General features: G+C 39.0%; 1 long non-coding RNA gene across 1 annotated transcript; it reads right to left on the bottom strand.

Annotated features, from left to right (window-relative positions):
- Nucleotides 1-24,024: 24,024 nt before the first annotated feature.
- On the bottom strand, nt 24,025-55,706 carry LOC306803776. The gene is made up of 4 exons (XR_013774692.1): nt 55,627-55,706; nt 30,525-30,699; nt 25,092-25,319; nt 24,025-24,170 (listed from the first exon to the last, which is right to left on the bottom strand). It is a non-coding gene; the product is annotated as an uncharacterized lncRNA (long non-coding RNA).
- Between the last annotated feature and the right edge of the window lie 16,383 nt (nt 55,707-72,089).

The raw sequence follows: 72,089 nt of genomic DNA on the forward strand, positions 1-72,089 counted from the left end.
GAGTCATCAGCTCCTGTGTATCTCCAAGTGTCCATCCTAAGGGTGAGCACCAGCTCATGCTTCTAGCCTCAGGCTCCCACCACTCAAAGCTCAACCTGCAGCTGGGCACTGCACCTCACACCGGATTCCTCAGCAATGTGGTGTGTAAAGTTTGAGTGCATTCTTTCTTCTTGTTGCTTAAATGATTCCTGAGAACAGCTGTCATGAGGTACAATTGTCCCTTCTCGTTAGAGCTATCAACTCTTTTACTCTGTCTGCAGTATGAGATGCAAAGTCTCCTCTTTAGAGAGAACGGCACCACCATTACAAGATGACCATACAGCAAAATTATGCAAGAGCACCACCAAACAGATGGTGTCCTGGTACACTGGAGCACTCCTATTTGAGTTTCTTAAGCTCTTACATACAGAACAATATCCCTGCATCAACAAAACCATTAGAAAAGAATTCTTTAAAATGTTATCCTCCAGAAAATACTTGCTGAGAGTAGGTAATAGCCAAGAGACTTTGGCTGGATGATCTGTAACTTTTAGGCAGCATGCAGTCACTAATCCACTGGGCTTTATGGGTCTATTTAAATTAGATATATGCAGGCAGTGCATTATTTATAACCAGAAGCATGAATAATTCAATGTGCCCACTCTCAGCAGGTATCCAGCTTGTGCCAGAAGCCTGCACTAGATCCCTGCTTTCAGAATAATGAAGAGGCTATTAGATAAGTCTCTTTTGCTTGTATGTGTTCCCGTTTGCTCTGTCTGCTCTTCCTTTTGTATTTCTAGTTTGGCTCTTTTGTGGGTGAGAAGAATAGATGATGTCTTTTCTACATTATTCCCTTCATCTGGAGACGACATACTATGTCTAAAACAAATTATGTAAATCCGTTTAGGATGAATGCATTAAGTTCATTTCTGTTTCATTGTGATGGAGACAGTGGTGTGTTCAAGACAAGGGACTTAAAGGCAGCATGGCACAGGGAAAGCACAATGCTCCTGGCCTAACAAATCTGGTCTGCTGCCCTCCACTGCACAGCCTGGGCTCAGCTGTGTCCTCAGACTAGTTGTGGCTGCTCAGCCCTGTTGGAAAGTGTGTTGTAACACCCTCAAATCCAGGGGCTGGGAAAGAGTTTGTACTGCCTACTCTCTGCCTCTCTTGTCTTGTTGTGGTCAGTGATCTGAGTCAGGGCCTTCTAGCAGGAGGGTTGCTGCTGCTTGTTCCTCTTTGAAATTTGGACACCAAGTCCAGAGCAAGCAATATAGTAAACTAAATTTATCTGTCCATGCTGGGTCTGAGCTTCTCTGTAAGAGCTTACAGTGCTATTACCCAAGCCCAAGAGTAACCAGATATTACAGTCAGATTTTCAAACACTGGGCAACATGAACAATTTGGGGAAGAAGTAAAAATTCTTCAGAACATGTGAGATGCTGGGTTGTTTCTCACACAAGTCAATGCAGCAGAGACCTTCAAGTTCCCTACAGCTGAAAACAGATTGCAAGTGCTTTAGCTGTAAGCTTTGTTATTAAATCCTTAGTGGACTGTTACTGAATCAGTGAAGAATTGTTGAGGCATTTTTTTAGGAAATAAAATATATTGATTCAAGCTCTCTCTGACTACAGATGAGCTATTATTTTCTGTACCTCGGGTCCTCATTTATATATCTGCATAATAATAGCTCCCTAATCCTTGCAGTATTATGAAGGGGGAAAAAACCACCAAAGATAGTAAAGCACTTGAGAATCATGGTTTGGAAGGCAAGTAGAGTTAGCTAAATATTATAAATACAGTTCTTCTCCTACAACAGCCCAAGAGAGATTATTTCTGCAGTTACCAAAATACAGCAGTTAGGGAGTACAGCTAGTTTATACAGGAGTATAGCAGAATTACACAAATTTTGGTAAAAACCATGATTAAAACATCCTGCAAAGCTGCTGCTTAGAATTCTTAGCCTCGATTATTATAATAGCTCAGTGTGGAAAATTGCGTGTCTTCAAATCATGAAGGTACATGTTAGGGTCTTCAGCAACATAAGACTTTAGTAAAAGTGTTAAATGGATAATGTTCTTGGGTGTCATTGTTTCAGAACTAAGAAACAGAGAAAACACACTGGGATCAGATATTCTGTCATAATTTGTTGACTTTTGACTTTCACACTCCCTGCCAAGATCTCTTATAAAACCACCGACCTTAGTCAGCATGGCTTAGCAGAAAATAGCCTAACCAAATCACAGAAACAGTAGAAAGTCCAAAAGTAGATAAAAAGATATTCTATGGCAATATAGTGGTATCCTTAACTGGGATTAAGCAGTAAGATCTATTTCAAATACTTTGTAAAAAATCCATACTAGTGTGAATTCTTTTTGATATATTTTTCTTGGTTTAGCATCTTAATGACTACTTATAATTCCCCTGTGAATGTGCAGTCATTCAATGACAGAATCATTTCACAGTATCACATTGTTTTGTTCCAATAGGAAAGACAGATCCTGTGCTCCATTGGGAGAACTTAGCTTATTGTGGCAAAAAACACTCTGAAGATAAAAGCCTCACAGAACTGCAGTGTGATCTGGAAAAAAATCTTAGTGATGTTATTTGGCTAAGAAGGGGAAATTCTTCCCAAATATAATAAATTATCAAAGAGCTATGTCAGCTTCATACTGTGTGATTTGAAGCTGTGGTGGCACACATGCATGAAAGGTTTACAGTAGTGGTGAGAAATAAAGGGTGCAGCAAATAACTTTGGTCATCAGTGACCTCAGTGGTTCCACTGAGAGTTCTGCTGTCAGATCACCTTGTAGGTGAACCAACAAGGGGGAGAAATTCTAACCCATTTGTGGCTTGCATATGAAATTTATGAATCTCAGAAGCAGAATCTGAGTCTTCAAGGGAGGAGATCTTGAGCTTTCATTGTTACAAGTTCAAGATGGCCAGTTGCAGCTGAAATATTGGTGTGAGATTATTTGCCCATGTAGATCTGTGATCATAGAAGACCTCTAGAAATCTCTGTTGCATGTTTTCTTTTAAGGTGTTCCTGGAAAACATAAGATGTAAGTTATATACAACTGATGAAGGAATGGGAATCTAAAAGCTGTTTTGTTAGCAGCTACTCTCCACAAACTTTGCTGTCTGCATCACAGCCAGTGTCTGCCATTACCTGTTTGTAGGGGAGAGTGAGTGCTTCCTTAAGCTGTATTAGCAAGATATTTACTGCTCAAACTCCTACTTCTTGCAGATATTTGGATCCCAGTAGCACACTGTGATGGATTTTTATGTTAATATTACCACCATACGTAAAGAATGAAGTGTTGTAAGAAAGTGAGAAGGGAAGAGATAGGAAATCAAATGTATGTATGTATGCATTGGTTTGGTTTAGACTAGGTTCATTTAGCATTCTCTGATCACTACAGAATCAAAATAGTTTTTAAAAAATGAGGTATTTATTATCATATAATCCTCTCTGTAGGAGAGTGATAGTGCTCCTCTGTTTATCTGGGGAAACAAGGCACAGGAAGATTAATGCAGAACTTCATTGGATGTAGAGAGCCTGGTTTTAGGACGTGTTTCCAGGGCAGGCTTCTCAGAATAGGAAGCATCTAGAAGGCATTGCAGGGAGAGATTTGTATGAGGCCCAGTAAAAATCAGGCACCAACTTCTGCATCTTTTGCCATTGCTCAGGTTGCAATTGGGAGTAAGCAAGTTGAAGGGTACATATTCCAAAATGAAATGGAAGAGGAATGGTATCTAGGTGGTTAAGAATTTGAAATAAATAAATATTTTATAATTAAAACACTGCCAATTTGAGAAACACTGAGGAGGGAGAAACAGAGGCTGCAATCAGTTGTGAGTTGCATTAATTGTTCATCCAAGGAACTGTTGTGTACCTCCCAAGAGCAGAGAGGACACACACATCTCCTGCATGTGCTCAGTGACCCCTGGCTGGCCACAGGGCTTGTGAGAGCTTTGCTGATCTCATTGTATGTGCTACTTCCACCTTAAACTGAGAGAGATATAACCTCTTCAGTGCTACAGAGTATGGGTGTCACCAATAATTCCCTTGAGGGCTCAGAAAGTAGGACAAGGAAGAGGAAGGCTTTCCATTCATTTAATGCACTGGTGATCTGCAGTGTGCAGGAGCACATCTCAGATTCTGGAATTTGGCTTAAAAATCTATTACTGGATTGAAGCAGCAACTCTGTGGTTTGAATCCAGAGCAGGGCCACTATTCCAAACCACTTTCCCTGCAGCTCTGTGAATGCTCCTGTGATGATAATTCTGTTCAACTTCTGGCAGAGTAGAATCTCCAAAAGTTCATTTGTTGACAGGTGCTGCAGAGATAGAGGCTTTGAATTCCTTCTTCAGCCTTAAATATCCTCCATCAGGACCTCCAAAGAAATGCAGAAGGTCTGCAATTACACCATCTCTGGCATATCTTCCTCTTTGATAAATTTAGGGCTTCATTTCTCAGGGCTATCAATTTGGCAACTTCTTACCCAGTGCTAAATTTACTGAAGGTTGAAGGAAGTTTCTAACCATACTATTTGGATTTATGAACTCTTTCTTGTAAGACATGTTCTCTTTGAATATCATTGACTAGGAAATAAGTTAAATGAAGATGTAATCCTGCAGCATGTCAAGAACCATCCTGTGCTATAATACCTTCCTTTCTGAAAGAGTGCACAGGCTGGAATTGCTCTTACCTTGGGCAATGACACGGAGTTTCTGCCTGAACTTTCTTTCATGTGTTCTGCCCCAGTTTCAACACCCACCCACCCCCTCCCCAATATATATTCACTCCTTTCCTTCCTTGCAGTTTTTCATCTAACCACCTACTTTTCAATCTTTATGACACTTTAAGGTTGAACAAGTTTCCCTTGAACCAGTGATTGCCTCAGAGCCTCTTTCACTCTTGCTGCAGTTCACCTTCTGTCTGATCCTGCATGGAGCCTTCTACACAGCACAGTGATTCAGCAAACTCTGCATCTGATTCCTTTCCTGACAAGCAGAACTGCTTTGAATAGGAGAGGATAAGAAAGCCAGAGATTGCAGATATTCCTGTATCAAACTGAGACTTGTTTGAAGTGTTTGAATAAAAAAAAAATCTAAAGAAAAATACCAGCTGAAGCAAAATATTTTATTTGAACTTCAACTGCTTCAGTTTTAAAGCAATCACTGTAAACAAAAGAGAATTCTTCATTTTCAAAAGTGTCAGGAGTGTTTAGATTGCTTTGAAATGCTTTCAAGATGCATATTTAAAAAAAAAAAATATTGAAGTGCAGCCTTCCTCACCCCAAAAAACCCCCAAAACAACAACAGCAAACAAAAACCAACAACAAAAGACCCACAAAAAGCCTCTGAAAATCATTGAATTTCATGAAGTATTTAATGGAAACACTTTCTGACCAGCATTATGAAACTTTAGCTCTCCTCACTTTCTCCTGTGATGCTAATCCTGGACCACTATAACCATATATCTTCAGTTAAGCCTGATTAATTCCATTCTGCAGCAAACTCTGTGGATGAACCACATTGGGAGCTTTGAACAGCTCCTGAGAGGCCAAGCAGAGCTGCCTGTGCTGGTCCAGAAAGAGCTCAACCTGAGTTGAGCTGAGCTGGGCTCAGTGCAGGGGTCTGGGTAGTGCCAAGCTAACAGAGGGAGGTTGCTCCTGATACCCCAGCTGGGTTATTTAAAACCAGGTGATTTTCAGATAATGAACACTCAGTTGTTCAGTGTCACTAAATCCTTTCTTTGTGTAGTGGAACACAGCTGAATCACAGCTTTGTAGGATCACAGGTACAAGGAAAGTCTGAACTGAAATCAAATACAGCTCTGACTTCCCATGTTTCAACAGGCATTCTACTTAGCACGCTTTGAATTTCTTGTTATATGTCAGACAGAATAAACAATCCTATTTTCCTGTTCTGGCAGGCATTACGTAGGCTCACAGTACAGTGAAAACCATGCTCAGTAGACTGAGACAAACATAATTTTAAATAAAGAATTACTGTCTCATGCTTTGAGAGCAGTGCTGGGGAACCTTCACCTCAGAGGCAGCAGGGACCAAGCAGAACAGAACGATTGTTATTTAGCAAATACCAAAAAGTAATTCTGCACTTGGTACAGAACAAAAATCATGCAGAGGTACCTGTCAGCACTGGGTCCTTGGAGGGTTGGAGTACACCAGGAGGACAGGGCCATTTTTAGTAGGGTTTCAGTGTCACAAAGAACTGCAGTGGACTGCAGTGAAATACATTTTTGGTGGGAGTTGAATTCTGACTGGACTACTAAAATGTAGCATTATTTTCCTGTGTTTATCCAAGACAGACTGAAGCTCTTTAAATTGCCTTCTTGTGTGCTGGCAGCACCTATTGAGAGCTGAAAAGGCTGAAATAGCTAAAGAGGGAGCTGACGAATAAAAATTGTTCAGTTGTTCCATTTCTCAGTGGACCAGCAGCTTTCTTGCTCATATCTCACCAAATGACCAAAAGTGAGGAAGGCAAGATGCTGGAGACACTCCTGGGGTCTGAGTGTGGCACAGCAGGCACCATGCCTTAGGAAGGCACTGAGACATTACTCAAAGCTAGCACTGATGTGTGTTTCTTTGCAGCAAGAGTGCTCCACTTTTCCAGGCACCTTATCTGGTTGATGTTTGTGACAATAGGGGTGTTTTTCTATTTGAATGGTCTTTTTTATTACACTGTGATGCCAAATGCCTCCTGTCTGGGCACAGCAAGCTGTCTGGCAAAACCTCTGTGTTCTGGTGTTTTCTATTTCTCTTTGTGAAGTAAGGTGGGAAGAATGGGGTACTGGAAAAAGAACCTTAAAAGCAACTGGGAGGTGATGTAAAAAAGTCTTGATTTGTCACATTTTCCTTCTATTCCTGCCTTCCATTTCTTCTGTGTTCTGTCCTAGTAATGGAGACACACTGGCATAGACCAAAAGTAGATTAAACTGAGGTTTTCCTGCTTCTATGAAAAGTTTCTTTGCTTTAAATCCAGATTTTTTTTCACGAGGAGGCTGTTTCTTGCCCATTTGTCCCTCAAGGTAACCTGAATGCCTGCAGCTCATTGATCTCTCTTGTTGCTTCACACTGAATTTGTTTTAGGTATTAGGTCTGATGCTACAACAGTTTGTGTTCCCTGGGATACCCACAGGATGCTGTACCAGATGCTCAGCATCTTGTAGGTCAGGAAGTGCTGGACACTGCCACTGGTTTGAAATAACCAAGACTGGACTAAGCCCACACACACATCCCTTTCTGTTACAATTGTTATACCTGGACTAAGATATGTACCAAAGTACCTGGAAAGGATGAGATGAAGGCAAACAGGGGTGGAAATGAGGACAGTTACTGAATTTCCTTTTCTATTTTCTGCTCTTTGTTTATTTCCCTGGCTTTATTCATGATTCCAAGCTTAAGGAGAAGACACAGAGCCCCATGTAAAAGTTGATGTAACAAACATGATTTCATTTTGCAGCTTCCATCAGTTACTTTAACCCATGGCTCAAAAAGAGTCAAAATTATGTCTTATTACTGTGACTTGGCAAATTTTTGCATGGCTTTATGTACTGATGCTGTACATTGTTTAGATGAGTGGTACCCTTGTCCTTAGGCTAAAGCCCTGGGAACAGTGATGATGGAAATGCCTAATCTGCCTCAATATGTCACCTCACATTGGTCCCCTGAGACAAGAAGGACACTTGTTTCCAGAAAGACACAATAATTTGTGTCAGCTCGTTAAGCTGGCATACTGCTGATTCAGGCACTGAACTCTAACGAAGCACTTTGTCCCAGCTCTGTAATGGCCTGTCCCTTGTACTGCCTTGGGGAGAACTGGGATAAGTTCCTGGAGGGAAAGGTCAAAGAACCCAGGAAAGATTGTTATTGTCAATCCGAATTAAAACTGATGCTGGAAATATAATATTTGATTAGTACATTGAATAACGGGAAGGGAAAAATCTCTTGGAGAGATGTATAAGCAGTAAAATCCAGACAGAATGGAGTTGCTGCCTGTATATAAGTCCCTGAAAAGGAAAAAAATTATTTAATAGATTGGGAATGCAACTTGATCATGGCTTTATTAATTCATTTCCAAGACTGAGGGAGGAAATCTTTATCAAAAATACCATAAGGACAAAATGCCAAGTGACCAATGCAAGACAGGCCAAATAATTTTGCAAGAGACAGCTACTAGTACAAGAGATTATTCAAGGAGGTCAAACAGAACAAGTTTTTGAAAGATTTTTCTTTGGTTTTGGGCAATGGGTGATATTGAGGTGTTTCTGACAAAACTGTTCGGGAGAGGTGCTTGGGAGGGTAGATCCTGGAGTAAACTTCTTTATGGAACTAAGACTGTGTTTTGTTTGCACTTTGTATCTGCTCAAGTTGATTTAATCTGGACCTTTTCAGAATCCTGCTGGGGTGTGTCAGAAGTGAGAGCAAGCTCATTCCTTCTGAGCTGGAACAGCAGCTAAGAAATGTGGGCAAGGCTGCTCAGCTTTGCAGAGAGGTCATTTTGTTGGGGAGGGCAAGGGAGATCTGCTTTCCAATTAAATTCCTTTTGATCTCTTGATATTAAATGAGCTAACTTTCTCAGATGAAATCTGCAGCACCAGTTTATGTGCTTAATTGGGTGAAGGACTTTAATATAGCTATAATTTTTATAACCTCTGTCCCATGCATGCTTCACCTGCCTCTTCATCTGCCTTTCCTTTGTGCTTTAAATAGTTACAAATATTGCTAGATAACCTGAAAATGCTCTCACCATTCAGTCTTCCTATTAATTGGCAAATGAGAAAACTCTTTCATTTTCTGTGTGCTGTATTTTGCTGACTGCTTGCTTTGATTTGGTAATTTAAAAACACCTACGTAAACCCTGTTTTCATTTGCCTAGGAAGTAACTACTGAGTCACACTTCTATTCTCCTATATCAAACAAAAAGCTGAGGGAGTAAAAAAACATTTGGTTTTGGGGAACCAGTTCAAAAAACAGGCTGTTTGGAGGATATTAAAATTTTTTGCAGAATCTTGCAAAAAATGTAGTTGCAACTAAATAACCCATTCAGGCAAAGAGGTAGAACTCTTGCTCAAATTTGCAAAACAAATTTGGAATGATTTTATTTTTGAGGTATGTGGTCCCCTCCTTCTGCCTTCTGTGATAATAACCATCACTATGATTCCACTTACACCTAAAAAATGCCATGCCTGGATTCTTCTGGGACCAGAAAATACAAAACACCATCAGAAAATGTGAGCCTGATAAAATTTTCCAGCTTCTTGACAGATACACGTGAAGTTTGGGGAGCCTAAACCAATATATCCCTAAAATCACAGAAATACACATGAAGTTTGAGAAATCTAAACCAACACATCCCCAAAATCATGCATGTGAGATTAATTGTTCTAAAACCACATATGAAAGTTAGTGTCAGTTATCTCCCCCGTCCCAAAATATTGATAAATTTTATGTTTAGCATATGAAAGTTTGGATATATTCCTAAACTGGATTTTTATCTTGGTCTTCACAGCCAGAAAGAATTGCTTTCAGTAGACCTTGATTGCCACAGCAGCTTCATTAAATCTTTTTCAGATTATTTCTGACAGAAATATTGGATACTGGAAGGGCTTCCAAGTGCTGTAAATTTTCTCAGAGTGAATACAGCTGGAATCCCTGAAGAAATACAATTCTGTTTAAACCTCTTTATGATTCCTACCCCAGTTTCTTTCTCTCCTCATTTCTCAAAATAAAAATCAACTCAGATATTTCCCATGCATTTTATATTTAAAAGCTATTAGTGACATTTCTTTAACAGTGTTTAATTTAGATGCATTTTTAGATGTTTGATACAGCAGCTTCTGGCTTGGCAAAGGGGAGATGACATTGTGAACTTGGAGAAAGAATCAAGTCAATGATAGGGGTGTCTGCTAATAAACTTTCTGGGCATTTGCATTACTTAGCTGCATTAAGTAGGTTCATTTAATAGATGTGTTCAACACTTTGTTTCTCAATGAACCAAATTCATATCTCTTCTGCTCTTCATTTAACTCTGTTCTTTATTTTTATTAGTATGCATGTATATGAGCCCTCTAGCAGCATTCAATTGTTGCAGCACTTTATGGAGACTTCTAATAAGTTTGTACTAGCTTTTAGTCTCTGAATTCAGGCATTAAGTGGTCTTAATGAGCAAATTCTGAAAATGGATGTATGCCTGGTGAATACTGACTGCCCTTAGCAAAGTGATAAGAGAGGCTTCCCTGGTTCCAGCACCAGCTTCCACTAAAACAAGCCTGTTGTCACCAATGTGTCTTGAGGAAGGGAACACTCCACAAAAGCTGTTGGAAGTGGTGCTAATGCATGCCTAATGCCATAATCCAAAAAATGCCAACAAGACAGAATTCAGAAGTATATATTAACCATGGTTTTTCTCCCCAGTAATGGCAGTAAGCAGGGAAAGGCTGCAAATGAAGAGGATTTTGTGATAGGTTCTCTTGTTCACACACTGTTCTGGCATATATTCATATAGATATATATAAATACATATATATGTAATTATAGATTTTTTTCTTCTTTTTCTCTCTCCTATTTTCATTTAAGATGACTGATTTATATACTTTTCTTATAGACAAAAATAGTATCCTTTAAACTCTGTAATATTTATTTCATGCCCTGACCTAATTGTCAGGTGATCTCACATAGCATATTTTGATCTATAGCAGATTACATTAGCATGTTCATAAGGCTGAGCAGGATTTTGCTGGAACAGAAGCATCTCCCCCTTCCTCCATGGAGTGTAATCACAGTTTCAAGTGAGAGTCTAATGGATGTAGAGTGCTGCAGAGGACTACAAAGACTTTTCACTAGGGCCATTCTCTAAATGTCTCTCTAGCTGGGGTTGAATTATTTAGTAATGAGATTAAAACCATTCATAAAGACTTGCAATGGGAAACATTTTATGTTCAGACACTGGATATAACATAACTTTATTCATGCTGGAGCAGACAGCATGATGCAGATAAGCAGCATTACTCTGTTGAAAGGGTGTATGCATCTGACAAAATTTCTCTTCTGTTTCATTTTGAGAAATCTTGTGTTTAAGGGAGATGATTGTGGAAGCCTGCCAGTGACAGACAATATGTGCAGCTCAGTTCTGTTACGTAGGGATTTGTTAAGGTGGTTAAGGTATCAGCAATCTGTTTCTTAGACTTCACATCAAGATCACAGCCCAAACCAATGTGTCTGGGCAGAGTCCTCTATCTAAAACTGTGTTTGAATATGGCTGAATATTCCAGAAAAGGGCTGGAATTATTATTATTAATAGGAATATATACCACTAATGCCAGTAACATTTCTAAATCATGTGTTCCTATATAAAATAAAATATGCTCATGTCTGACTGCCACATTCCTCATTTTTCTAGAGCAAAATCAGATAGATGAATACATTTAATTAAGACATCAGAAAAAGGAATAGTTGGCTTTGCTAGTGCAAATTAGTTTGAAAGCAAAGAGCTTCCATTATTCTCCTTGCTTGTTAGGATAAACAGATTGATTTTATAATTTCCTTGAGACATAGAACTAACAGTGCTTTTAAGAGGGATACAGAATGTACAATAGCTGCAGATCCAAGAGGTAACAAAAATATTCTGTTAGAGTGAAAAAATCTTATTAAAATGGTGGTATTGGTTGAGGCTGAGGAAAAATATGCACCATATCTGAGCAGAATTGTCGAGTTTCTTTCTCCATGGGCTAAATAAGATCTAGTTATTTAGAACTCCTCAGGGTTGCTCATATATTTGGGAAGCCATGAGTATTTTGTATGAAACTCTTTTTTTTGTCTGAAACATTGCTCCTCACATGCCCTCAGCTTTGTCAGATTTGAGATGGGAAAGACACATTGTAATTGAAATTCAAATAAATTGGATGTGTGCCTCTGACTTTGAGCCTTGTTCTCAACACAATGCTCAGAAGTGGAGGAATTAAAGTGAGTTCCCCCCCCCTTCTTTTTTTTCTGCAGATTAGTATTGTTCAAATGTTGGTGGAATTACACAGTCCCCAGAGATTTTAAAAGAATCAAACAAAGCTTTGGGTTTATCCCACATCTACATTCTAAGATTAAACTGGATTTTAAATATACTGAGACATCTGAAATCTCCTGGGTTCTCAGCTGATGTTGATAGCAGTGCAGCCTTCGTGACAGGAGGTGGGGAGGTACAGCATGGGAGCCTGCAGAAAAATACTCTGTACTCTGTAGTCTCAGAAGGCACAAATGAGCATTGCTGCAGAGGGGCTGTGCCGCCTTACACTCACTGAGGATTTTGTGCATTAAAAAACTTTCCTTTAGGACAAATATTCTCCATCAGATGTCAGGTCCTGTTTTTCTTTGGGTCAAATAAGAACTACAAAACTAACTTTTTCCTCATATTCTTTTGCTGCTGAGTTCACCTAGCAATCTTGAATAATAAAAGCAGCCAAAATTGAGCCAGAAGAAATAGCTTCAAATCAAGATTGTGCTCTGCAATGTGGAAAACAACATCAAGATTTTGACTGTTTATTTATGTATTATTCAGATTATGAGAAACACTTGGTTTGCACAGCTTTAGCATTAGAATAATTCTACTTAGTCATGCAGGCCTGTCATTTCACAGTGGCTGTGGGAGCTTCATTTTTAATGAAAGCCTATTAGGAGTTCAGGGTAACTTTTCAGGGTATCATATAGGAAGGCAGCACAATGGTAGGATTCACAAGAACTAGAAAATTCCCCATAAACCTTGAACCACTCTTTCCAGGCCCAGACAACTAACCTCGAGGCTCAGGGGAAAATCCCACCCAAATTCATAGCCCTTTATCAGTCCCTTTTTCAGTATTTTATGGCAAGTGAAAGAACTTCTTCAGAAGGTGTTGAGATCCCAACTGAATACCCTTAGTACTTAGAGCATACTGGTGAACCAGCCTCACATCTCTGCTTGAGGCTGGGCAGCTTGTGCTTGTGTCTCCTGTGTAGAGAAAGGAAATACTCCATTTCAATGCTAAGTTTAAGGTGAGACACTTCATTTCTCTGCTGCCTGTGATGGGAGGATGTGCTCTGAGAATGCCAAAAAATTGCAAAATGTGACACATTGCACACTCCTACCAGGACTTAGCAGCAAGTTGAGAGGCTGGCAACTTGTGCTATGTGACCACTATCAAAAAGAAAGAAAATGAGAGCACAGGGACATACAGGGGCAGTGACCAAAAAAAACTGTAGTGACATAACAGCTTTACCATTTGCATCCATAGTCCTGTGTACCTCTTCTCTGTTCTCTTCTTTTTCTTAGCATATCTAAAAGGGGAATTTTGTGTTGGATTTTAAATTACAAGACCCCCTCTGTACTGTAAACTCCTGCTAGCATGATGTTTTGCTATCTCAAACTGGCCATATGGTATGTAACTGAGAGTTGTGTTAGCAACAAAACCCTAATACTTCTGCTTCTTTGGTAATAAAAAGAGTAATCCACAAGTTCCTATTACTTGTCCATCACTTGAAATATGGTAGAAGTTCCAGGGCTATAAAAAAAAGGCTGGTTTTGGGATAAACTTGGTTATGAATGCTGTAGTTTAATATGAGATTTTGTGGCTATAACAAACTGACAGGTAGTTCAATATTACACTTAGGCTGAGTTAATTTAATTGAATGAAAAGAAGTTTATTTCTAAATGGTTGTTTATATGATTGTCCTGTATGTACTAAATGCAAAGTTTGGAAATTCAGCTTGGCTCTCTCCTGAGTTTCCCTGTAAAGAAATTACCTCAATTGTTCTGTGTTAAAGTGCTCAGTAAAAACAGGTGTCCTGTTTCTAGACAGCTCCAAGAAAAATAGTGTAATAAGTAAAATTAATTTTAAAGATGGAGAATTAATGAAAGCTGGACTTTTTACGAAGGACCCATAGGGACAGGACAAGGAGGAATGGCCTTAATTGAGATAAGGTTGGTTTAGATTGGATATTAGAAAAAATTTCTTCACTGTAAAGATGGTGAGACACTGGAACAGTTTGCCTAAAGAATTTGTGGTTGTTTCAGCCTGCAACTGTTGGAGGTTGAATGGTCTAGGAAAGATGTCTCTGCCTGTGGCAGTGGGTTTGGAACTGGGTGATCTTCAAGGTCCCATCCAACCCAAGCCATGCTATGATTCTATGATAATAAAAGAGCAAAACTAGATATCTGGGCTCCTGGGTCCTAATCAGAAGTTCATACTTCTTTCCCACTTACATCAGTGTTTCATGTGTGATAGTGTCTGTTGCCATACTTGGCAAGATATCCATCTTTTAAGAGGAAATCAAATGCAAATGGGAAAAAAAAGAAAGGAAAATCCATGATCAGTGTACACTTTCATTTTGGCTTCCCAGATAATTTCTCTGCAAGTATTCTTAATGAGAATTGCTGTGGCAGGGAGCAAATTTACACATTTATGACAGAAATGTGTATTGTGTTATAGGAGCAGGAATACAGTTCTGTGTATGCAACCTGAGCTGAGATTTCATCTAGTTATGATTCAGCTGTGGCACTTAATTACTGCATACTCTGGTCTTCTGTAATAGATGTGTTTTCTTAACCTCCAACCTCCAAGTCTCCCAGCTGCTAGACCAAGAATTCTTTTATAATTGAAAAGCTATTTGGGAATACTCCAATCTTTTTTTTGAAGTGAAACCCACAGCACAGCATACTAAGAAAGCAATTTATTGGAAGTCAGAGGGGCAGGTCGCTCTGTTTCAGATTGTCAGTGTGTTTTCAGTAGGTTTGGGTCTTTTTGATTAGGACTGGGGCAGGAGGGGAGCTGATTGGACTTTGTTGAATAGACTCCAGGTTGTGAGCTATTTCCTCTGAAATACTCTTCACACAGCAGTTGATTTGCAGCATGTGAGGCACATGATAACTTCTCCTACAGAATCCATATAATCTAAACATCAAGATAAATCAAAAAGTGATGTGCATTGTGATCCACTCTATTCTGCCTCTTTTAAAAGTCAAGAAAACACTGAAAAACACTTTGCATGCCCTTGGAATATGAATTCACTACTCTTGTCTGAAAGCACTATCAAACCTGTAGCTTTGAGAAAGGCACTCTAGCACACAAACAGGTTTTATCTTCCTTTCACCTCCTAGAGTCCTAAGCAAGAATCTACAAAATTAAATACTGTAATTCAAGTAAAAATTAAATAGCTTTCCTTTTTTAAACAATGAAATCAATGTAAGTACAATTTAACCTGTACAAATAGTTGCAAAACTAATTAGAAGGAAACCAAATCCTCACCTGGGGAAATTCCAAATTTCATTTATAAAATAAATTGTGTCAAATGCATTAGAGCTACAATATGCCTGATAGACACTTTAAATAGAATATAGTGATGTGCATATTTAATGAGAATAAGGAAAAACAGAAATCTTGCTGAGCTTGCTTAGTGATTTACATCCTAACAGGAAATGGTTGGGTCTATTTTCCTTGCCTATTGCAAGTGGCTAGGAATCATGGACTTCAGTGATAGAGATACTGGATAAAAGGAAAATAACCCAGACTGCACATGTTTTCTGGGGAGTCAAAGGCAGGTGGAGTAGTTGAACCACAAATGTCTGATTGGATCATTTTTTTCAAGCCAGGAATAGAAATGTGTCAGGTGGAGGATGCCCAGGCACTGCACACCAAGCAGCTAAATCAGCACCAGGACTCATTGTGCCTGCCTAGGGGAAAACACCAAGGGGCACATGATGAATTATCTCCAGAGTGACAGCTGGACAGGGGTGTTGAAGATCTCAGCTGTGGATTCATGTCTTTAAAGTGGTACTTAAATTGTTGATTCCCTGTGTGAACCAAGCTGATCATACATTACAGAGTTTGGAAATGTTCACATTACAGCCTTGATAGTTCAGCATTTGACATAATTTTTCCTTTTAACTGAGCTGGTTTTAGATACTTTTATATGCTAGGGAAGCAGAGAAATAAATAATGTGTGATGACCATTTTTTTCCCCTTAAATTAACTCCTCTGTTATCCACTTATTTATAAAAATTGAACAAAAGCATGGTGTAATCTATTTTTATAAATTATGATAATCATTATGTGATTTTCACATTTAGTTTGCCTAGTTTTCTATTTATACATTGAAAAGAGAGATTAAGTATTGTTACTTAGAACTTCCAACTGTGCTCTGGAATTACAGCTGTCCAACTGGCTCTGACTCATTTCCAGAAATAAAAATGCTAAAATCTGAAGCCTAATAAGATATGTTCCTGCTGCATGTAAGACAGAGGGGATTGCCCATCTTGCATTTTTTTTTGTACTTTTAACTTGCATCTTCTCTGCAGATAAACACATTTTCCTAGCTAGCAGGAATATAGTTAATCTGAATAGATAAAGGATTGCAGCCATGTAAAATCGGAGAGGCATTGAGAGTCATGGTCTTTATATTCTGCAATTCCAAGAATTCTAATTTCAACTAGAAAATAATTAGATTATTCAGCACCTGGAAGGATGTGAGAAGTGCAGATTTAAAAAAGATAATACCTCTACATACTCAATTACAGGATACTTTTGATGAATTGTTATGATAATGATGATTTATAGTAATTTATATTTGTGACAGTAGGTTTTTGAAACAGCAATCTAATTATGTAAATGCAGTATCTTTTGTTATGAAAGAAATGGGAATTAACTACAGTCTTCTTATTTAGTGAAAAGTTTTGTGAATTCTAAATAATGTATTTTCTTATATTTAAAAAAAAAAAAAAAGACATTTTAGGTTTACAGTAAAATGAAATTTATGTATAAAAGCTCTGAGGTCATGGGAAAATTAAATTATTTTGGCTTCAATTAAAATCAAACCTGTCACCCTAATTTGACCTCTTATGAATTTCCTGAAACTTTTAAAATTAGTTCAATTTAGAAATGTTGTTTTGGACCAAAATCAAAATGCTCTACTCTCAAAAATGTCAAACAAGATGCTTTAAATGCTTCACCCATTTTTCCAAAATTAAATTTCTTTGAAGTAGCTTAAATGTAAAGATTGATTAAAACGTTTTCTATATGAAAAACAAACTGGCAAATTTTTAAACCAGCTCTCTTTGGAAACAGGGCTTTAGCTTTACTTTTTCAGCACATTTTTAAGGTCATCTCTAATACCACAGGGAACAAAAAAATAATGTGGGGTTGGGAATTTGGATTCAGTAAAAGAATTCCACAGCAAAACTAAAACCTGTGGTGCACTTCAAAGAGCTTCTCATAATGTGTGAGAGTGAATTTTCAAGTCTCTTCACCATCTAGGCCAAAAAACAATTTTGTCTCTTTGTACAGAAGCCCATCAATTACAGCTAGAAAAAATCAGTTTGGCAGTGGTGGCAGGAGGATTCCCAGGAATGGGAGGTAAACTTCTCTCTACCTTGCCTACACCCCTCCTTGTAAGCCACGTAACTTCACTGGTGGGACAGTTTCCAGCAGGATTTCCATTCCAGGGATGACAATATGAGCTCTTGGCATAAGCCCATGCAGAGCCTGCCTTCCTTTGACAGGCAGCACAGAGTTACTGTGGATGGAAGGAGCTTCTGGAGATAGCTAGTTCAACAGTTTGCGATTTTTGGCTCTAGAATTAAACTTAAAAATTGTCCTCCTTTTCCCTAGAAGACAAAGTCTGCCATGAACCAAACTGATTTCCTGGTATGTTTTTTAAATGCAAATGGCAAGAAATAAAAATGGTTCCATTGTTAAAGATTTCCTCAGGATTGTTCTGAAGTTGGTTGTAGGTATAGTATCCAAATGCAGTCTGAATGTTTCTGATGTTGGTGGGAGTTTGAGCTCAGTGTTAGAGCTGAAGGGTGATTTGAAATGCAGTTTAGCTCACTGATACATGGACCTAGCTTGTGGAGATTTTGGTCTGATCTAGTTTCCAGCTTACAAATTGATTTTCTTTTCATCATCTAAGACTGTTAGTGGGTTACTCTAACAGCACCAAAGTTGACTCACAAACATGCACCATAAAAACTTATTGTTTATTGTGAGGACACTTCCTGAAGTCCAAGCCATATTGCTTTCAGCTGAGTTTTGCTTTCAGATTTGGCTTTGTTTGGAACAAAGACTAGAATGTGAAATTCAGGCAGAGTACATTTGAGAGAACTGTTCCTAGTGTGAGGACAGTAGCTCAAAAACAAAGGAAGAACTGCACAAGGGGGGGAAATGCCTTTTAAGTATGAAAATCAGTCTGTAAAAAAAGAACAATAAACTGCAAAAAAGTAATATGCAAAACACTATTCAAATGGTATTTGAAAAATTGTATTATTATATCTATATACATATAGACATTAAATTATTTTATTAAAATTTGCTATCATCTACAGATTTTTGCCAACATAAAGAAATCCTCAAAATCTAGAAAAATAGCCCCATTAAGCAAGTAAATGCAATTTTAATGTATTTCCAACTGCAAATGAGTGTTAGGTATACTGAAACAAAATAGAGTGGATCATTTTTCTGTGGAAGAATCAGCCCATGAGATAATACCACAATAATAAGACAAAGTGAAAGACCTTCTTCTGTCCTGACAAGGGAGAACCAGAGCCAGATCAGCTTGCAGCTGCCAGAATAAAGCTGTAACATTGATCCTCATGGAGTGCTTTGTGCTGACTCCGTTTCACATTGAAATCATCATGGCTGTTCAGAAGACTAATTAAGTTGCAGGTTTCTTCCCTGTCTTTATCAACATCTCAGGTTTTGGGGTTTTCTTTCCCCCAATATATCTGTGCCATCTTAATTTGAGCAGTTCCTAATGTGGAAAGAAGAGGAGGGAGTTTATTACGAGCTATGGATATTGATACAATTATAGAAAACTCTATTATAGGAACACATTAGCCCTGGTAATAACTTCTCCTGTTTTAGTCACTATGCTATTGCAATTATAATCATCAAGTTGGCAATTTGAACACTGTGGATCACTAATAAATAACAGTAAAGATTATAATTAATCAACTTATTTTCTTCCAGTTATCAAATTCCAATCAGTCATCAGCTCCTAAGATTATTTTTGAAACAGTTGATCTTGGGCCAGATTTAGACCAATTCTCATGAGCTTTTTAATTTTTAAATTTGACAAAGTTATAAAATGCAAGATTCTCTGAAGGCAGGGTGTATTACAATAGTGGCTTTCTAGAACATATTAGAAGAAACAGCATGTCATCCCAGCATTTAGTTTTACTATAATTCTCCACAAATTCTCGTATTTTCGTTCTAAGTATCTGCTCACATTACTGTATTCTTTGGGAGATATTTATAATCCAGACAGGCAATTAGGCACAGCTGGATCACTCCTAATTGCCCTGGCCCAAAAGTTAATTTGTAAATGTGGGTAATTCACTCAGAAGGTCATGTGTAGGGCTGGGAGGGTTTGTCCAATCTGATTGTTTCAGAATTTTTAACCAGATTAGCAAATGCTTCCCAGCAAATCTATGGGCAGTGTGGTTCTCTGGTAAAAAAAATTGCTGATGATAAAATGATGATAATGATAAAGGTGAGACAATAGACTGAAATTACCTTCAGTGAGATTGGCCAGAAACCAGAGTGTGGAATACTGAATAAAAGACATCTCAGAAGCACAGTGAGGGCAGTTCTGCAACAGTGTCACCTACAGAGTCCTCAGCTCAGGCAAAGTGTTTCTGTCTTCCAGGATGAAGGATGTAGATATCTCCTCTTCCCACACAGTGACCCTTGCTTGGCTTTTTGTTTCTGGTTTTGTTTGGTTGGTTTGGGGCTTTTTTGTTGTTTTTTGTTGTTTTGTTGTTTTTTTTTTTTCTATTGACTAAGCATTTAAATTGAATCAGCTGTGGGAGAGGAGAGGGTTGAAGGTAAAGTAGTGCTTTTTATTATTCAGGTTGTCGTTAATTGCTGTTTTCAGTTCACAACATTTAAATGAAATATTCACGCAATTGGGCCGGCTGTAATTCAATCAGAAACCCATCCAGCTACCCTGAGGAATCCCATCAGGGCTCCTTACGCAGCAAGAAAGAATTTTAATTAGAAATTTGAAATAAGCTTTCCTCCAGTTTTGCCAGAAACAAAATGGGCTGGTGCTTAGTTCTTCCATTTGGGGAATTAAAGCCTTTGCAATAAAATTCAGCATTTAAAGAAACACATAGAATTTGAGAGTGTGATAAATGGGTCTATATTTGACTTTCTGGCAAATCCAAGTGAAGAATATGAATGTTTTGCAAACATATTTTTAGGGTGTAATGTACCTTACTTCTTGCCCTGTATCTGTATTCTTAAAAGTTCTATCTTATACTAAAAAATGATGAATTATTTAGTTGCAAAAAGTTATCTTTGAAAATGCAGCTACTAAAAAATAGGAGGTAGAGGACATTTTGAATGGCAAATTATATGGAGGCATTTTAAACAGGTCACATGGTATTAGCCATGAGAGATGTTTTGAATTGTTGGAAAAATTGCAGCAAGATGCTTGCTCCAAGAACAGGGTAACAGCTGTAGCAACAGGATCAGTTCCTATCATTCAGAAATCATGATTTTTAAACCAGCCAGTAATTTTGAGGTGAATGTCTCAACTCCAATAACTTAGGGGAGGGTAGCAGGGGGAAGTTACTCAACTCTGCCTTAGGCTGCTGTAGAGTCAGTCAATTTGGCAATTTACCCTTTTGCAAGTTTTACAGCTGCAGACCAGTTCTGGTACCTGTGTAGCATTTGGCTTCTATTGTAAATGTGAGAACAGCAGCAGGTTTGACTCAGTACAGCAGGGTTTAGCACCCCACTCTTAAACAGAGAAATACAGTCCCTGGTGGGCAGATGGGGAGTAAGGTGGAGGATTTGGGGCTTTTCTCACTTGGTCTCAGTTGTTTGGTGGTTTACTGTGGTTTGGCTGGTGGTTTTTTGCATGTTTTGCAATTTTTTGCATGTTAAGAGATTCTCTGTATATTTTGGGTTGTGGTGTTTTTGCTGGGTGGATTATTTCTTTTCTTTTTGCTTGTTTGCTGGGGTTTAAGCTGGCATTAAGGTTTTGTTTGTCTGGGGAGTAGAAATTTTGGTTTGGTGGGTTTTTTGCTCTTGCTTAACTTTTTAAACAAATTTTAAAATTGCCACCTCCACTCAAGCAGATTTTCATTTTGCCTTCTGACCCTGTGTCCATGCCTTGTTTCTCTTCTGCTCATCTCTTACTTAAAAATTCCTGTCAAAAAATACAGGGCTGAATACAGAAGTCTTTCCTTTAGCATAAAATACAGAGGCCTAAAACTGACAGTTGCAGATGTAGTCCAGCTCATTTTGATTTTTTTCTACCCTGGAAACATAGTGCTTTTTGTTTATATCATTTGCATTTAATTAGAGGGACAATCAGAGTGAGACTATTTTGGAGACCTCCCAAGGCTGTTTGCTCAAGGCTGCTCAGTCTGATGGTGGGATCCAGGATTTGCACCTGCACTAAAGCCATCCATTGTTCCAGCTCCTTGGGAAGGGCAGGTGAGAAGGAAGAAAAAAATCTCTAGAGCTCAGATGGGGGAGAAGATGAGCCTGATTATATATGCAGGGTGAGTCTGAGCATACAGCTAAAATATAAATATAAAAATAAAATATAAATATAAAATGTAAATATAAAATGTAAAAGGTTGTACTGTTATTTAGTTCACTGTAAGTAAGGGCTTGGTCATAAGTATTTCCTGCAGCATTTTTGGCATTTTTCCCCTTCTCCATGCATTTAAAGACTTGGGGTATGTCTTAATGAAAGGCAGGAGCAAGGTTTTATATTTAAGCATGAGTTACATCTTGTTTTCATATTTAGAAAGAGGACTGTCTAGTACAAATGGATAATAAATTTGGTTATATATTACATAAATTTTTTTCCTGACTAAAAGTATTCTCGTTTCACAAGGATTATAGAGTTTGGCTTTGCATGGGGACAATATTAGCTAGAAAACAGTTAATCTCTTGACATAGGAAACTAACATGTTTTTACAGCAAAAACATTAATTAAGAGAATAAATTTTCCTTCGGGGCCATCTCACTGATTTTACAACCAGTTTCACATTTAATTCCAGTTCTTTGGAGCATGATATCTCAGATCCTTCATGCAAATGACTTCAAAATGTTTAGTAAGATGTGCTTGCAAATCAGCCTGTTTAGTTCACCTGATTTCAAAAAGAATTATGATCATGTTTAAGCTGTAGTTAAAGGATACCATTATTCATAGCACTCTGAACTAGAGCAAGTGCCCCAGTTCAGTGTGTGGAGCAGATGATCAGGTTATAATCACTATTGTATTCCAAAGGTTAGTTTTAATTTACAAGAGCAAAGTGATTTTAATGAAAAGGGGAAGGTTTATTTAAACAAAAGCTCTTACTTTAAAAAGGGTTCAGGCATTATAATCCCAAAGGAGTTCTACTTAAAAGTTCTTGAGGAAATAATGAAGAGAGGAACAAAAGGTTGAGGGTTTAAGGAAATCTGCAGAAACTGAGCAGTCAGTAGAAGAAGTTATAGTCATGGAAATGGAAGTTGTTCACCTGTTCTCCCTTGGCTGAGGACCTCTTTGGCTGTTTTATTTTTACCATATTTTTGTGTTCCCTGCAGGGGCTCTCTAGATTGTGTAGAACAGGAATTCAATGAGCACAATCTGCCATCATAATGGTCAGTCCCTGTCACTTACACTGGTGATTTAAGGAAAAAAATAATCCTTACAAATGATCTCTGAGAGAATTCAACATTCAGATAAAATAAAAAAAAAAAAAAAACAAAAAAACCCCCCAAAAACATCGCATCACTCTGAAACTAACATCTTTGTCTTTTTTCCTTAACCTTTTTAGCTACAGCATGAAATGGTAGCACACAATGTTACAGTTAAAAACACTGTACCTTCCACAGGTATTTATCGATTTGCTCTCCATCCTCAGACATCAATTTTTTTTTTTCCCTACAAAAGGGATAAACTCAAAGTTTAGCCTATATTTTAAGCTACATGATATAACTAAAAAAACGGTAAACATTATTGCCTCTCTTGGATCACTGCTTATCTTTAGATGAGATGATGGGACATGTACTTCCTTTATATTCAGAGAAATGCCATTTGAAGTCTCTGTCAACATACTAATTATGGACTGGACATTAGCTGCTGTAGCAAAAACATTTTTAGGCTGAATATGAAATCTTTTATCTGCTTATGGAGGGAGTAGGTTGTCAGTTCTTACTTTCCTCAATATGTGCAAAGTAATAATAGTGATATGCCTGGAGATTACCATACAGAGTTTTCTTTGGCAGCTGGGAGCAGCTGAACTATAAACCAGGAGATGCAGAAACAAGGCTGTGTACCCAGACCAGTGCACACTCCCTGGAGAAACTAATCTCTTCTGCTACTTCCCAGTGCTCAGCTTACCCAGCATGTTCAGGCCATGTCTAATTACCATTCTGCCTTTCCTCAGTCCAAAGAGGCATTATTACATCAGACAAAATATGCATCCTATTTCTCTGGCAGTCATGAATTACTTCTCCCTTTCCCCTTCCACCTGAGTTTTACTAAATCTGTTATTTCAGCTGTACCTTGCTTCACTCACAAATTTGCATGTTTCCAACTCACTGAAGTGACATTTGGTGTTTCCTGATGCCTTTTTACAACTTTTAGAATACAATTTAAGTTTCTGATATTTTTTGCTACTTTATCTGTTTTTCTTATCTGAGGTTTGTTTCCTCTCCTGGTTTTCTGTCACTGGTTTACAGACAGTGTAGGCACAAAAACTTGCTCTTATCCATTTCTCTTGGAGCTATGCTATTTATGTGTGGCTTGCATAGGCATACACAAACAACAGCATTTAGGAAACATGATGAGCAGGTCTCCATGTCAATCTAAATAATGCAAAGTGTTATTTTCTGATTATATTGTACTTACTAAGCCCACTCATCTTTGCAAAGCAGCATACTTGCTCTTTCCAAAACATTTGTTTGAGAGCCTGCTGACGTGGAGCACAGCACAAGGCTGGGATAACTGGGTTTTGAGCTCTTGAGCCACCAAAGCTAATCTAGTTACTGCTTCTATATCAACCTGCAGTTATCTCCTGTGAGTGAAATATATGCCCAGGAGGGAGCACCTCTTTGCATGTCAACTGCTTTGAATCATTCTGGCACTTGGCCTGAGCCACCTTTCATCACTGTGAATTCTAAGTTGGCAAATCTGAAACTTTAAAGAGAGGAATAAAAAGTTCTGTCACTGTCATTGAAAAGAAATGGTCGTTATTATTTTCCTTTAGAATTCCAGAGGTACCTTCAATATTCTGTTTAAGTTGTAGTTGGGAGAGAAGTCAGTAAGGAGTATCATGAAGAAAGTGGAATGAAAATAATTACATGATTTCAAAGAGCCACTGGTCCTGTAAAGACCTTGCTCTGAGTTACTACCAGGAGGCAAAATCCATAATGTATAATAGAAGCACCAGATTTCTGAGATTGGAATACCTCCTATCTTCTCCATATCCAATGTTTTCTGAAAAAATGAAAAGTGAACATGCTTGTAATGAAATTTTTAGGATGTGAGCCTCCTTTTCCTGAAGCAAATCAGGCACCCTGCAAAATATGGAAGAAATCTTCTGGCCTTCTCAAGGAATTAAGAGCTTCATTTAGTTCAGCACTATAACACTTAACTGTAAGAGATCTCTGGATTGTCCTCAGTAAAACCAAAAAAGCTAGGTGTTATTGGTTTCTAGCACATTTTTACTACAGTCTGATAGTGCTCAGTGTTTCTTGAGTATTAGAATGTTTTAATCCAGGGAAAGTGAAGATCATGCATGCCAGTTTCATGCATACATGTGTGTATGTATGACAGCTTTGGCTCAGCAGCTGTTCCATTTCTATTTTGCATACCAGTCTAGAGATAGGTCCTGTGGATGAGAATTCTGTTCTTTTAGTCCTATTTGGCAATGGTCTTTCCCAAAAATATTGTCTCAGAGACAGGGACTCTATCTTGCCTGTCATGGAAGAGTATGAAATGTTCACTGACTTGGAAAATTTTAGAAATTTCTGTAAACGTGTACTTTTCACTTAACTTAATATTCAAGGAGTGTCTTAAAATGATCTAGTTGCTGAGGATGAAACTGATGGTGGATACCTGATTTCCAAAGATAGCTCTTCTTTAAGCTAGAGTTGGTTTAAAAAAGGCTGGTGTGAACCAAGATCTCAAATAATCCCGTGAAAGGAAGGGAAATCAAAACACATAGGTTAAGGTAAGGAGACTCTTCTCTAGATGGATGTTTATCCCCATGGAGGTCAAAGTTGGTTAAAATAGCATGTGACACAAAAGATATTGAAGGCCAGATGGTGGAGGCCCATGCTTGTTCTGGCAGTCCTGAGAGAACCAAATGAGTAAAACTTTAGAGGGGATTTAGATATGAAGTTTGTCTGTTATCTAAACTTCGAAAAACAATTGCTTCTTTCAAAGGGCAGACCCTTCAGCTGTTGTAAGATTTAAAAACAAAGTAGAGAGAATTAAGGCAAATTATGAAGTTCTGCCTTTTGTGGTGCCATAGCACTACACAGTATTTGCAGACTTGTGCTTTCCCCTACACAATCCATTCTCTGTGCCATTCACCTTCACAGCACCATGGGGTCTGGCTGGGGAGGACCAAGTTCTAGAAAACTTTCCACTGGGGCAAGGTGGAGGTTGTCACATTTGAGCTTGGTTGGGTTTATTTATTTTAGTTATGCAGACTACTCAGTCCTTACTGAGTAACTATACATAACAGAAGTGATTTTGTTCTTGAATTCTGAACAGATTATATAGATATATTAATTTTGTGATTTAGCACCCTGGTAAAAGTGTGAGGTTGGCCCTCTATTCCCCAGTGTCCTAAACATTTTAATGGCAAGCAACAAAAGACACAGCCAGGAGAAAAAATGTATGGGCTGAAAGGCAGTAAAATGTCTACAGCAAATATCCTGTACTACAGTTTGTTTCCTTAACCCAGGAATAAAGGGGACATGAAAAATTACAACTATTCCTTTCATGTTATTATACTTCCTTCTGTGTCCTGTAAAGCTGTAGATGGGTCTGTTAAGTTATACTTTGACAAGATGAACTGTTTTTATTTTTTAAGTTTGTAGCCTCTAGATGTGTCAAAGAAGTACGTAATCCTCAAAATCCAATTGTTCTAAAAGACAACAACTTATCTTACAAGCAGATACTATGATTCATTTAAATATTACTTCATACTGGAGTAGCCTGGAACTTAAGCCCAGCTTTTTTTGTGTGTTTCTGGTTACTGACTGTTGGTGTTGTTGATTAACCATTGAGATAAGTACATTCATGAGTAAATTCACAAATCAGTCCTGTAGCAGTCAGTAAGCATGGGGAGAGCTGGGACAGGCAGTGCTGGAATGGAAGTCTTTGAGAAAATAAAATTGATATTTTCTACTTCACAAGAGAAAATATATAGAAACATGCATGATTATAGAAACCTGACTTTGGATGAGAATACTAAGACTTTTCAGGGTATATTCCTCTCCTTTCCTGTCTCGATTAGCTGTCCTTTATGCAAAGTAAACTTGGGGTGGACTCCCATTAATATATGTTGCTGAAATGAGCAATTGTTGGAGCAAACAGCTGTCTTTACACATGCTTGAAAGTAGTAATTTAAATTCTTACTGAACTTTATGTATTAAAAACAAAATGCCCACGACAGCAAGATTCAGGGAAACTAATTTCTTTTTCATCTGAGACTTGTTCAAACTACCTGCCTTTTTTTTTTCCCCAAAAAACTTGATTATGAAGTAAATTTGATAAGCATTCAACAGCAGGTCTTCCTCTGCACTAAGATGCATTTGCTGCCACAGTTTCCTGCTCTGGAAAGAAGAGTCAATTACAGAAGGAAATTAGAAGCTGACATAAAGGTCAGAGAGTAGGTGAACAAAGGAAGGGAAGTTCTGCAATTACACAGCTATTGCAATTAAGGTGTGATAGTCCTTCTTCCATGGGTCATAGGACCTGTGGCAGTTTTGATAAATGTTTTAACTTTTATAACAGATCCATCAAGGATAGCAGAGGCAGAGGAAAAAGTTCTTTTTACAAAATCACTTACAAGAAGTGAGTAAAAAAAGTTACTCCAGCTTCCTTAACATTATTGAATCTGGCTAATTCTACTGCTACTTTCACCCTCAAAAGTTCTTGTTCTAGCAGCACAATATTTGCCAAACTACCAGGTAAATCTATATATATTTACTGTCAAATTTGATAGAAGATTTAAAGTTTCAGATTTCAGCATAAGTAACCTTTGATTTAGGATGCAAAATCATGACAGAATATATCACACTAGATTTCACTTAGGACAGATATAATGAAGATTGAAGCCTATTGAACTTCTAAGCATACTTCATACTCAATTCTCATATTTTAAGAGTTTGCTGTGTAAAACATTCTCTGAGTTCAAAACAAAGCACTGGTTTTGCTCTATTTGGAAGCAGGTAAAATCATATTAAAAGAGAATACTTCTGTTATGGTAAACAAGGCAGTGAGACCAAAATCCTAAACAATAAAAAGGAGTTTACAATAACAGCAATCTTATACTATTAGGACAGTCATAATAACCCTCTGTATTAACCCCCTAATTTTGCATTCATATTACTACTGAAAGGAACAAGTCACTGGATGGCATAAGGAATTATGTTTTTGCATTATTACAAAGCTCCCAACTGAGACTGAACTCTGGAGTTCTTTCTGAATGACTAAAAGAAGCAAGGGGCAGGAAAAAAGGGATTAAAGTTTAAAAGTCCTATGTTTTCCTTACCGTTAAATAGAATAATCTGAGCATATTTTATAACAGCTGCACTCACTGTTGCAGGATTGGTGAGTGGAAGATAACCTCCTTACACCATTAGAGAAACTACAATACAGCAAATTCTAGGTCTGGATGTGTGCAAATCAATAAAAAGTAAAGTAAATTCTGTCAGGCCCAGATAAAGCATGGAGTGTATTTTAAGGGTAACTAAGGAAATGATCCTGACTACAGGGACAGAGAGGGCACAGAATGGTTGCAATACTGTATTTTTTCCTTAGGCATCAGAAGGCAGATTCAGAGGAAAAGTTATAAAATGAAATCAGAAAGTCTTCAGAAAAGAAGGATGAAAGGTAATGGCTAATTTGAATAATTTCCTGAACATAGAAATTAAATAATTTTCTGAACATAGAAACAAAGTACAACCAAAGACTTTGTGCAACTTTGTACAGCTCAACTCCTCCCCTAAAGAAAATCCTTACTCAACAGGAGAAATTGGGTCCACAAGAGCATAAACTTAGAGGAGTAACCCAACTGAAATGCTTTGCTGTCTCTAAGAAAAAATATTTTAGGCAAATAAGAATTTAGGACAAGTGCAGAGACAATTGCCTGACTATGCAGGTCCATTTTCTATACATCTATTGTGGCTGACACCAAATCAGAATTCAAGAAACAGCACTTAATAAATAATGTATGACTTCAGGAATACTACCACCATTCTTAACCTACATTTTTTTTCATACAGTTCTCCACTATGCATTTACACATCTACTGTAAGAAGTAATGAAGAATTAATCCTATAGCCTTATAAGACTGTCGTTCCAAGTGAGTATGTGTGAAAGTAATCTTTCCTTTGATTTATAAGCATTCATAAGATGCACAATTAATACATAAAAGAATACTCTCTCTTGAAATTTAGTAATTACTTTCAATTATTATTTAGTCATTGTTACTTATTTTAAGTAAAATCATGCTACAGGTTTTATTTTCAGAAAACAAAAAAAAAAAAGCAACAATGACAACAAAAAGCCCAAACCCAAAATACCTTTTATCTGAGCAAGGAGCACCAAAAATTCTCAAATTTGATAGATGTTCACGTGCTATAATCACTGCTCATACCTTGTGGTTATATTCTGTGGTTAAATGGGACTGGAATAATGGTATTGTCTTACCAATTGGATCCTGTAAGCACCTTCCCTTCTCATTCTGGTCTGATCTCTGCACTGACACTGTTGTTTCACTGGGCCCCTCTCTGTGCCCATGCTGAGGTTTTCACAGGGGAACACTGTGCAGTATTTTACACAGAATTATGGACCATCCACCAGAACAATCTAGATGCATCGACTTTGCCAAGGAGCCCTGAGACTGATCACTTAAATTCTGGAATCTCTTTCAAAATTGTATGATCTCCATGGAAGAGTGAATGAGATTTTTTTGTATGTTTTTTTATAAAGAAGCAGAGTCTCTGAGCTGCTTAAACCCAAGTGTCCCAATTCCTTGAAGTAAAGGCTGACAAGTGCATTTTCCCCACACCTTCTGAAGTCAGCAGAAGGCAGAGAGAGAGTGCTCATCTTCATGAGCAGTTACCATTTTAAATTCCAATGCACAGAGGAGCTAAAAAGCACTTTACAGCTCGTTCAGAAGTTCAGCTGTCAGGTCTGTGGAGACTCTTCCTTACTATAACATCCTGGTGGTTTCCTTCTTTGACAGGTAGCACACAATATCTAAAAGCCTCCTCTCTCTCTCTTGCCATCAGTCCAGCATGTCTGTCCCTAGAGCCCTGTCCCCTCAGGAAGATGGCAGGAGCTTGCTAAAGCCCTCAGAGCACAGCAGAGGAGGGAGGGAAGTAACCCCAGTGTGTGATGAATCAGGGGCAGGAGAAGGGCACCTTCTGTCAGCAGAGCCCACAGAGTGCTCCAGCAAGAGCTCAAACTGGGCTGCAACACAAGAAACAAACCTCATTGCACTCAGACTCAGAGATGGCAACAGATGCAAATACCTCAGAGACAGTATTTGCTGTAAGAATTAAATTGAGCTCTAAGGGACCAAAAAGCATTTGTGACCCAAAATCTTAGATAAAAGCAAAAAACTAGGGCAGAATAATTCTTCACAGGACTGCCCCCCTCCCCAGCACACACATGGACACATGCAATGACATCTGAGTTATGCAGTGAAGAATTAGAGGGGAGTTTCAACACCAGATTAGCAAGATCATATCCCACACTGCTGCTGTAGACAGATAAATCACTGTAAGGGGAATGTGGAGGCATGAGAGAAAGTGCTACAAAGGCACAGCTGAAATCACATCTAGAGAATAGGTCAAATTTCCTGTGAGGGTCAGTCAGATATTTTTCCTTCTGTGTTGGAACAGAACAATTTCTGCAGAAAATCCTAACCCTACATTTCACTATTCATCTTGGCCATGATACCCCAGTACCCAAACTTGTCAACAAGAGGTTTAATAAAACATAGCATCATTTCTACACCACAAGATTACAGATTAACTAGGTACCAAGTACTTTCTCTAGTTCTCTGGCATCTACATCTACATTGTGCAACCCTGTGATAAATACATAGCTCCTCGTTTTAGATGTATCCTTTTACAAGAGTTAACTTCAAAAATAAGTTCTTAATTACTATATAGTCAGAAGAAATAAGCATTTAAATAAGAAGCACTTTGCCTATTGATGGGTTAGTATTCAGAGACACACATGGAGTATCACAGTTGTGATCAGTGAACTTTTCCACTCCATCACACTCTCTCAAACTCCCACAGCCCCTTACCTGTATTTAACTTTCACTTTGAAGTACAACAACCTTATTTCAAACTTTAAAGCACCAATCCTGTGCAATTAGAAGTGGTTAAACAGTGTTGATTACTTTGCTGGCTCAGGACCAGAGAGTCACTTCTCATCCCAGCTGAGTACAGACGAGCACAGTTCTTCAGCTCTGTAATTTCAATTAAGATTTATAGATATTAGTGACAATAGGAATAGGATGAGGGAACAAAAGTACTCCAACTACTTTGGGAGCCTCTTAACCAAGCTTCAAATATACCCAGGATCACATAAAAGCATATAATTTACTGATTAAATTAATTTTCATATATGGTGCTAAATTCTTATTTAAAAAAAAAAAAAGCTGGAAATGCTTTATGCTCTGTGCATTCTGCAGAGGTGGGAAACCTGCTGAGGTCTGTCCAAAGCACTTAGCCTTACAAGGAATCAAGCTGCTTTGTACAGTGATATTGACAGTCCTCCAATTTTAAATGGGAGTGGGATATACTTCCAACAAAAGTTTGAAATTTCAATCAATAGAAAACATGGGCTTGATCATGACTATGGTGTATCAACAATAATAAAGATTTCCATGAGTAATACAAGAGTAGATTTCTATATCGAATGTGTAAATTCAGGAGACAAGAAGAAATGGGAAGCAAAAATATTTTGTTCTTTGGTTAGAAGTAATATCATTGTTCATTCAAGTGTTCCAATGGAGGAGCACAGAAGAACAGACAGGTGCAGTTGAGACAACTACAATATTTGATTAATACTGCAATTCCAAAATGAATGAAACAATAAAAATTATTAAATTAGTTTCTGTGGATGAGGAGCCAGCAAAAATAAAGTGCAAACACAATTTTATGAATGCTGGCAGGAACCCATAACTTATACATTTCCAGCTGTTCATGGATGTGATAGCACAAATCTGTGATGAGGCCTACCACAAATAAATGTTATGATGTTCATCCTGCATTAAAGAAAGAAGAACAAAATCCCTCTGAAAAGAAGGAGTATAAGGAGACTGATAAACGTTCTTGGAAGTAATGCCTAGCATGCCATGAAAATATGAAAGCAGACAGAACACTGTGGTCAATGAGTGTTACTCAAAGGGAAAAGAGGACAGTGAAAGCACAAGAAATGTGAGCACTAGAGCAGCCATGTTCTGCAGAGGCAGGGGAATAGCAAGATGACATACACATCATATTTAAACCTCTTTCTGTGGGAACCTGTAATGTCGCCTGAGCAAAGCTTCAGCAACCTGTAATGTCACATGAGCAAAACTTCAGCTTCCATTCAAAGACAGTTTTTTCAATGATCTAAAGGATCCTTACATTTTGGATTTTAGCTTAACACAAAGGATCTTTTTACAAAATCGTGTACAGAAACTGAGTCTAATGATAATTCGGATAAGATCTCCTGGCTTCCATCTCTGGGTTGAGTCAGACACTTCCTATCCTTGTATTTCCTTATCAGCTTCAATTTGCTCATGACCTGATCCCACACCTTCTTACTTCAGCCACCATTTCTAGTCACTAGGATCCCTCCAGCCTGGGATTTCCTGTAGAAATTATGTAAAGTCAGGAAAGGCTGTTGCAAATCAATACTTCTCTTATTTTCTGGAACCTTGCTATCCACTTCCTTGTGATTTTCTACCATAACTCCTGTCTGCCAACCAGGTGAGAACAAGATACACAAACATGGTCCTTTTTAGCTTAATACAATTTAATATATTATACTGATACTTAATTTTCCTGTAGAGGTCAAAAAGTATGGGCAGTAACACATCAAACCTGCAGGCAGCAGGGCAGAGTGCAAGTTTCTGTATACTCTGAAGAAATCAAGCATTTAAACTTGCAAGTATTAAGCATATCAAAATTTTCTTCCCTACAGTGTTGTTAGAACCCACCTATCTTAGTTGCATTTGCTTGGGGTGGAGATGTTACTTTGTCAAGCTTAACAAAACTCTGAGCTTTCTCAGCTGGGGCTCTTAAAAGGAAGCATTAAATGGATTTTGGCATGTAGAGTTTTATGAAGAGTGGCTCTCTTTGCAATCCCATTTAGCACACATCAGTTGTTCTGAATGCCACTGGGATTATACTGACTTCCAAAAGTGTTTCAATGGGAACTGTATGATTTTCTGTAGCAGAGTAACTGAGGTAAAAATTCACTTTTTTTGTGTGTGGAGGAACCACACAAAACAAAAATGGAACAACAATAACAATTGAAGATATTCACCAAAAAAACCCCAAAAAACAACAACAACAAAAACTAAGAAATATAAAAATATAGAAAAAGTTCCAAATAAATAAACACCAGAGAAAATACCATTCACAGTGACATTTGCTGATGTCCAAATCTTACAACTCATATGGGCAAAACCAAAGTCACTCCTCTTCCATTTGCAAATTGTGGTCAGCTGTTAGCCCTCTGGAGATACTGCATCTCTAAACAAATAAAGTATTCAATATTCAATAAAGAGCAACAAATCTGTGCAAACTTTGCATTTCTTGGTGAAGAAAGTTATCTTTTAAGACAACTAGCTACAGGCAACTGCATTAGAACAACAGTGACCAAGACTACAAAAAGTCTTTTGAAAGAAACAGCACAAATACTTCAGTACTAAAATCTGAAACAGTATAAGCCAGGAAAAGGGCTGGAGAGGAACAGTGCCACTGGAGTAGCTGCTAGCATCTATTATCTATATCATGCCAGAAAGAGAATTAAAATTATTAATCAGAGTGAAAATTTGTGCAAACTGGAAGTAGACCTTGTATCAGTATCATTCAGGAGAAGCATTTAACCAGAAACTTATGGCTGAATTAAAGAAAAATACATTTTAAGAAAACAAACCATTGAGAACATGATGAACTCCCTTCTCTGTTTAGAGGCTTCAAAGAGCATGAAATGGATGCTCTTATACAGAGAGCAATATGGACCAGGGACCACTGCTGTTCAAGGAAAAACATTTATTGATTAGCTGCTTTCTTTTTTTGTACATGATTCAAGCTTTTGGTTTACCTAGCTTGGTATCCTATAGCTGAGAAGCAGCAACAACAAACACTGAAGAAAGATCAAAAAATTTAAAAATAGTAACCAGATATGATTGTCCATCCCCAATGCAAGCCTGTTCCCTCAAAATTAAGAACAGGTTTAGACAGCTACCAGCTACAGTTTCTCATTGATTGACAATTAGCAATGAAAGCAGCAGAAACATCAACATGAATCAAAGCCTTCTCTCTTTGCTCTACTTTTCCCAAATCCACTGTTTCTCTTTTTAATTACAGCACATTATGGATACAGCAATAAAATACCCAGCTCAATAGGCTATACAGGTTTCTTTCTTTCCTTGAACTGGTGTTTTTAATTTAGGCTCCTGTAAGAAATACTAATAGTAGGTCACAGATCAGAGAGTCATCAAGCAAACACTAAGCTCTGAAGAAAATAATTTACAGCACATCTATTATTACAGTTTTGTAAGTCCCAGTCCTGCAAGAAACTGAAAATGTGGTGCAGTTTCCCCATCAATCACATAAGGGCATCTCTGCAAACATTTACTCCCCATTTTAACCATAATCTACTTACAACAAATCATTGTTTCTCTCTTCCTAACCATAAAAATGCAACAAGTAGCATCATAGCTTAGACATAATTCTGATTACATGATTAACTGTGCCAAGATGTTTATAATGGAATACTTATATACAATTCACACCACATGAAGACAGGCAGCACAACAGTTAAGATTATTTATGGCATCTACTCCAGATTTTGTCAGTCTGCAATTCTCTCCAATTATCTATCTAGTCTCATTTGATTCAATGTTAACTGAAATTAAACAAAAACACCTTTTCTAAAACTATTTTCAGATTTTGATTCAGCAGTGAAAATTTTGAAAGTGGAGAGGGGCCAAGGGGGGTAAGGGTATGTGTGCTGGGCTTTTGCTTATTTGTTAGTTTAGGGGGGTTTTAAAGTACAGTGGCTGTGAAACATAATAAAAATATTTCTATATCATTTAGACTTTAATTTTAATGATAAACTTCTGCTGAGTTGTGCTTACTATCTTGTCCTTTCTTATTGTTCCCTATTAAGATGACAGAGGCCTAACTTTTGTAAATAGGTAGAAGTGATGGATACTGTGAACTGTTGGGCAATTTTGCTGTAATACAAAATTTAAAGTTTCATTGAAAACTGAAGAGAGAAAGTGAAGGGGAGTTGAAATTATATTACTTGATCAGCAAAATTCTATCTGACATTGCAAAATTGCAAAACCTCTTTCAAATGCTTTCAAGGTGGGGAAAGAAGATTAAATAGTCTGAAGACAGAGGCAATAATTACCAAAAGGAGAGTAATTAAAATAGTTCTGAGCCTGCTTGAGGTATGAATACATTGGCCAGAACAGCTCCACCAAGGCAGATTCATTCTAATAAGGGTTAATAAATGGGGCAGAGAGGAGGGAGGGAGCCTGGAAGGAAAGCTCAGCACTGACATGAAAAATCTGCTGCTGGAGAGAAAGTAATTGAAGGGTTAGGTGAGCAATGAAGCTCTGATTCATGAGCACAAACAGTTGTGGATAAACTCCAGCATTTAGTCTAAGTGTATCAGGTCCTTAGTCCCAAGGAGGCACAGGATGTCCTAGAACCATTTAGTAAATCATACTCACTTGACTCATAACAAAGAGAAAGAAAAAGTTACTTTAAAAAACATTTGCCATTCACCTCTCATTTGTTTTATGTGATAGACTCCTCTACAGGGAGGGCAGCAGGGTCTGTTCCACTACAGAACATCCACCACCTCTGAATATATGAGTTTTGTACATAGCACCAATTCACCACGTCAGGCTTTCCAAGTGTGTCATTTACATTCTTGCCTCAAATAGGAGGGAGAGTTAAAATGAAAGAGTGAATGAATGAATGAATAAATAAATAAAGTTCATGGGAGATTAAAGGTTCTGCAGGATTTCTGAAGAGTAGCTCTGCTGAAAAATTTCCTTTTCCTGTCTACCTATTGCCTGCATTCTGCTCTCAAGACAGATTTTATTGGCAGTGGATAGAAATGCACATGCTAATGCATATACAAGGGCATTTCCTATTTCAGGACTTAGATGCTAGAGATGCGATAGCAAGGTAAAAATAAAAATTTCAGAAGATTTTATTCAAGTACAACCTGTGCCACAGACAATGCACTGCAACAGATGTGTCTTCTACTGTTTATGCCTCAGTTTGTCCATCAGCTAAATAAAACCAAAACCAAATAACCTCTTATTAACCAAAATAGGAAAAATATCTACCAATATTTCCAAGCTGAACATGATTCTCTGAGGACACAGGCTTAGCTTTTAGATGTATTTTCTTTGTGTAGTGACTATTAAGCTTATTGATTTTAGTGCACTGATTTTAGTGATTTTTAGGCTTATTCATTTAAGGCTACCACTGGCTTCTATTGTGATACCAATTCAAAGCCAATACAACTAAGGGAGGTAAATTAAAGTGGGTTCTTTTTCCCACTAAATCAATATGGCTCTTTGCTTTCAGGCAATGGAGTGACACTGGTGTAACACTGCTGTTGCTTTTACTGGCAAAAAAAAAGTGACTTTTCAGAGTATCACAGTTTTAAAGTTCCTTCTAAATCACTAGTGCATTGAAGGCAATATATGTTTTCCACAGAAGAATTATTGAAAATTAACACTGAGGAACCTGTGAATTTCACACAGCTAGCTAAATGCACCTGAACTGGTAACCACTTTGTCTACTTTGAGCTCTTAACATAAACAAAAATTAGATGGAACTAGGAGAAAACCTCATAGCTGTTCAACCAATGTACACATATCTTTAAAGGGTCTAAATCTAGGGCAGTATGCCTTTGTAACAGGTGGAAGCCAGAGAAAAGGTTCAGCGTGAACATTCAAAGAAACAGCAGGACAATAACCTTCTTTTACTTCTAAACTGAGCACATTTTTTGAGGAATAAGAGACATGGAAACTTTAAAGCCCTTCTAGCTTCTTTTCAGAACACAGCCAAACTTTGAAGTTTCCTCCAGAGAACCTATACTCAGAAAATATGATGTGGCCTGGGGTGGCAAGACACCCTGCCCAGACACTGTGGGATTATTCTGTGCCTGTCACAACAGGTCTCTTGCTGACACTGCTCTGCTTTTCTTGAGGGATGTTTAAGGTAAACCACAGGGGTGGTAGGCACTGTTGCTGCCCCATTTGTATCCCCATCCTGAGCACCAGCAGGAGAAGAAAACCTGGTTGATTCTCCAAGATCCTCTTTGGACCTTCATCATACCATCCTGCTTTGCAGGGAGGCAGAAAGTGAGAGGAAAGAACCCCACACGGCAGACCTCACAGACCTTCCTGTTTGCTCCTCCTCATCAAACTCCATGCTAGCCACTATAAACATTTGACTTATCAATAAAATCATTGAACAGTTTGGGTTGGAATGAACCTTGAAGATCATCTCATTCCAACTCCTCTGCCACGGGCTTTGCTGATTCCTAGATGCTGCAATCTCATAACTCTGTCTCCTGAGAAAAACTCCTGTGGTCTTGCAGCTGTCCTTCCCTGTGACCAGATCCTGCATCCACCCTAAGCACAGCTGAGTCCTCCCTGCCTCTCTCCAGCCTCAGCACCCCCCTCCCCAGCTGCCCTCAGGATGGCAAACCTGAGTGTTGCTGACCCTGCTTAAAAAACCTTGTGCTAACCCTGCCTTCATACTTTCAACATTTCTTTAAAAATTAAATAACTGTATGTATTTCTTTAAGTAAGTCTCTTTAGGTTGGAGGACAGCTGCAGAAACAATGCATTTACAACAATCTGAAAATACAGCTACGACAAATATTTTACTTTTTGCCTCACGGCAACATTAATGTAGTTGATTTTACATCTATTGATACACCAAGTAGAAATATTTATCTCCCAGAGAAAATATTATTAAAATTTAGACTAATTAAATTACTTCAGGTTTACAAATCTTCCCATAATATTTATATGAAAGGAAGAGAAGACAAAGATATAGAGAAACCTGCATGCTACAGAAGAGCAAGTGGAATAGGAAAGAGCAGAAATCCCTAGACTGTAGTTTTCCTCAAGCCAGCTCTACATTTTTGCAGATAAGTATTGCCTCCTGGGCTACAGTAGAGACCACATGTACTTGCATCAGCTGCAGGTCTGGTCCCTGACTTCTGTGCTAAGCCAGACTCCCCTCACAATTGTACCAGCATAACTGTTAACTTTATGGGAAACACATTTTTGTAGCCGAGCATACTAGTGGTCCTAGTGAATTTATTTTTTCTCCATGAAAGAAATATTTCTTTTTATTCCCTCAAGTCTTTTTCCAAAACTATTTTGTTTTCACTGTGCTTTTTTTCCCCCAGTTATCTAGCTAGAACATGAGATTCCAAATGTAACTTGGCTCCACTTTATAGGTGCATGGTGAGACTGTGGCTGTTTCCAAGGGTTTTGGAACAGAACTAAAGTGCTTTGTCCAGCTGTCACCTTTACCTGTCAGCAATCACCTGCTTATCTTTGACTGTATTGAAACAACCATGTTCAAATATTGTGCCTGATTTTAAACACAGAAAGAAACAATACATGAGAGAAACACAAGTTTCTGCTGCTGCCTGTCCTCCTGGGCCAAGCAGAGTGCACTCCTGTTTGATAGATACACAAATGCAGCTAATGGGGAGTTGGTGTTTGAACCTAAAAACTGATCATAATTAGATCTGCCACACAACACAGCTCCACACTTGTCCTCCTGCTGCATGGGAGCTCAGCCTAGCTACAAGACAGTGCAGGACTTTGATGGAGACACATATGGGGACCATTGATAATAATTTATTGCCTTCTTTATGGACTACATAAGACTTGGCAATTCACTTGTGTAGAAGACGAATTTGTTATTCATTATAAATAAATATTTAAGAGAGCAAAACATTTCCTTTTAACTTTTCCCATGTTGTCCCTGTGGGGCCCATGCACACACAGGTTTTCCCTGCAGAACTCATGCCCCAGCAGTGAGTGGTTATGTTCTCACTGATTAACTGGATTTGCAAGAGAGGAGGAGTTAAGATGAATGGCTGCTTTCCTGCCACCGTCACTCAATCATCTGGAAATCTAATTTGTATCTTATTTGGCAGGCAAACAGCCATCTGCTCCAAGGATATGCTCCAAGGGCAGTTGCCAAATACAGAACAGGCTTTCTGCCATGGGGAAAACTAATTGCCTTTATTGGACTAATACAGGTTGAAAGCTAATGATATAGGATGCTTCACCACAAAAGAAATAAAAGTATGGGTTTTTTTTAAATACAGTTTCCATTAACTTCCATAAAAACTGAGTCTTCCAAATGAGCAACATCCATTCACATGGGTTTGTGACTCAGAGTTTTATAGGCCAGAGCAGCAAATGAGAAGGTTGTCAGTCCCACAGGACTATTTCTGCCCTATAAAAGGTAACATGTGCGCACAGATGGACCCTGCTTAATCTGCAGCCATGATGCCAATGGAAATGGATTAGCTGCACACAGAACAAGCAGCTTGAAAACATCACATCCCACGAGAGCATTAGGTAGTCTACGTCACACATCACATTCTTGCAGGATTTCCAGTTTCAACCAGATCCGAGGAAAATTTTCTTGCCATTGCAAGGCCATTTTTGAGATGTTTAAAGTGGACAATACCTTTAAAAAGGAGAGGAAAAGTGGTGGATGGTGGAGGAAATTTCTCTAAATTAGTGAAGACATATGCATTGAGAATGCAAAACTCAAGCAATTATTCCAGTCAATTGTCTCAAACCCTCCTTTATAATTCATCCTAGTTTTGAAAATGAGCTGATACATCTCCAGAAATTTTTATTTATTATGAACAGAATATTTTTTTCAAGGAAACTGCAGGGAGAAGCAGGAGAAGGGAAAGGATACAGGAGAAACAGCCAGTTTTAATCACAGCACAAGCAATCCTGTCTGTTTATGCTTAGGGAAGATACCCATGATGTCACTTGCCACTGCTTTTTCTGCAAATGCTGCTACATGTCATCAGCCTTCCCCTCACTGCTTGTTCCAAACACAGCAACCACTGCCCTAATGACTCAGGAGTTGTTGAGAGATAATCAATCTAACAATCAGGATAACTGAAAGATTTTTCTCTGCATTTGCTCATGTGTGACTGATGCACCTTAGAATAAGTAGGGACCAGATTACAGACTAAACTATTAACAAAACATCCTTCTCTCTGACCATTCCTCCCAAATAAATACTGCCCAAAGATCTGGGTAGGGAGTTCTAGGATCTGCCTTCTTTGACTCATGCACAGCAAGAAATACAAGAGCTATTTGTGGTACGATTGCAAATAAAAAGGCAATTTGTAGACAGAGAAACAGACATAAAGATAAAAAGAATACCATTCATTTTACATGTCCATTGACATTTAGCCCAGCTTTTAAAAGAGGCCAGGGATGCTACTCATGACAAATCTAATCCCAGTCAAAGAGCAAGACAGGGTGTGATCTTTATCCTGTACAAGCTGTAAAACCAGCAGGTTTTCTGCACTGCTGACCTGGAGGAAGTTTGAAGCTTACAAATAAAGGAATTTTCCTATATACATCTTTCCCCTAATTCTCTCAAAGATTCAGATGCACCACATGACAGAAGGGCTACTAAACCTCAGACATCTAACTACAAATCTTAGAAATATAAGCACATGTTCTCTTGGTATGATTCCATCCTAGCACAGTCTATGCTCATTGACCACCTTTGGTTCTTCACTGACGACAAATCCTCACACGATATTGTCATTTACTGAAATAATGAAAGGAAAGGCATGGAAAGGAAGGGAAAGAGTAATGGGAGAAAGGAGAGAAAATCCTGAAGTGACTTAAATCCCCACAAAATTATTTGCCAGGAGTAGGTTTGTGTAAATGGACAGAAGAGAAGAAAGATTGGTGAGAGTTAAACCAACATGCTGTGCAATTTCAAGCATGAAAACCAAAATCACTATCACAAAAAGGATTCCTATTCTCTAATTTAACATGCCTTTACCACATTAACAGCAATAGCTGAGTGTGTATGCTGCTCATGCCCATATCAAGCATACAAAGATATATGAAAGGGTTCACTTTGCTGTTATGATGACATCAAGCTGTCATCATTGTCACTTGGCAGTGATTTGAATATCAGCCTTTTGCAGAAGGAGAATTTCTGCTCAGAAGAGATCGAAGTAGCATAGGAAGGTCACACATAGTCAAGCAGCAGCACAAAGAAGCTGATATTAATGGGAAACATGAAACTAGAGAAGATGGAAAGGCTATAAAGGTCTAAGAAATCTTAAGGATGTCAGGTGGCTGTTTATATCAATAACTCTTGGGAATGTGCATTGAGGTTGATGGGCTCTTCTCTTGTGCTGAGGGTTTTTCTCAATGGTAATGACATCAAAGCCTCACAGAGGATAGTTTTGTTTTAACAAGTCACTGACAGGTAAGGGCATACACTCTAGCAAACACAGAATGGAAAAGCTAGGAAAAGAGCTGACCAGAAGTTTTCAAGGGAGGAACAAAACAATAGTTCCAAAGATGCTAAGAAAGCAGGGAATAGCATTCTGCAGCTAACCCAACCCCAAAACTTTGGATTCTCATTCCTCTTTATTCTTGGAAATCTGCTTTCTACTGTTCATCTTCACAAGGCTCTTTATCTCACTCTTTCCACATTTTAGTCTACAAATTAATTAATTTATGTTACATATGCATTCTGTTTAAACAAAGGAGTAAAAAGACACCAAGATAACAATAAGCATTTCATACACACTTACTACTGTTTTTCTTATCTGCTCAGGTCCTTTGGTGGGGGTAAAAGCATGGGATGTATTTCCTATTCTTGTTTTCCCTTGTTGTACTACATGTACTTAAACCCTAAAACCTCAGGGCACTTTATTCTCTTTGCCATGGCTCTGCAAGACTCAATGGATGGTTTTTGAAAAACTCAGTGTAGGATCAGGGATCAAATTATAAATCCCTCTGAGTAACTATCTGGAAGTGTCTGTGAAATGCCATATGTCTTCTGTAGCACTCGTGATAAAAATAAAACCACTGCTCAGAGGAGGAAAGGCAAGTATCAGCTATCTCTCTGAGGCAGCTGATATCTCAGACTCAAAAAAGGTTAAGTAAGGATACAGGTTAAAAAAACCCCAACAAACAACAGTAAATGTCACAGCGGTATTCCCTGGAAGAGTCATGTAAATGTTATTTATTGTGCCAGATACATTTCCAAAGCAGATGTCTTCCACAATCTATTTCACTCAGCTACATCAAATCAAAATAGTTGCAGTTTCAGCCTTCTAGGCAGTATTACCATTCACAGGTCTCTGTAAGGCCAGTTCATCCCAGCATGAGAAGAGCACTTCAGCTTGTTCCTCTGTGCTGCCCTTCAGCCTCCACTGGCTATACTACCCAGAGGCTGCTTGGGGTGCTTGTATGGGACATGCTGACCTACACCTGACCTAGGCACAGACCTCTCCAAGATGTTGGTCAACCCAGACTCCTCAATCAGAGGTGCACGGGCTTGCTCTGCCTTTTCCTTCAGTATTTCCATCTCTGCTTTGCTTGTGAGCAAGCTTTGGAGAGTTTTGGGTTTGATTCAGGCCCAAAAGCTTTGGCATTGTATTTTGGGAAGGGGGGAGCTACAGGGGTGGCTTCTGTGAGAAGCTGCCAGAAGCTTTCCCTGTGTCAAGCACAGCCAACACCAGCTGGCTCCTGGACCTGCTTCGGGGCTGAGCCCATCAGTGACAGCAGTGGCACCTCTGGGATAAAACATTCAAGGAAAAAACATCATTGTTCAGAGCCAAACTGCAGCCAGAGAGAAGGGAGAATGTGTGAGATGAACAGCCCTGCAGACACCATGGTTTGTGAAAAAGGCAGAAAGAGCAGAGATTCCCCTGCAACCCATGGTGCAGCAGCTGTGCCCCTGCAGCCCATGGGATCCACAGTGGAGCAGAGATCCACCTGCTGGATCCCCTGGAGGAGCCCCACACTGAAGCTGGTGGATGCCCAAAGGAACCCATAGGAAGCCTGAGCTGGAGCAGGCTCCTGGCAGGATCTCTGAACCCCTGGGGAAAGCAGCCCATGGTGGGGCAGGTTTGCTGGCAGACTGGTGACCCCATGGAGGAGTCACACTGGGGCAGTTAATGAAGAACTGCATCCCTTGGGAGGGACCCCTGAGGAGGAAGGAGTGGCAGAGACAAGGTGTGATGGACTGGCCATAATCCCTATTCCCCACCCTCCTGTGCTACTAGGAGGGCAAAGGCAACAAATCAGAAATAAGATTAAGAATGGAAAGAAGGGAGGGGTGGGGGAAACGTTTAAGATTTGGGTTTGCTTCTCACCATCCCATTCTGCTTTGACTGGTAATAAATTCAATTGAATTCCCCAAGCTGAGTCAGTTTTGCCAGTGATGGTAATTGCTGAGTGATTTCTCCCTGCCCTTGTCTCAACCCACAAGCCTTTTATTCTATTTTCTCTCCCCTGCCCAGATGGGCATAGGTGTGATAGAGTGGCTTTGGTGGGCACCTGGCATCCACCCAGGGTCAACCCACCACAGACATCAAATGTAGAAATTTGTAAAAACAACATGAAATTTCAAGTGGAAGTGCTTTGTTTATCTGACAACTACCAGATTAATTTCTTTGCTTTGTGGCTCTTTTTAGCCCCTACCACTTATCTAATTATATATTTAGACTTTGTTGATCTTAGAAATTGACTACTTTTACAGGGCGCTGAGGTTGCTAGGTTTGAGTGACAGAGCAGGCTGAAGAATTTCTCAGTATAAAAAAGTATTTCTTCAGGGAAATTTTCTGCAGGAACATTTTGAAAGGTACACAGATCTATAACTTTCTTTCAGTAATGCTTAAACAAAAAAAATTGAGCCAACCTGATACAAAGCATAAAGACTTTGATTTTTTTCAAATAAGATCAGCTATTCCATTTTGGATGAGTTCAACATAAATTTACATTTGTTTGAACACTCTGCCTCAGTAACAGATGACCTTAGCCATCTTAGGGTCCTGTTTCTTCTCTGCCCAGAAATCTTGCACAACATCTCCTACTCCCCTTCTCTCCCAAGCAAGTATAAGATAAAAGGGAGATGCCACAGTTACAGGGCACCCCTTTGGAGGAGCTGTCTAACTACTGATGTCCTTGGATACTGCTGGGAACCAGGGAAAAAGCAGCCTTGGAGCCTTGGGTTTCTCAGGCTGCTCAAGGACAAGGAATTATAACAATGATTAAACACCTGCAAGAAACGTGATGTTTGGCAAAAAGTATGTTTTCAAAGAAGTATTGCCTTCTTGAGCCAATGAGTATTTTCTATTTTGCTTTGTACAATCTATCTCATATAAGTGTGATAGCTTTTCAATAAATCTCTTCTTCTTGCTGCTCTGAAGAAGTCATGTGTGTATTGCTGCATTATTCACTGTTCCTAATCAAACAGCAACAACTGAGACCAAACTGTGGTGCTGAGAGAGCTCAATCAGCTGAACTCCAAACCCCTGATATTCTACATTTACATTTCAAGTTGGGCCAAGAGTTAAAAAGTAAAAACAAACCCCTGAGACTAGTCTCTCACCGAGAGTGCAACTTAATTTACAAATAGCCATGTTACAGTAGTGATGAAGCTACAGGATCTCACTTGGCAGAGGGTGTTGCTGCCCTACACACCGTTAAGACATCAGTACATTACAGCCTCTCCACTTCTGATGTTTGCCTTTCTGTCTGAAATCCAGCTGGTACATACATCTAAAACCCATTAAGCTTTGAAATTGAATTCAGGCAGCACCACCAATAATAATAAGAAGTTCGTTTGTCTAGAGCTAAGAAGCTCCAAGATTTGTTGCATTTGCGATAACCTGAGCTGAACTGCCCACCACTCAATAATCTCTTAATCTGAATAAAGGTCCTCATGGCAGGCAGGGGCTGTCACAGCACCAGAGAGCATCACTGCACAGGGACCTGCAGGGTTCTCTGCACCACACTAACAGAGCTGCATCTTTCATCTGCTTTTTTTAACTTTCATCTACAAAGTTGAGAAAGAGTCAGGTAGGTCTGGTGTCCTCTCTGGGGGTGGCCTCTAGATCCTTGTTGCCTTTCCCCACGCCTCCCCTATTTTTTAAACACAATAGCAACCCACACACAGAGCAATGAAGTCCCAGTACAGCAAGGCATACAGCTATATCTTATTAACTGTATGCAGCACTGAATACAAAGTCTCCTTCAGTCTGATTAAACTGTTTTTCAGTCTTTGCCCTGCAAATGCCTCCTCTCTATTTTTATATTTTTCTCCTCAGCTTTGCTTGAGCCTTTTAGTTTACACTACGATTTCCAAAACAAAAAATATATCATGAATTTAGCTCCAGGGAAAGATTAATGGCTTCAGAGACTCAACTCCACTGTTTAGAGTCTGAGCTACACAACCACATAACACCCACACACAGAGCTCCTCACATGTGCATTGGAGCTCCTGTTGGAGAGGGCAAAAGAAGAGAAGAGGAGAACAAGAGCTGTTACTACAGCCAGTTCAGCCTTTAGGACAGGGTCTTGGATTTGAGATTGTCTGGGTTTTAAGGAGGTTTTCCACACTTTCTTATCACAAGACAATAATATGCTTAAGAGTGCAGGTATGCATCATGCTCACAGAGCACATTCATTGATTTAAAATGTTGCCAGGAAGAGCTCATTTCAGTTCAGTCAGAAGGACACTGACTGCAGCACATCATTGGTCATATTGAAATATCAAAGAAAATTTCCCACCCTCCCAAAACCTGGTTAATTCCCTCTTGTTCTTTTTCATTTTATTAATGAAATTAATTAATTTCTATTTCTTAAGTGCTAAAAGGCCTTATTTAATTCCACACTCCTGCACATAACATGTATGGTTAGAGATTGAATATGTGATTTTTAGATGAGTGAGAAGGGGCAACAGAATCCCTCTGAACATCTTCTCTTGCTTGACCTCCAAGTTAGCTGCATGTTTCACATCAAGAGCTATGCTAGTACAAGGAAAGATGTGAGCTTATTCCTCACAATCATGGATCTGGCATGCTGTTAGGGAGGACTCAGGGATGTCCTTGCATGTCACTCAGGTGGTTTGTCACCACAAGCAGGTTAACTTAGAAGAGGTCTTTCAACATTTGAGCATTCTGGAATGAGCATTTCCATGCTGTGCCTAGCCTGTGCAAAGTGAACATAGTCAAAGGTTTAAATTGGTAATCTCTTCTAAGAATTGTATTCCTCCTTCATGCAGAAGAAATTTTTCAAACATCTTTCAAGAAACATATGCTTTCCAGGAACACCGAGGTATTAAGAGAGAGAAAAATATCAAGAATAGTGTACTTGTGAGTCTGTAACTGCAACAAAGAGGGCTTCAGAGATAGCTTTGGAAAGGCAAAATATGGCCTTGTCTTTAGATGCTCCTTGCAAGGTGAAAATATTTAGATGATCTTATAAAGCAGTGAATTCTATGGATCTGCTGCTGACTGGTTTCAGAAAACTCAGATTTGAATAAATTTGCTCAGGCAGAAGAAATTACCCTCATTATATCACATGCTAAAGTCAAGATCCACAGCACTGCAATGAGAAGTCGAGTAGATATGGATTTACAACCCTACTCAATTCCATCTTTCATGAGAAGCTCCACAGAAGAAAGATTAAATTCCACTGAAGAAAAATTTTCTGTTGCACAGGATCTCTCCCATCATTAATAGAATGAGGTAAAAGAATATCAGAACAATCTAGTTCACAGCAACTCTCAGAAAGTAGATCAAGTGAAAGCATTATATGCTCCTGTCAAATTAATAGAAACTACTGAGATGTTTATGCTCCTCACTGCAGCATTTCCTGAATTGGACCATGAATACTCCTGATGCCTTGAGAAGCTGCCTTGAACAGAGGCTAGACAGTGTTAAAGGAATAAAGTAGGGATTTATTAAAAAGTCTTCAGAGGATACACCCTGGGCAGTACAAGGTGTATCCTTTTGGGGTCTGAAGCTGCTTGGTTCTCGGGCTGGAAAAGGATTGTATTGTCTAACTAAACTGTAAGGAGAACTTGCTAACACTTTATATGAAAGCTAAAACTTGAGTCATCACTGCAAAGGTATCCACAGCTAAGCTCTTATCCTCAAGAGTTTTCAGGAAGAACCATGACTAGGGCATGCAGGCAACTGAGTGTGACCTGAGTTAGCAGTTTCCCAGGAAGAGGTAAGAAAAATGCCAATGCCTGTCACAAAATAAAATCCTCCTTTGTCAACAAAGTACATGTTTGCAGTCCCCTTAAAACATGAGGGACTCCTGTTTCTCCAAAGATGTGAGAGAATACAAAAGAATAATAGTTGACAGCAATTCACTCACCAAAGTAAGAGTTTTAGCATGGCTTCCCTCTCTGTTGGGATTATACTGAAGCTATTTTAGAACTTCACTGTCTTAATTAGTTAATAAAGGATTACTTAGAACCACGATAAATGGCTTCAGCTCAGTCACATCAATGACAGCAACTAAACATGGATAACAGATAATTAAATGGAGGAGGAAAATGTTCCATTTACCTAGCAAGACTCAGCCTACATTCTGTAAGAAGTGTTCTACCCAAGATTTGCAAAATTTCCTAGAAGTAGCAGCATTCACTAGAATTCAAAGAAGCATTTGGAAGTGTTTACACACATAGGGATCAATTCAGCCTACCACTTGAATTGCATCTGGTTCTATGATGTTCGTGTTTCTGGATGTCAGAAGCTTCACTGGGAAGTCTAACACATTCATCAGAGAAATGTTAATCTTTATATTATTCGAATCCAGTCTGTCTTGACATCTGGGTATGAGAAAGGGACTTGCTGCTCTGAATGAGGCAGTAAAGACACCTTTCAGACTATGTCCTTCATTTTCCCTTGCCACCAATTTCAAAGCTCAGACCTTATTCCTCTTGACATTGATGATGACAATTAATGCAATGGTTTCTCTAGCAGCTTAGAGCAATCTTGTTAATGAATCTGACAGTGCCAAGGCTTGACAGTGCCTGACCACCACAACAAACTATCCAGAACCCTGAACTAATTCACTATTTTACTTGATGGGGCTTAATACAAATTGGACACCAGAATTTGTGGATAACATTTTACATAAGTCCATTTCTTATGCCGGCTTTGAGTAAATAATCACTTGGAAGCAGACACCAAGAATTAAACAGCAAAAGGTTTTAACCACGGAGTAAAGTATTACAAGGATTTTTGCAAATTCTTGATGAGGACCTAAGAACCACAGTGCACCCCCTGCACAGCCTGTCAACACAAACCCAAAAACCTGTTGGAAAGAGCTGACAGTAGTCATTGCTTTTTATTTCAAATATTCATTAGAATTACTGAGCCTCTGAGCTAGAGGTTGACTAGGATTCAAATGCTTTTCAGAATATGGGAAGCAGATAATGGATATAATATTTGATGTGTTTATAGCAACCAACCAATACTGAAGATATATTTTTTAGTAAAGAATACTACTTATACGTGAAAGAGGCACACATTATAACTTCACTATGTTGAAAGCAGCTGTAACATGCTAAATTATATCTTCATCAGCATTCAATCCAATGTGAGGGGAATTTTGATTTAGTCAGCTTACATTGGAAACCTCAAAAGAATAAAACCAAAACACTTCCACACCCTATAGTGCAAGACATGAGGATGACAATTCCCTAGGCAAACTGTTTCTTTGAAAACTAAATCTGTTCCCATTAAAGTCAATGGCTGATGAAGCTCATACCATTGTACCTACTTTCTGATCACTCATTCAATAAAGATATTTAAGGTTTCCCTGGGATGGTAAGGAAAATCTGCCTGAAGGTCTGCACAGACACCCAGGTTACTTACAGCTTTATTATAGGTAAAGTTGAGGCCAATTTATTTCAAGATTACCTGAGCCTTCCTTTACTTGGCTTGAAGCACTTTTTCCCCTTGAGCTGAATTATTTTGGAAGTTTTCAGTCACACTGTTCCATCCTTTTCTGAAAACAGCAGCAGTGGAACAGCTGTTTGGTTCCTATTAAAATCCAAGATGAGATACGAATGCAAATTGCTGCTTTCCTGTATCACTGTAAAGAGCCTGCAAGACACATGAAGTTATCTTTCAATTGCACTGAGCATTGGTAAGACCTCATTAGGAATATTTCATTTGGTGGAAGACACTTCTAGAGGAATAAAATTCAGACACAGAACATGTAGGTGAGAGAAATGAAAATGATAGAAAGCTAAAACACATCACCTACAAGAAGCAGATTAGAGAGATAAGAACCATAGAGCTTTAAAAGGCTGAGGGAAGCAAAAAGTCTACAAATATGCAAAAAGCTGCTATGAAAAGATAAACCAAGCCCCACCAAAACCCCTACAACAGTATGATCTCAATGTCCTCTTAAACCTGTTTGTCTTGTCCTATCCATCATTGCAAGATGAATATTCAAGATAAAACACTTGGAATTTTTTTTTTTTAATAAGCACTGCAATAGCCTGCTGCAGGTGTTTCTTGGAGGATTTGTCACTCCAGGTTTTAAGAGAAAGTTAGACAAACATCTCTAAGACCCATAAATGTGTAGTTGAGTCCACCACATGATGCAATCCAACTCTTTCATTTTCTTGCACTTTATCTGTCTATAGATTCAGTGAAAAACACACAAAAATATTAATCATAACTGAAAGGAAAGGTTTTGTGTAACACAGAAACAGTAGTTGAGTTGAGTTGCCCAGGACAGTTTTTAAACTATGGAATCATAGAATCATTTGGGTTGGAAGGGACACCTGAAGGTCTTTTATCTCTTACTTGCTCTTAGTTTAAAACATTTACCCCTTGTTCTATTGCAAAAAGCCCTGCTAAACTTTTGTCACTATTTGCTTTTTGTAAGCTCCTTTTACGTACTGAAAGGTGTCCCTGCAGCCTTCTCTCCTCCAGGCTGAACAACCCCAAACCTTTTCTCCCACCAGTACTACCCAAGTCCTTTTGGCAGGGCTGCTCTCAATCCCTTCAGCCTCCAGCCTGAATTGATACCCGACCCAGGTTCAGCATCATGCACTTGGCCTTGTTGAACCTCATGAGGTTCCCATGGTCCCACTTCTTGATTTCTTGAGTTTGTCCAGGTCCCTCAGATGGCATCCCATCCCTCGGTGTGTCAACCCCATCACTCAGCTTGTGTCACCTGCAGTTCTGCTGGGGGTGCACTCAACCCCACTGCCTGTGTCATTGCAGAAGATATTAAACTGGTCCTGAGACATACCCTTTTATCTGTACACTTTGCTTGCCTGCAGCAGCAGCAGCTCTCCTTTCCCATGCTCCTGCCTCATCCCTTTGTTAGACAGCTGCTGTGCATCGGCTGATGCAATTCTACACTGAGGGACCACATAGGGGAAATGCAATTAGGGGTTACATTGGGAAGGATACATGTTACACATGAATTAAGGCTGCACGGCCATGCTTCATGCTGGAAATATTTGAGACAGGCTTGGCCATGCAACCTTAACGATGTTCATTATCCAGGCTGCATTTTTGAGCAGCTTAACATTAATTAACTAGCTGCATGTTTCAGCTTCTGTTACCATGCAGCCCATTTTTTTTACTGTTCCTGCCCTGCTCTGAGTGACTGGAAAATTTCTAATTCTGGTGGAAGAGAGAAATTCATCTGCTTCCCAGCTCCAGGATTATTTGCTTGAAGGGTAACCTGGTCTCTCCTGTGGCCTGTTCTTTACTGAGGAGCACAGATGATACCCAGAGAATTGTCTTGGCAATACTCAGTTGTTTGTAGGATTTTGCAAGATTTCACACAGTGATTTCCTGTCCTCCCTCCCAGTAAAGGTATTGATTTTTCCTCTCTCACCTTCTCCACAGAAGGATTTAAGAGAGTAATTTCTGAAAAGGCTTAGGCTAAACTTCATTTTTGAGAACACAGTTTAAGACAGAGAGATGAAACACTTTCTTCAGAAAACAGATGCAAATGAAAACATTTTCATTTGGTGTTTACACCTCTGACACACCAAAAAGAAGAGCTGGACTGTAGATTTTTCTGACAAGGAATGGATCTAACTCTGCACTCATTTATGGAAGGATCTTTGCAAAGTCCAGCAAGCAAAAGGGAAAAGTGAGAATGGGGCAGGGAAGAGTGAGACAGAACGAGAGAAAGATCAAGGAGAGAGAAGTTGTATAGGACAGGAGGACATCAACAAGGGAGTTAGCTACCTAGCAGAGATGGCTAGAGCTGAAAATAGGCTGAGGGTTAAATAGTGAAAGCAGTTGTCAGCAATACTGTGACAGAAGCAAAGACAGCCACATCAGTAACAAGCTGCAGCCATGTTGTTGCTCCAGAAGCAGCTTTACAGAGGCACCCCAACACCATTGGCAGAAATGGGCTAGATTACATATGTCCATAGTTTTATCTTGGATGGGCACCCAACAGAAGTTGAAAAACAAGGAATGATACATTTGGGTCCCTATTGGACTTCTCCCTCTAGACAAAGCAAGTCTAAACTGCAAGTGCTAAAGCTCCTATCACTGTAGGATTTGGGGTGAGGTGGAGTTACAGGTAATAGCAACAAAAACAGGCAGGAGCACAATTATTCCTCTGACCAATAATTTGAGTCATTATTTGCAATTCATTATGAGCAAGGATCAATATCTTCTGAAGTGGAGCAGCCACTGTGCCCATCTCCCATTTCATGGTTTGCAGACCTGGTCAGCACACAGAATAGTGATTTCCTCTGGGTCTAACCAAACAGAGAGAAGATGCTGCTGGTTAAGGAGTCAGCTCACAATTTCAACAGCACCTATGAATGTGAACTACAGAGGTCAGGGATGACCACCTAAGGGTGTTCATACAGGACTTCTTGTTCCAAGTATTCCACAGACTCCAAGCACCAGAACAATCTAAAGTCTTCCAACACAGGGCACAACTGTTAAAGTTGTAACCAAAGAGCAAACTGACCTCCAGTCAGCAGAGAGAAATCATGCACATGGCAGTCGTGCATATTCTGTGCTTTCTAGGTCAAAACAAACACAAACTTCAATCCAAACTTCTTTCATCCATTAAGGAACAGTAAGCACACAGTTTTCAAGTCCTATGGTGAGACACAGGCTTGAGTTTCCTTTATTCCAGTAGAGGGCAAGAGCTACACAAGCAAGAGTATCTGAGAAGGCAATTAGGTCTGAGTAAAGGGAAAGGTAAAAGAAAAGATTTTCCAGACTCTTGTTACCTAAATGTCATTTTTAATAGCATAAAATAGAATTTTTTGGAGGTTTCTTTCAGCTCTTACAATAACATGCAATACGACAACTAAAGCTTCTCTTCATGCCTTTAAAAAATCTAATAACATCACAGCAGTTCACTCATGGCTTTGATGATACATAATTCCCATCCCTTCAGACTGCATGCACCCATTTGTTCCACTAAGTTTACAGTGCACTGTTTGGAAAGATGATCTGAACTGACAACAATTCCATTGCACAAATTGACAGTGCTGTACTTCAGTGTGTAACACACACACCCCTGAAAAGCTCATACAGAAGGAAGATGCACAGGTTCCTTCAGCTTAACACTTGATAAACAGCAAAATAGATGTAAAGTGGCAATCTACTTCTGTTTACTGGACAAACACACAGAAGCACTGGGACTGCACAGTTATCAGGGGATGTGGCCCTGTTTAGCCATGAAGGAAGTAGTGAAGTGCTGACTGAGCTCTTGAGCATTGCTGGATTATCTACATGTCACTTTGGTAGAAATATCTGTGTGGCCAAAGCAATAGCAATAATAATCAGACTACTCTTGGCACAGCTCTTTTCAATGTGAAGTGTTACACTGGAATACTTTGTCACACTGTCTTTTCTTCTGTCTGAAAGAATCAAGCATTTAGATCCTGTTAAAAAAACAACAGCAACAACAAATCCAGAGTCTTTTTAGGGGTAACATTAGGTTCCAATTCAGTAGTTTATATTTGATAGCATACATCAGAATTTAAAAAAAAACAAAAACAAAAAAGATCAGAATCTACAGAGCACACAAGTTTTAAATTTACACAGTATTTAAATATGAGATTCATTCAACATTTACACTTTTATATCAATGTGAGTGAAATTAAGGAAAATGGAATGCAATATGAACATCAGGAGAAAATATTGCAAGGGTAGAAAAAGTTGTGAAATGTTCGCTCACCTGATTCCTTTAAAATTAATCTGGACAAGCCCTGAGAAGTCATTGAGTGAAGGGCAGAGAAGTCCTGTAATAAACTGTGGAAATGGGCTGACATGATCTGTCTAGACCAATCCTTTCTGTCTTTTATTGAGGGAATTCTGTGGATGTAAGCATTGTTTGTCTGGTAATTAACATATGAATATTTAGCTCTGACATTTCTTATCAGCTAGGTATAAATTTCTGCCAGGTTGCTTCCTGCAACATTTGGCAAATGAACCCATTTTGATTAGAAGGTAATTTATTGCACACTGGAGTTCAGTGGGTGTGATCATTGAAAATGACAGATGAACAATCGACAGTTTGGGGGAATAATAGGAGCAGCAACATATTTACACACAGAGATGAGGATGACATCTCTAACATAAACACTGCAAGCTCTTTTCCATAACTACACAAATCACCACGACTGATAAATCCAGGGGCCAACACTCTCAGCAGCAGGATTGCAGACAGGCAGCCTCCTAATCCCACAGGCAGCTTGCTACTGCATTTAACAGGGTTCCCAAAGTACCAAGTGAGCATCCTTCTGCTGAGAGAGGTTTGGGCTGCCTATAACACAGCCCAGTGCAGAGTTAAAGCAGCTCATTTGGGCAGTGGCAGCTACGCAGTTGTAAAAGGAAGAACTGCAAAAGCAACATAAGCGGAATAAAACCTTGGAGAACTGATCCACAATGGCTGCTGCTGATTTAACACCAAGCATAAACATTTGTACAAGCCTACCTTCTGAAATGCACTTACAAACTGAGAACCTGAGTCTAGGCTGATTTTCAGAGTGCCACATCAACTTGAGGAAGCTGCCAGTGGGCAAGAGATATCTCATAACTTTGAAAAAAAGATGTCAACAAATGAAAATCCTGGTTATGGCAGCAATTTGTTATGCTTCCTTTGAGTAATTTTGGGTTTTTCTGTACTTGGAGTTCTTTTGTATAAATCATATTCCTACCTCTAACAGAATTGCTTTTAGAGGTTCACTTTGCCCAGTGAGAAGTTTGCAAGTGAAAAGCATTTTGCTGCTGTTTAAGCGCAACTTTTGAAAATTGCTGGGAGGAGAAAATAAACTTGCACAAACATTGCTACAGAGCTTTACAGTTCACAAATGCACAGAAACTTTGAGGACAGAATCACTCATAAAACTACCCGGAAAACAGCAGACTGTTCAAGCAATGGCTGTCAGATAATGCAACTAACTGATCCTGTGGACTCATCATAAATTTAGCAGGAGACAAATGCACTTCCTATTGACCCTTGCTAAATCTTTAAACAAGCATCTTTACAATCTCTTCCAACCCCCTTCAGAGAAACACATTCCTTTCACTGTTGCACCAACTAAGATGAGTATGACCACAGGCAAAATGTGTTCAACAAGACCAAAGGAATAACAGTACACGAGATAGACAAGCCTGGAATATGGCCCAGAAGCTATTAGCCAGCCTACAGGCTGGGCATGAGCAATTTCAGTTCATGTGAGCAACCTAGAACTTAATAAAAGCAAGTAACACCACTTCCATTTATATTTCAGCTTTCTAAATACTCAAATGAAAATCCAAATGTTCCAAAGACCACTTAATGGTTTCTCCCCATTTGCCCCTATTAAGAGAAGAAAGAAACCAAAAAGTAAAAAAATTGAGATGCATTGATACACTCAGATATTAAATAGCCAAAACTGGTTTTAGACATTAAAAAATCCTGCAAAGAAGATTCCATGGATGTATTTTATTTGATGAGAGCCCAAATTAAGACATAGATGTCTAACAAGCTACAACCAGATCCAACAGGCATTCGAGTCAGAGTCAGGCTTTTCTTTAATTCCAGTAAAACTAGTCTTGACTGTCAGTGGACAAAAGTTTATAAGCAGAGTTGATTTGAGTATTCTTAGCAATGTAAACACCACTAGATGAGAAGATATGGCCTAGTTATTATTGCTACCAGGTGGGATGAAAAGCAGAGTTAAACATTTTAAAGGAGAAATTTTTCTTCCATTGATTTTTTCATTACCATTTTGTACTCAGCCAATCACTGCTACCAGCCTCCACATTCCAACACCTCTCCTGGCACTAGGAAGTGGCAGCCAGGTCTAACACTGGCATGGAGCCAACTAGGCAACCACATTCCATTTTGCCTATGCCTAGAATTAGGGGTAGGTATAGGAAGAAAAATACTGACAAAATTGCTTTATTAAGGAAATAAATTGAAAAAGGAGGTGGGAGGAGATATAAAGACAAGAAGAAAAGAAAAAAGTAGACTTGAAATCCTAAGCTTTGCCTTTTTGACTAATTAAGCAGTGAGTCAGGTATACTCTCAGGTCTTCTTGAAGGCAGTATTTAATTTCCAGCTGAGCCTGAACAGAGCCAGAATTTCTGGTTCTCTTATGGTTTCTTATATGCACCTTTTCCATACAAAATATAAACTTCTTTTTGACCAAGGTAGAAACAGTTGTCTTCAAAGACAAGCCTTTGAATTCCAGGTCAGGTGGATGCACCATGAGGCTGGAAATGCCTGATCACCAGGACTGACATATCAGGTCTGCCCAAAAAGAAATTCAGTGGCTTAGTGCCTCCTGTAATGCAAAGCAGACACAAGATAGTCACTTAAAACAGGATTATGCATCACAGCAGCTGTGCAAAACAGCCACACCACATTAGCAAATTCTCATCATCTAAAGGAGAAAAAAAAGAATTCAGAGCTGGCACTCCTGCCTTAGTAACATCACCATCAAGTGCCTGTCCCAGGAGACAGAGCACCTCCAGGCACTCACAGGATCAAGAGAAAAGAAACTTTGATTAAAAGAACATCCTGACAGACACAGCTCTATCTGTAAAACATATAAACAGTAAACAAATACCATACTTCAAACACTGTCCAGCACTTCCTTATGCTGCTGCACGATCAGGTCAGGTGCTTAACTTCATCCTGCCAACAGAGCTCAGGATCAGCCCTGTCTGAAACCGAAGGGGGCAGAGAAATGCACATAAGGTTCCCATTTTCACTTGGTTTATGGGTAACAGGTCACCTCCTGGGAGAAGGGGCTTTATTCTTTGCACCTGAAGGTTGACTGAAACCCTCCTCACCCCCTACTCCAGGTGCATTCTGCACCTTGCATCTGTCTTCTCCCTCTCCACAAGAGATGTGTTATGCATTTGCTTTTCTGATATTGATCTGAGAGAATTTGTGTTTCCAGGGTCCCTAGAGCAGAGTTTCTTGCAATTTAAATACATATTGGTTTTGCTTTTAATGATTTTTGTGGGATACATGTTTTCATCTGCAGCCTCTTCCTGTTATACTGTTCTTTCTAACCAAAATTTCTAAACAGAGCATGTGGTGGTTTTGCCTTATGCAAATTGCATATTCCAACTTGAGCTGAAGACAGGAAAGCAGTGCCATGAGGTCAGTGTTCTTACAGAGTTCTGTAAAGACGACAGATAAAAAAAAATCAAAGTAAAATCAAGGAATGGAAGGTTATTCTCAGCAAGAAAACTTTAAAAGATGACCAAATGTAGCAGAATAAAACTGGGACCATACAGTCAGGACTAGTTTAGGTCCTCAAATACCCATAAGAATTGTATAAAAGTTTTGGAGGCTTCATTAAATGTTGGCAACTTAAATAATAGTGGGAGTGGAGATAAGGCATGTTTTATTAAGGACCAACTCTCCATGATTTTTCATGACTTTCAAAGGAAAAGTGCCCACGCTTGTAGGCAGTTTCATCTTATGAGAATACAGCCAGGGTCAGTGAGTTTAAAGGATGGTACAGCACCTCTGCTTGGTGACTGACCTGCTCATTTCCCTGAAATTGTGACATACATTGAGATTCCCCACTGCTGGAGAGCACAGTGAGCCACACTGGCTCCCCAACAGAGAAATCACTGAGCCTCTGGGATGGCTCCTGCTGCTGCTTCAAGCCTCATGATTCCTCCCCACTGTGTGTCAGGCTCTGTAAGACCCAACTGAGTCCTGAACTCACCATCAGATGAAGTCCTTGCCTCTTATCACACTTTGATTCTGTGAGCAGCAGCTGCCCTTATTTCCTAACTTATGCTGAGTCCAGACTGACTAGGTTACCCAATTCTTGCCTGTTTGAGGTCTCCTCATCACTGCTGACCTCTGCTGACCTCTGCAGCCCTGCAGGTGAGGTTCTGCTGACCTGGGAATCATTTTGCATCTTTTCTCAGGCTTCTAAAAAGTGTAGCCCATTGCTCATCTAAAAGCACAATTCACTGCTCTGTCTCTCAGCCAAGAGTTATGAATAAAACAGTGTTATGAACCTACAACTTGGTTACACCTATGACTCATTTCAAAAGCCTCTCAAGTGGAGTGGCTCAATTAGCAGGTACCTGTGCAGTTTCCTACGGCTCACATTTGTTAGACACTTTTTAAAAGTAGAGTCTTGCTGCAATATCAGCAGAGCAGCCTCTTGCCATAAGGCTGAAACACGGGGGTTTTTCTCTAGAGTCTGTTCTTCTGTCCTTGATTGAAACACAGCATCATCTGCCTCCTCTATGCAGTGTCACACCTTTCTACCTAACATGGATTTTGTCCTACTGGGGAGTCAAGCAGATGTGAGAGCCACATGCAACTTCACAAAAAATCATGAACAGCCCTTGTGTTGAAATACCTGGAGTTTAATATGTGCTCTCAAGCAGTGTCCCCTCAGAGTCAGTGGGAAAAGCAGACAGGCTAATCCTGGTGCACAATTTACAGCACCCTTGTCACATTACTGCTGTCCCCAGAGCAGAAGATTCCCAAGGACACTGTGGGGTGTACACAATATCCATGTCATGGCACAAAGCAAAAAAAAATCATTTCACAGGTCATTAAAATTCTCAGGATTCAGGCATTTTTTTCTTCATATGTAGTGCATTTAGTAATTTCAAGAGATTTCACATATTTAAGACTTTCAGAATGTGATTAGTCTCTTCCTACAAAGAAATCAGCTTTGAGCAGGTCCAATGGCAGCACTGGAGGAGAAAATTTTGCTTCCAAAACATCAAGTAGGCTTGCATGCCTCCAAGCTCTTGCTCTTCCCCTTTGACATGAGCTGCACTGGAGATGCCATCCACTATTCAGGTGAACTAGCTGCTAAAACACAACCAAAGAATGATTTCAAAAAAGACTCCTCTCTCAAGAACTACTGTGACTACAGTCTCACTTGCTGCTCTTCCCATTTAGACAAATCCAGAAATCTCTGTCCAGTCTTTAACCCTTATCTGCACATCTAGTGCTGAATACTTTTGGGGTGTCAAAAATCCTCAAAAGCCCTGGACTAGATATGGTAGGACATCACTTCTCACAGGATTTGAAGCTTCACATGGTTTGAAGCTCCTCATGACAGCAGAAACTTTTCCACATTTTTAGTGCCATCATACATTGTTAAGACAACCTCATTTGCTATCAGGCAGCCCTCTTTATCATGAACAGTTTCTGAATCCTTCATTGAACTTTGATTCGAAGAGACAGGGATGCACCCATAAATTATGCTAAAGCCACCATCTAACAAATGCTCAGATTTTTCAGCTGCCAAACCTTCATCTGTCCCGACCTCATTGCTTTGTGAATCAGGATATGACCCCAACAACCCAGAGAATGTAAGGTGAAGATTCATGTTGGGTGGCTTAGGTGCACAAAGCAGTCTGCATAATGCTCCTGAGAAGCAAACAGAATTCTCTGCAGCCACAGTCAGCTTTCTCAGCTCTGTCTGTGGACCAGTGTTTTGCAGCAGAGATGTTGGAACTGGCAGTTCCATGCAAAAACACTTTGTGTACTGGGCCCAGGCTTTGTCTATGTTCTGTTAGCTCTGAATCCTTTGTGCATGCTCTTATTCTCCATAAAATGCAGCACTGCCCCTGGCTGGATGTTCCTCAGCTCTTATGTCAGCTCCCCACCTCTTCATCTGCGACTTCTCTGCCCACTGCAGAGCCCCGATTACAGTGAGCCTCTCTCCTTGCAGGTGGCTACATGTGGAAAGGCATGTCCCACAAGTTAATATCCCCATCCTTAGCACTGCAACTCAGAGAGGAGTTTGTTTACCCACACAGTGAACAGGAAGAGACATAAGCTGAAATCTGTAATAAATACTGATCGAGTTTCACAAGTGCTCTTGTGTGTCCTTTCCTCCATGGACGAGAGAATTCTTTAATCTGCCCACACTTTCCCGGTTATCACAACTCAATTCCTCCTAATTTGGAACCTCTATGCAAAGATCTGGGGCACTTAGAGACATGCAATTATAAATAGAGTGGCCCCATCCTGACCTGAGCGAAACTCCCTTGAAGGGCAAGCAGAGAGCAGAACTGATGGCTCTCATCAGTCACACACGCCCATTACAGCAGAGTCTGCAGAGCGAGATGCTGCACTCCAGCCCCTGCACCCCTGCTGAACATTATCCTCACTAACAGACCTATTTTCAATAGTTAAAGTCACAGCTGTAAAGCCTCCTGACCATGGAAATACATATCTGTCATGGTCTTTAATAGCCATGTTTTTACTATCTACTCTGAGCTTTGAATTTCTTATCTACAACCCAAAATAATCTAAGTAATATACAGTTAAATATAAATTATTTTAATCAGTCTGGGAGAGTAACCAAAAAATGTAATTATTTCTGTTTCATGCATCAACACCCAGCACAGTTAAAATGTTAAAGCCAGGTATGAACCTTTTGATAAACACTACCCTTAAAGGATTAAATTCTGTGTTTATATTTATCAGTCTTGCAAAATAAGACATCAATATAAGGTAATTTTCTGTCTACCCAAAAACATCTCATGTAGAAAAATTGTCAATTCATCTTTCTTCAAGACATTGCTCCCCCCTTTCAGTTATCCCCAGAACTCCCCTGGAGGGAAATAACACTTGAGTTCTGTCTTTTTAACTAGCCTGATTTACATAACTCTAATGATATTTAAGTGCCTTTGGCTGCACTTTCCTTTCTTTTCCTCGTTCCTTTACTCCCAAACTCTCAAGGCAGATGAAGTAACAGTTGGCAGCATCTTGCTCATTACAGCATTGCCTGTGCTGTTCTGAGTCACAACCACCGTGGTTGCAGCTGGCTGAGCAGTGCTCCAGTCCTCCCAATAATTCCAGTTTTCCCTTGGGAAGACACTTCTGACTAAGTGTCCTTTGCAGATGGGGGAAAAGAGCTCTTCTTTGGAGTCACATTGTTCTCCCAGGAGCAAGGGCTGCAGGAAAGCAGGGAGGTGCAGAAGATCAGGGCAGTTCTGTCTCAAGCCTGACCCTTCCACTTGGATGAGTGATGGGGACACATCCTGTGAGCCTTTCATCTGCACAATCTATGCCAGATATAGAAAACACAGACATCACTCTGCACAACAAGGCCAGAGAAGGGAAAAATTACAACCAACTGATAAAAAATAACAGGACAGAAGAGATGCAAAAGAGGACAAATTTGAATTTGGGAGTTGAAATTGTAGTTTAGGGATGACAGACATGGAGTTGAATAGTTCCTGCAGACAGGATGAAAGGAATCTTGTTAAAGACAAGCAAACTCTCACAGTTACTAAGGATAAAGTGTCGGGTAGCCACCACAAACTGTCTTTTAGGGATGAACATATATTTCAATATCCAAGCTCATCAACTCATAATTGACCTTCCTTGTTATTCAGCTTTCTTTTATTTTCCTATTTTGATATTCTTCCCACTTTATTTTTTTCTCTGTACAAAGAAAATTGAAGCATGGGAAGCAGAAATAACAGCTTTTCTTCACTGCTCCCCTGATAGTCCATATGGGAAAGGAAAAATAGAAACCATTCCTGTCAGTCCCAAAGTTGTGCTGGCAGACAGACATATACACAATTCCTGCTCTCTGTCTTTCTAAAAAGGGTCTGGAGGCCTCTCTGCACACATGGGCAGAAGATGTGGGTGACAGTCCCTGACTCATGAGCCCCTGTGATCATCTCTGAAGTGATGTTACCACATGAAAATGTGGACCACTATTGATATTTAAACTTTTTGAAGTGCCTTGCTAAACATCCTCAAAAGTGCCTAAAAACTATTTTAATCCATGCTGTCATCCTTTTCTTTGGTCCATGACAGCCATGTACCACCTTCTGCACTGATGCTGGCACAGTGTTGCTGAGAGCCTCTGCTGTCACCATGATCAAGCACAGCTCTCTCTCCATGATGGAAATCCAAGCAAACTGCATTCAGGAATACCTGAACTGCTGAACTTTTTGCCTTACACAGAATAGGCAGGTGCAAGAAGTGCTGGCTTGCAGCAGTTCTTATCCAGGATCTTCTCAAACAAGAATACCATTAAAACAGAAAAGCTGTCAGAATCACTTAGGTTCCCATGTGATCTCCTATCACCAGGTTCAGCATATATATCTGTGTTCTTAATAGCCCTCATCCTTTTTTTTTTTTTTTCAAACATGCATTTCCCAAGAAATATTTTGCCAAAAGCATACAATGCTATTTTTGTTAAACCGAAAGTAAAAATTTACTGTTCCATTGCTTTCAGACAACTAATAAAATGCTTCTTTCTAACAGAAAATGACAGTTCTTCATGTAAAAATTAATAAATATTAAGATGAATACATTCCTTTTATAGGTCACAGTATCATCTTCTAAAAATTTGTGAGGACTTGACTATTTTGTGTGATTACATTTAACCAATAAAATCCTTTGAAAGGCAAATCCATCTCTTTCAGAAGTTTAATGGGAACAAGACCCTTCAGGGTATTTATGTTATTACCTCTTTGGCTATTGTGAGTTTACCATTTGATTTAGAATAGATCAGTGTAGAAATATAGGAGACTATTCTCTTTCTACATTTCAGAAGAAATCTGTACCATACCAATGTGCAGTTGGTACAATAATGGCAGAATAATCTTGCAATCAACCCCATATATTAGGGTGTGACCTTGAAACCATAACTGAAACCATCAGTCACACATCAGTGTGCTAAAGGAGGGAGTGCTCCTTGGCACACAGACAAAATGCTCCAAATGTTCCAAATCTACATCTCCCAGGTTTCTTATGCAGACTCTAATTCTCTCTACCTGCCCATCATGATCTGCTGATCTTGTTTACAAAAAAATTAAAAGATGCAACCTTTTAATGATCTTTGCACTGCTGTGTGTTCCTAAGTTAAGATGAAACCCCTGCATTACAAAAAATATTGGTTTGGTTTGGTTTGTTTTTTTTAAAAATAAGTTGCACTTAAAAGACAGCAATTGCATCCCTGCACATATTTGGTTATCCCTGGATCACCCATCCTATAATCTCCACAGTTCTTATTCTAAAACAGAAGCATTTTCTCCATTCCTGCCTCCCAGAGGAACACCCTTTTTGTAACAACAAAGGGCAAGATGCTGCCTGGGTACAGATGCCACCAATCCCTGTAAATACATGAGCAATTTCAATGTCCAGAATTATAACTAACAGGCAAAATTTCCAATAGTACCTTCAATAAAAATATCAGCTGATCTCCCACCTCAGACTTTTTCTCCTCCCACTTCATACCCTCCTCTGGGAATTAATAGAAGCCATCTTCATGACTTTACAGCAATCTGTGAGCCTCCAGCACCCCCTTGGCTTTCCCACTGTACAGCTTGGTCAGTGCACACATGACACTGTACAGACATAGTAGTATTTGCCTTCAAGTATAGTCTTATTATATCTCTTAAAAAAAAAAAAATCAATCTAGTTATTATTTCAGGAACTGGCTAAATTCCATCTTGTCCAGCTACAATACCTCTGCATTTTCATTTAAGGTCTTGTTTCTCTTTCATTTCCAATGCCCTCTTTTTAAGCAGCTGCAGTGGAACATGGCAGAAATGGATGCCCATTCCAAAGGATGAGAAGTGAAAAAAAGGTTTAGACCCCTGTGGGATGATTGTTACTGTGACAATGGAAGACACAGAGACATTTTTAACAACTTTCTGTTTTGTAATTAGGGACCAGGATTTTTTACTTGCTTTTATTTCATTTTCAGAGCAGTATTGTAATAAATATCTTCCCCTGTCGCTTTTGTTCCTGGAACTGCAGCATCACACAAGCCCAGCAGGACAAAGTGTTCTTGTGAAAAACTGATTTATTCTCTCATCTCTCACAATCTAAGATGGAAGGATTAAGTGATGATCCTCTGATCTTCCTTTTCCCTTGTCTCCATGCATACACTTTGCTCTTGCTAGCTTGCTGACCAGTCTTCAAATATATTGCTTGAATGGCCCCATTCCATTAGGGAGCTGACATCTCTCCCTTTAGAGTGTTATTAATATCAGTCCTTGAAAGCGTTTAACCAATGACAATCTAACATTAGCTCACAATGGGATTTAAAGACATTACAGTTCATTAATTTATGGTTTAATGCTGCCTTCTTCCAATCTGTTGCCCTTTCTCATTACAAACGGCAAAAAAAAACAAGCTATAAAGTCCACAGTATCCTGCATAAAATGCTGCATAAGGGCTTCATTTATTTGTTTACTGGTATGATTGAAACACAGAAATCCTGTTCCTGTTTTGCAAGTCAATTGCAAAAGAATAACTGTTGGTTGTCTGGCAGATACTATTTTTGCTTCACTTTTCCTCTTCTGACCATTTTTCTTCCTGCACAGCCAATTTACATATTATATTTTCCACTCCTATAAAATATCAGTAAAATCATAACACATTCCAATCAAGCTGAATTCAATAAATAGAATAATATTGTTTAAAACTTTTGATAGGATCATCCTGAGAAAAAAGGATAGATTAGCAGTTACAACCGATTTAAGAATTGCAGACAGAATGATGTAGGGTTCTGTCACAACCCTAGTTCTTTGCAAAATTGGATCAATGTAATCGAGCTTTAATTGTTCAAAGAAAACATAAAGAATGAAAATATGTCAAAATATCTTTCTTGGGAATCAGAGTAAAATATTCCATGCCTTCATTTCACGATCTGTGCTTTGAAGTGTTCTTCCTGGCAAGCAGGAGAGCAGCTGTGCTGCCAAGGTCCTGGGAGCCTTGGTGGACACTGACAGTGTGTGCTGCCAGCAAGGAAAGCCAGCAATTGCCTGGGCTGTGTCAGCAGCAGCAGCAGCTCAGATCAGGGGAAGTGATGAAGTGCCTGTGCTATGCACATGCTGGACCACATCTCCAGGGCTGTGTCCAGGTTGCTCTGCCAGGAAAGATGAGGAGTGAGTTCAGCAGAGGGTCATCAGGATGGTTTGGGCTGCTTGTCCTGGGAGCAGAGGCTGAGGAAGCTGTGTGCTCAGCTGGAGAAGCTGGGATTTCAGGAGACAGCAGCAGCCTGTCTACACCCTTAGGAGAAATTCATCTATGGGGTAGAGCCTGGCTCCTCATGGACTGCATGCTGGAACAACAATGGACACAAGCAGGAGCAACAGCAGTTCAGAACAGATACAATGGAAAACCTTTCTCCATGAAGGCAGTCAAAGAGCAGAAGAGGCTGCCCAGGGAGGCTGTGCTGCCTCCATCCTCTGAGGTTAGCAAGGTTCAGCTGGGAGTACCAGTCTAACCCCATAGCTGACCCTGACTGGACAAGGTGGAACTGAAGATCTCCTGTGCCTCTTCCCAGTCCAAATTGTCCTGTCATACTATAAACTTAACTGACTTGTGTTCCCAAATCCTTTTATAGACATTCTACTGATAAGACTCTGGGGAAACAAGGCCTGGCATTAAAACTAAATTTATCTGATAAAGCAGCAAGATAGTACAATATTTCAAGATCAGAAAAAAAGATGGATCTATCCTTGACTACAAAGTGTCCTTTTTCTCCTAATTTCTTCATTAAGTCTTGTGTATAATTGTTACTAAAGCTTTAGATATCTAAACTCTCTCCTTTTACCAATTCTGCAGTATTTGAATTCTGGAGTTAATAACCTCGTATTATGAAAGTTAACAAGGAAAACCAGAGATTATTGCATGATCTGACTGTAACCTCATGTTACAGGAATATGTTAATATAAGCATTAGCAATGACAGTCATAGGATCAGAGACAGAAATTATTCCTAAATTAAGATGCTTACTTGAACACAGCCAAGAGTTTTTAGCCTGTTATTAAAGCCTGGTATAAAAAACTCTGATCAATCAATGTTACATATATATAGATATTTAAAACATATTTTGCATTTAAGTAAGCCCCTAATTGATATAAATAACTCCTGCCAAAATTAAATAAAGATAACATTTTGGCTGCAGGAATGAGTTTATTCAGCAAGAATTAGAAGTGAAAAAAATATGGGTGGTGACATGGAACATTTGTGTCACTCTGCCTCATTCATAAAGTGTCAACTCTGCTCAGTCCTCATGTTGCTCCTCAAGGGATCAATGACATGCAGAGCTTAATGGGAAAGGTTTTTCCCTAATAAAAATAAGCAGAATATGTGTGTGGGCAGCTTGGAGCAATCTCTCATGTCTTCCAGTACCTTAACAAGAATGGACTCTAAGACAGCTTTCATTGCCCTTATTACTGTTTTTTCTTGCTGTTTATTGTCTCCTCTTCTGATTGAAAGACACAGGTGCAATGAATAATTTATAATATTACACATTTACTCTTACAGAAAATGCAGACCATCAACATGTCTATATCAGTGATAAAAATGAGTAAGCAGATCCACTAAAAAGAGATAAATAGCAAATGCTTACAAGGCTTCACCAAAATCATCAGCCATCCATTCTTCAGAACTGTCCTGTGCTGCTCATCACAGACCACTAATGCTTTAAGAGCCAGAGCTACTCAGATCCATCACTGAGGGTGCTGTGACCAGGCCAATTTCCTTTGAAGTCTATGAATACAACAAATGTGAGACAGTAAAGGGGAGCTTTTTTTTTTTCTTTAAATTCCTGTCTGTCCAGAAAAGCTTGGGGAAACACTATATTTAGGGTACTAAGTATATCAGGCTGTCTTTGCTTGCCCCCAACAGCTTTACCACATATGGATTTATTTCTTCATGAATGACTCTGAAGGATGCTGTCTATGAGAAAGAGAAGGCTGCAGAAGAACAGGAATTAGAGAATTAGGTTTCTATGCATATGCATCATCAGTATTCCTCAGTACTCATCTCCCATCAGACACCAGAAGACTAATGTGGTTTTTTAGACAGAAGTTTGGTTTTTTTTAACTTGAAACCAATTACTGATTAAACAGTAGATAGGAAAATGGTCCAGTAAATTGATCATTTTTAATCAGATGCAGGCTAGAGAAGTATGGATTATTCAAGCTTAGTTGATGCTTCTCCTGAAAATAAAATGCAAAGTTGGTTACATATCCAGCCAGAATAGAAAAGGTTCATTGCTGAAAAAAGAAAAGATTTTTCCTTGCAGTGTTGTTCAATAAATATTCAATCAATTTCTCCCCATAAAAGTGAATCCAGAGTACTGGAAATAGGAAATTAAATCTTATTTTAAGTTGCTGACTCAGATCCAATGAGTTTGGTACTGATTCAGCCATTGCTACCAATCTAATTTTGCAAGCATAATGCTACCACAAAAGAGTAATATTACCTTTCTCACTAGTTTTTAAAATGTCGAAGAATTAATATTTTGCATTGTTATAATATCTCCTTTTCAAATAGAACTTAGTGTTGGCAAAGACAAATATAATAAAGCTCATATTTTCTTTCAAGATTAGGTATCATGCAAGGAGAAATACTAAAGAATACTCATGGGCTTGTTGAAGGTTATTTAAGGTGTCTGTAGCAGAGTAAGGAACAGCACTCACACATTCTGAGTTCCTCACCCTGTGCTTTTCCTACCAGGTCATCCTGACTGAAATTTTGTTATCTCTGCTTCTGTGCAATCTGGAAAACATTCAACATAGAAATTCTCTGCTTCACAGAAAGAAGGAGAAAATCTCTGCTTCACAGAGAAACAGACACTGGGATGTTCCAGTAAAAAAGTCAACACAGGGTGGCCATCTGCCTCCATCCTCCCAGTGCTACAAAAGCAGCAAGGTCTACAATCCTTCTGCTGCCTTCCCAGCTCAGAAATTCAGCCTTCCCCTGCTCTTGTTGCAGTGAAATTACTGACCATGTGTTCCCTAACACGCCATACATTACATGAATTAATAATTAAATGGGAAAAAAAAAAAAAGTACTCATTTATTTAAGTTACTAAAGAATCAAAAGTTAAAAAAAACCAACAAGTATGAAGAGGAGAAAGTCAACAGTGAATAAAGTGAGTATGAAGAGGATTCAGGACTTAAGTTTCTTTCCATCTGGGATTCCTACACAAGTAACATTGCTCTTAGATGCATTAACAAATCTACATGCAAGATGCAACAGAGTTAAAAGTGATAATTATTTTCCAACCTTGGCCTCATGCTAATATCTTGCTATCACCACAGCACCAAATGATTTCTTCATCTCCCCTGAGATGGAACATTAAGCTTGAAAGGCCCAGTAACACTTTTAGGACTATTATTCTTCTGGAGCATTTTACAAGAGGAAATGTGAACAATCTGCCACCAAGGAAAACCATGTACCACAGCAAAACCAGAACTTCATGGTCAGATGCAGATGAAAATCTTGAAGCAGTTGCCTAAAGGAATACACACAAGAAAGTTCATTTAAAATACAATATTTACTGATTTTTATGCTGCATTTATGCATCTGGAGAAATACATAATGTGATAGCAAAGGATATTTACTATTATTATAACTCTTCTTTAAAGGAAACTGCAAGATTTTAACCACCTTTTGAGTCCCAAATAGAATATCACAAAGCTTCCTCCTAGAATGAAGTACTAATCTGTAGAGCTCCCTTGACTTTTTTGGTTTAAAATTAAGGTATAGCAATTACCTTTCATGAGCCTTTTCCTTCCATGAGTTAGAATAAAATTCTGGATCATCAGGTAGATTATGGTTTATACAACTGCTATTATTAATGAGGATATCATTCCCATAATCACATAGGAAACATACCATACTTTCAAGAACAAATTACCAATGTATAAATATAAAATTAATTATAATATGAAAATATTGCATAAATTAAATTATTTAATATTTCTAGAAAGTTGGGTGATGGTTTGCCTTTTTGTTGTGATGTGGAAAGATTCTAGCTGTCAGGCTGCTCCTTCTGATGGGTCATTTTTTCTCTAATGATTTCTGTATATTTCTATTGTGAGCATGAAACTCCCATGTGGGGTCCATGTACAAGAACTCAGAGGTGTTTTGTCAAGGTGGACATCAAGGGGCTGCTGCAAGGGGTCCACACAGAGGTGGGTCCAGCAGGAGGGGTGAGTGTGTGGGGAAGTCACTCAGCCCAAAGAGGGACCCTGGGCTGTTACCCAAAAGCTGTGGAGGGGCAACCACCTCCCACCCCTGGGGCTATACCGAGATCTCAGAGCCTGAGAGACCCAAAATACTCATTGGCAACAACATCTCATCTCATATAAATTGTCCTTTAAATACATATTATTAATAAATCAACCAACCACTTCCATCTTATTTGGTTTAAATAATTTGAAATTACCTATTCTTCTCTCTATCAAATGTATATACTATCATGCCACTGCAACACTGTGTTCCTTCAAACCTCATTTTATCCTGAAGCAGCTATTTGACTAAATGTTTTGTTTCACTAGAATGTTCCTAATAATACTTTTTTCAACAATGTATAAAAAAAAACCGTGGAAAAGCTGAACCATGAACACAGAATTCTGTGCCATAATGATTCAATTCAAAGGTAAATTAAAACAAAGACTTGATTACAATATTTTGGCACAAGTGTAATTCTTATCAAGAAAACTCATCAAAGGAAATAACACTTCAAAATTCTTTCATGCACTAGTGTGCATTTGGCTCGAAATACCTCTAACTTTGCCTTGAATAAAATTGCAGTAACTTCATTTGGCTCCTGGTGGTTTTATGATTTGAGTGAGGAACCCAGATTTAGTGTGGAAGCTAAGAGGAGCTGGTTCTCCTCCACCCTCACTCATGTTCTCTCCCACTTGCAAGCACTGATCACTCAATCCTCTGTTTGTAAAATAGTTATATTCTGAAGAGGAAATCTGAACTCTTTGATTTTTTCCTAATGAGTTTAACTCCCTGAAGCAGCTCATTGTGGAATACTGAGAGACTCAGTAACAAGCTGAATGAGGCTGCTAGGAACTAATGAGGCTTGCAGGAACTAATCTAGTTCTACCTCCAATTCTTAATTCTCTTTATTTCTTAAACTTTGGGAAACTTACTCAGTGGATTCCTACCTCAATGGTAGCAGCTGAAATAATATTTTCCTCATTTCTACAAAATGGCAGACTGCAGAAACTTGAAAAGTCATGATTTTGCTGAGCTTCAGATTAAACTTAGTTGCAACTGTACATATAATGATTTAAATTGTCACAAAATGGATTAAAATGTGTTAGTATAGTTTAAATGCTAAATTCCAAATTACAACACTTGGATTGAAATTTGGGACTGTTTAAGAGAAAACATACCACTTGTTTCAATTAATGCTCCTTCCAATGATGATTTCTAAGTTAAACGTTTGCCCCTGGGTTCTCATGTTGTTGCCCCTTCTGTCATTTCTTTCCAGATGACAATGTGGTCCCAGCAATGCCTCTGATCCCTCTGTCCCTCCCTGTGAGGTCAGGGACTGTGCTAACTGTACCACAGAAAATCCAGGGCCACAGTCCAGAGCACAAGAGCTCACTTCATTTCACCAGTGCAGAAATCACAGGGTTTTAGCAATCATCCTAGGACACTGCAACCACTGCCCAAAGAACAGGAAACCTACTTATCACAGAACTACCATTTTCTGCTCAGACTGACAGGCACAGATCTGCAGCCTTCCTTCCCTCAGGAAAACATATTGGAGGATGTACATTTAAAGAAACAGGCCAGATTTCCCTGTGCATGCCCTGTGAGAACAGGAACAAATCACAGGCATGATTTCTGCCTCCCCCAGAAAGGATTAGAGAGGAGCATTTGTGCTGTTTCCCAGATGAAGGTGGAGGAATATCAGCTCTGACTGGAGTGCTAACACCATGCCTGGAGCAGAACAGGTTACCAACCCTGGGACTGTCAGTCTGGCCAAGGAAACATGCAGGGAATGATTCACCATCCTTTCAGGAAGTCACTGTGCTGCAAAAAATTAAATCCCAACAGAATTAAGTCAATGTGGAAGTCTGACACTGCCTGGACATATAGGGCCCAGTTGCACCCTCATTAATGGTTTTCACTCATTTGATTAAAGGGGTATCTGGTGTTAGCTGCCCTTAAGCTGCAATTAAAAAGCATTTTACATTTAGTCAGTTATTTGATAACATGGAGAATTTTTCTCTGTTAAGGGACCTATTCATAAAAATCTAATACATAACAAAGCCTGATTTAATTTGTCTTTGTGGAAGGGTACACTTTTTATTCAACCTTTAATCAGAGGATATAAAAATGTCTTACAAGAGCAGATGAGAATTATTATGCACTACCAGAATCTGGAGGAGCTCAGGTGTGGGGTCTATACAGATTTTTTTCAGCATCATGTTTCAAGTCAGTGGAAAAGCAGAGGCTAAATGGAGGTCTCCTGACACTCAGGATCTTTACATCAGCTATTGTATTAAACCACTTCTCTGTTCCCTTTGTGGTCTGCAACTTGGAACAGAAACAGGAATAAGGCAAACAGTCACCACCTTCCTGGGGTCTGCCAGGTTACCACGGCTCATCTGAGCCACACTGTGTATTTACCCTTATTCTGCCCTCAGTATGAGGAATCTGATCCAGTTTAAGATTCCTTCAATGCTGATTAAACTAAATCAAATTCATCTTGTGATTGCCATGGGCTTAGAGCAAACTCATAAATAGTACTGAAATCTGGCAGTATGTGGTAGCTTGGTAAACCCCTTTCTTGGTACCTTAGCTACCTGATAAACCCTATCTTTTGATGAGGTATGCTCACTCTGCTTAAGACCTAAAAATCCTCAACAAACTACTGGCATTACTTATATTTACATATTACTGACTTATCTGTAAGTGGTCACTATTTTAATCACTGCTCTGATGTCTTTCTAAAACATAATATGCATTTATAATGTACATATTATAAGTATAAAGTGTAATAAATGTATAACATGTCCTGTACCCATCATCACATCATGGAAATGGGCAGCCTCAGATACTTTATGTCCCTTCATCTTGCAACTTTGCAGAGGGTAAAAATCAAGGAGGATATACAACAAAAATATTTGAATCTTCAAAATATTCATGTAGCAGTCAAGGCATGAAAGCAGATTTCCCCTCCTGCCTCTCTAGTTCATTCAATTTTGCCTTGTGCAATCTGTTTTACTTTCTGTACTAAAGAATATCGAGAGCTATTTTCTAGCTGGTCCATTTCAATCTGTAATATAAAATACCTATTACCCACAGTGTCAGACTGTGGAGGACTCTCCAGGGAAAATCCTGTTTCTTGAGCTGCAGACTGGACAAGCAGCTAGAGCACACATTACAGAGTCTAGGGCAGACAGACTGAACAGGATAAAGGTCTTTCTGTCCTCATATTTATGACAGGATGAGTTGGACTATTTCAGCTACATGATACTCTCTATGAGCAAACACAAACACAAACAGATGCCAAAACAAAACACATTTCTGTTTGTGCAATAACAGCAGATGGAGGATTGTCATGGAGCCTGCAAGGTAGGGCATTCATTTAATATAGATTCATACTTGCTGATCATGCTCATGCTTACTTCATATCACCTCATCTGGTGTTTCTCTTACCCTAGTTTTTTGCTTGGAATCATAAAAGTGAATATTTTAATGTGCTAATCTTCTAGAGACAAGCACAGACAGAATAGTTTCCCGTCACTTTAATTATTGGATAGCACACTGTCTGGAACTCTCAACAGCCACAGTTTCTATTTATTGGAAAACCTTTAACTCTCTGTGAGGAGGATCATTATCTGATACTCTGCAAGTGAAGTGTTTGATGAGAACATGATTAATCAGGAAGTATTCTGAGCAGCTCAGCTCTTGGTGACAGGCCCATAATCAAAGTGGCAATAAGAATGTGCACTAAAGCAATTTTGTGATTAACATACACATGGTTCTGGCCACTGCTGTATGCAAAGCAAAGTGTTGAGGACAAGTGAACAGAAAATGAACAAAATGTCTTATTTCCATAATTTTTCAAATGAAACCTGAACTGAGCAGGAATAAAGCTGCACCAACCCTCTGCCTCCAGCCAACAAAAACAGTAAATGCAAAATCTAGAAAGTAACATATTTCCTTTTCTTAATTCCAAAACTACTGGCACTCTTTATTCATTTTCTCATAGCCTAGAATATGTCATGCAGTCAGATTGCAAAAGAAACTTTATATTTAGCTGAAAGAAAAGCTGGGCCAGGCATGGC

Source organism: Erithacus rubecula, assembly GCF_903797595.1.
Source record: "Erithacus rubecula genome assembly, chromosome: 6".
Classification (NCBI taxonomy): Eukaryota; Metazoa; Chordata; class Aves; order Passeriformes; family Muscicapidae; genus Erithacus; species Erithacus rubecula.